At 41.6% G+C, this 71,728-nt stretch overlaps 4 protein-coding genes across 5 annotated transcripts; all 4 read left to right on the top strand.

Moving 5' to 3' along the window:
- Positions 1-12,250: 12,250 nt before the first annotated feature.
- On the top strand, positions 12,251-22,612 carry gtpbp8 (GTP binding protein 8 (putative)). 2 transcript variants are annotated; one of them, XM_047599977.1, is made up of 8 exons: positions 12,251-12,389; positions 12,915-13,102; positions 13,210-13,363; positions 14,336-14,434; positions 16,456-16,586; positions 18,925-19,024; positions 21,286-21,404; positions 22,143-22,612. In XM_047599977.1, the coding sequence occupies exons 2-8, from the start codon at positions 12,933-12,935 to the stop codon at positions 22,231-22,233; spliced, it is 864 nt and encodes a 287-aa protein (XP_047455933.1). In that variant the 5' UTR covers positions 12,251-12,389; positions 12,915-12,932; the 3' UTR covers positions 22,234-22,612. The 2 variants fall into 2 exon arrangements, with proteins under 2 accessions (XP_047455933.1, XP_047455934.1); XM_047599978.1 differs by lacking the exon at positions 14,336-14,434.
- An 8,785-nt stretch (positions 22,613-31,397) lies between these two features.
- Positions 31,398-35,483, top strand: slc10a2 (solute carrier family 10 member 2). The gene is made up of 6 exons (XM_047601965.1): positions 31,398-31,947; positions 32,367-32,485; positions 32,615-32,703; positions 32,842-33,017; positions 33,204-33,361; positions 33,995-35,483. The coding sequence occupies exons 1-6, from the start codon at positions 31,538-31,540 to the stop codon at positions 34,150-34,152; spliced, it is 1,110 nt and encodes a 369-aa protein (XP_047457921.1). The 5' UTR covers positions 31,398-31,537; the 3' UTR covers positions 34,153-35,483.
- A 1,731-nt stretch (positions 35,484-37,214) lies between these two features.
- Positions 37,215-50,265, top strand: si:dkey-3d4.3 (ras guanine nucleotide exchange factor F). Its single transcript, XM_047601982.1, has 8 exons — positions 37,215-37,328; positions 42,793-42,981; positions 45,502-45,584; positions 45,720-45,798; positions 46,475-46,521; positions 47,040-47,160; positions 47,900-48,089; positions 49,440-50,265. The coding sequence occupies exons 2-8, from the start codon at positions 42,822-42,824 to the stop codon at positions 50,059-50,061; spliced, it is 1,302 nt and encodes a 433-aa protein (XP_047457938.1). The 5' UTR covers positions 37,215-37,328; positions 42,793-42,821; the 3' UTR covers positions 50,062-50,265.
- Positions 50,266-52,621: 2,356 nt separating this feature from the next.
- On the top strand, positions 52,622-61,869 carry inhbb (inhibin subunit beta B). The gene is made up of 2 exons (XM_047601963.1): positions 52,622-54,141; positions 59,404-61,869. The coding sequence occupies exons 1-2, from the start codon at positions 53,754-53,756 to the stop codon at positions 60,225-60,227; spliced, it is 1,212 nt and encodes a 403-aa protein (XP_047457919.1). The 5' UTR covers positions 52,622-53,753; the 3' UTR covers positions 60,228-61,869.
- The last annotated feature ends 9,859 nt before the right edge of the window (positions 61,870-71,728 follow it).

Here is a 71,728-nt window from a genome sequence, read left to right as displayed (position 1 = left end):
ATGTTGTTCAAAGTGAAATTTAAACCTCCATCATTCAACAAAGCGGTAGGATTCCTCCTCCAGGAGCTTGGGGGAAAAGAAGGGGAACGAGCCACTGGGGCAACAACGTGTGCTTTCAGAGTCATAGCAAGAGAGATCACATCTTCTCCGCCGGTTCTTTCTTTCTACTTACACGCCTCCCTCACTTTGCTCTGAGGATTCTCTTCCTGTCCTCTGCTCTGTGTCACACGCACACAGACACACACACACACACACAGAGGTCTTTCATCCATACAGATTACAACACCCACTGTGGGGGTTGTAAATGGGTTCTTGCCTGATACTGAAAAGAGCTCTCACTGTTGCACTATTATTTCTGGAGCACCTTCATCAGATCGTCACCAGAGCATCTGCTTCTAATACTCCCCACTGTAGCCTGAACAATACCTCCTATTCTACAGCAGTGCTAACACACTGCATGACAAACCGGAAGCTTGTCTTATAAATTCCATGTAAAATGTGTTATATACCTCAGATTGTTTGAGTTTAACTACACCTAGAACATTTCTATAGCTTATATCAACTAGAATTTGCATAAAAGTGAGTCTGAAAGTCAGAACTGAATATAAAGCCTTAATATAGAACATTTTTTGTGTTGTTTTTTGTCCATGTTGAATTACTAGTAAATCACCTGTGACATATAACACAGTAGGAACTCCTTGTTTAGGTTTAAATAGTAACTCAAACTTCTATTTTTTATCTCTTTGAGAATCATAGCTCTGGTAAATCAGAAAAATCCCTCTCCAAATAGGTCAACATTAATCCTAGATCTTCACAGTCGGGTTTGGCAATCACAAATTGAGGTCAGAAAATTCCTCTGGCCTCCACATTTGAAATGCGCGTCGGTAACCTTGTCGTGTGGCCTGTGCTACTGTAAAACCGTGGAATGTGTGGGAATGGGTTTTTGAGTTGTGAAACCTGGCTCCTTTTGCCACAGTAGCTTGTTGGCATCCCAGTCATGTTTTTTTTTTTTTTTTTTTGCTTTGGCTCTCACATAACTCATAATCTATTTGATTTGGGTATTCTTTTCAGGGATAATGGTAGGCTATCATTAAAATCAAATCGGAGCAATGAAGGGTTTTTTTTTTTGTTGTTGTCGTCAAGCGGGCTTTATTTCATCCAACATTTCTCTTGGCACAAAGGCTGGATGGGCATATGTGTCAAAGTAACCAGGAGAAAAACAGAGCTGAGAACTGTTGGGATAAATGATGAAAAAAAAAAAACAAAAAAACAATATTAATAAAAAGTGGGATGAGGCTGAGTAACAAGCATTAGTTGTACCTCCTGTGTCTGGCATCTCCCGGGAACTCTTGCAGAGCAACAGATGGTAAACTCTAAATGACTCAGCCGCTCGTTCATGCGTGGTCCTCTACTGGCACCTGCTGGACGTACAGCAAGGGACGAGGGGCAACGAGGGAAAAAGTTGCAAAAGCATACTACATTTGCCGTTCTGTTAAATGCTCACCAAATGCCTCTGTTACCCTGACGTGTCCACGAACGGCCTAATGAATCAATTACGTGCTATGACTGGAGTTCAGACATCCACTGAATGATGAAGAGATCCTCACACAGGCTCACAGGCTCTAATCAAAAACACATGTGAGTCTTCCCACTATCTGGGCCAATTATAGACAGCAGACACTAAACAATCTATCACAGCCTTATAGGAAAAATGACGCCCCCACCCCTCCCCGATACAAAAGGAGGATGAAAAATGACACGAAATGCGCGGAGGTGAGAGCAGATGGATTATGATCTATAAATGTATAACAAATGAACTGAGCGGGGGGCTCCGGACTGCTAGACCCGTTCCATCAATCACCGCTTTAACAAGACAGTGGGCAGCGCGACGTCGCTTCAAAGAGAAAGACTTGCAGGAGGCAAATTTCAAGCTCGGAGGAGAGTGGCACTCACACACACACGCTCAAAAAAAAACACGTACAAGTCTGGACAAAGAGATGTAAAGGGGAGACCACTGAGGAAGTCTCCCTTCGGGTTGTCATGTGGATTTGTGAGGTTAGGAACCCGTGAAACAGCCCTTATATATTTCAACATGTCTCATCACTCCTTCTCCTCCTGTCTGTCTCTGTTGACCTCTGTTGTTTTGGCCACACTCATTCTTACAGACGGTAGATTTAACCTAATATTTAGACAGCTACTTCTATAAAATGAAATCATTTTAAGCAGAGGCAGCAGGTGACATTCCACAAAGTTTGGAAAGAATATTACCCTCTGCAGGAACCGTAATGAGTTTAAACTTATGTCTTATTGGTGAAACTTTCAATTTGTCAAACAGGGAAAAAAATAATTTCTCAAGGAAAAACGACACACTTGAGTCTCAGCTGCGCTCCGTCCGTTTAGTTTATGGCGTGCCAATTCAAACAGCAGCCTGCTAACATGTTAAAAGCTAAAATTGCGGACGTGGGAAATATTACTTGCTAAATACAATGCACCTGCATAGCGTGGAAGCCAGAAAGAGTTCCCCGCCCGCAACAATTTTGCGGCGGAAAGTTTGTCTGGAACAAGCTGTATGTCCTTGCTTTTATCCAGTTTAGATGGATTTCATTTACGTAGCGTCGACGGCAACGCAAAGGGAGCGAGCGCTGAGGCTCAGGAAGAAACCTTGAGCTGAACCTAGGTCATACACGTGGGCCCGTCTGCTTAAGGCTGATTGGGTAGAGAAAGAGTAAGTAAGTAACAGCAGCACAGTCATACACGTCATCTAAGCGAATCTATTTACAACAAAATGGCTTTGATTGCATGCAGAGGTGTTGTTTTTGTCAGCTGAAACGCCCCATAATAAAATCCAGATAGTGTGTTCATCATTTTCTGTTTTCACCATGACACAGGAAAGAAAGTATGGCATTCAACTAATGATTTCTCTCTTCTATTTTTAATTGCAAGCCTGACAGAGCAGGAAGTAGCTAAAACTTTGGCCAAAGCTGCAATTTATGGAATGATTACAGTGTTTCAGACATGCGCAGGTCATTGTTCCTCCCAGCACTGAGTCAATGTATATAGATATATACATTCATTTCTAGAGTGCGTAAATCAGCTGAAGCGTTCTGTTTGACATCAGAACAAGCTAGCTTCTGTCAGCCCGATAAATGGCAACACCTGAAATCATTTATGAACCCCCAAAAACATCATCAAGCTAAGATTTCATGCATCCTTATGGAAATATGTTGTCGAGTTGCAGACACTTCAGTTAGGAGGCACTAGAGAAAGCTGCAGCGAGCTCATTAGTCCTTGTGCAGGTGTGCCAGGCTTTAAGGTTTCTGGTTTGTGTTTTTGGATCTGCCTTGAGACATTTTATATTTACTGGACTACATAAAGCTAAAATGGAAATTCAGAAGTAAATCTCATATTAATATTGATAATAAGTAAAAGAATTCTCATGGATTATTTACGTCTATTACAGCACCCCATCTCGAAACGAAACAGTGGATCAAATATGTTTCTACCCACCTCCCCGTGGGGCCAGACTGAAGCTTTACTCCTGTTCTCTGTTTGCCTCCTCTCTCACCTCTCCCTCTTTTAACACATCTCCACCTCTAATCCTCTTTGCTTCTGCCGATAGACTCTCAATCTTTTGCTCACTATCCACACAGCCAGTTTCTTCTTTTTTTTCTCTCTTTTTTTTTGCCGTCTGCGCCTCCTCTTTGTCCCGGCACAGATGACCTCACCGTCCAGCCGGGACCCCCACCTGTCATCGGCACCACACAGACGGAGCTCAGGGGCCCCCGTGGGTGGGGGTAGGATGGGTGAAGTGCCACATGCAGGCATGTCCAATAAACACAATGTGAGCGCAGGCTGTGCTGTCAGAGTCCAGCGAGTCACAATGAGACAACAGTGTGTGTTCTGGCTGTGGTGAAGCCACGGGAGAGGGGTGTCCCATTGTCGGGGCCTTGAGACTGTCTTTAGGGCTGGGGGCAACCGAGGAGTTGAGACAGAGGAGGAGGGAAGGGTGGTGGTGGTGGTGGTGGTGCATCACTCTCTTCCCAACCCCACCCTCCACTTTGTTTATGCTCTCAAACAGTCACAGAGGTGTAGAGGAGGAAACAACGAACTTGTAAGTGCAAGATACACATTCCAGACACACACACCTTCTTTTTGAACTGAACATGGAACAGACATCAAAACTCTCTTGGGACAGCCAGACCGATGAACATTTTTTGTTTTTATGAGTGGGGTTTTCCAAGCCCGAACGACATAAAAGCAATACAACTCAAAAAACAAACCCAATTATATCTTGTTTTCATAATGAAAAATGCAAACATGGAATGAGCTGAAGTAACCAGGGACACCCCAAATGATTTTCTTCTGCAAAACATTTTGACAAGGAAAGGCGCATCACTTCTTTTTTACCTTAAAAAGTGTGTCTTGTATTGTGTTAGGTGTTGATGTTGGGATATTTGAAACACCCCGTGTGACTACAGGCCAGTGCTTGATCACGAAGCTATTTCTCTCAGCTACACATTCAGCGTTAAATCAGCACCAATCTCTCACTCCTGCTTTCAATTGGTGCCTTTGGACTGTATCCACTGCAATGCACAGCTGATTACTTGCTTGTCTACTGCACAGATTAAACACTCAAACACATGTAAATAGCTGCCTCACTGCCCTGGCTACGATCACCTGGGTTTTCTTTGTTGCCTTTACCTGAGAGGTTTTAGCACATTTCAGTGTGGGAGCTACAGTTGGAATGGTAAGCAGCGTCATCTCAGAACGCCTGTGAACATATTAAGAGAAGTTAAAGTCCTGTAAAACCCTGACTCCGTAACCTACGTATATAGCCTATGTCAGTGCAAGGCATTTATAGTTGGCGGGCATGTTTTTTTGCCGGTCAGGTTCATTTTTGTTTCTACTTCCTGCTTCATTTTCAACACTGGTGACTGAAACTTTCGCCAAAGACGAATCATATGAATGTCTGTATCACTGAGGAACCTCCTCAGTAAACCTGTCCTCAATGTCTTCCATTTTTATTGATCCAAAACACTCAATACTAAAGCAGAAACTCGCTACTACCAAGCAGACCAATCACAGCTCTTGCGTAGCGCCGTAGATAGAGCATCAAATTGACACAAAAACCTAAATTGCCTTTTAATATACAGTATGTGGCTCACTACTTAGCCCATAGACTTCAGGGCAACATCTCTAACATGAACTCACTTTCGTTGGGAGGGGCAAAAACATTTATTGTCAGAAAGAAGCAACCTTGTTTTTTCTGTGAGAACAGGCTAATCTTTAATGACATGTTAGATTGCTGCTCCTCCTCTCCATGCAGACTTAGTCAAATCATTTCACAGTTACAGTCCATGTACATGTGGCCAGGGGCTTGTAACAAATTTTCCCTTTTTTGTGTGATGTCACACTTTTGATCAAGGAATAAATAATAATAAAACGTGTGTGAAGAAATGAATCACCACAGGTCACAGACTCCATTGCAAGAGTTTATCCAGAGACCTGTGCATTGAAAACATCTAAACCTGAAGCAGACAGATGCTGGAAACGTGCGTCCACACATGGCCCTCAGCTTCCTCGTGGCTCAGCTTTTACGAGGCTGTGAAGCGGTGTGAAACTGACACAGCCATTAGCTCCCTTGTAGATGTCCCAACCTCCCATGCCCTCCCTCCCGCCCTGTCCCCCCTCCACACAATAGAGATAGGAGCCTTGTATCTGAATGAAAGGACTGCAGCCGCTTTGTCAAAAGTCTCTGGTTTAAGGTCACTGGTTGGGTTGAGAATCCATGCAAAACCCAGCATGAGCTCATAGTCAAACTGGTCATGGATCAGTGGGTAGGCCTGGATGCCAAGAGAATGTGACCCCTGCAGGTGGTTTTGTCCTTTGTCTCCTTTTTTTTCTTCAAGATTTTCTTTTATTATTTTATTAATATCCCTTAGACTCTCTGTCTTCATTAGACCTAACACCACATCCTCCTTCAGTTCACTTTGGAGCAAAGTTGACTACGACCTTCTACAGATGAAACCACCATAATTTTTGATTATGTGAGAATGGAACCCCGGGTTTCATTATTTTTATGTTCTGCTACTAATATTTTTGCCTGGGGGACGACCATGTATCCTTCTTAGACAACTGCAGCCAAGTGGAAACCCTCCTGCCCACAGTTGTGTCGCCTCCCAAGGCTCCAGTGTTATAACTCAGAGGAGCCTTTGCGGAGGGCCTTGCTTTGCTGCATCACCTTCATTAACCACCGTGCTGGAAGCTGTTCTGTCATCCCTGGGTCGATGACTCTCCGCTCTCCGGCTTAGCTTCCTCAAGTTTATTTTTCCACTTATCTGTTGTGAGGATGGAGGGAGGCGGAGACAGAGGCAGAGAAAGGGGAGATACTCTGGGCTTGGGATGTGTTTTTTAATCTGTTATTCTCCCGTATTGGCACGGGCGTCTCCAGTGTGGGGATTAAGAATCCAGACAGAGTGATGGAGTTCGGCGCTGACCCTGAGGGCAGCCGACGGCAGGAGGAGGAGAGAGGAGAAACCAAATAAATCATCTCTGTGGAATGAAAGAAAGACAGAGAGACACAAAGAGGATTGTGAGTCGGTGTGTGTGCGCGCGCGCGGATGTGTGTGGCAGACAAAGAGCGCAGACGAGAAGTGGAAGAGGGCAGAGAAAGCGAGGTGCTGGCAGTGGTAATGGTCTCGCTGAGATGGGGAGCAGTCTAAATCCTAAAACATGACCTAATAAATCTGAAGGTTACCTCACATACTTGCACAGTACAGCACTGTGCTGATAACCAGCTGGGGCTTGGCGTGTAGGAGTATGGCTGTGCTTTCACACTTCTTCTCCGCATTGACGAATGCATCAGATGAATAAACAAGGGTATGATTCTGTGGATTCAGGCCTATTGGCTCAGAGGCATTGCCATATTCCCCAGCCTACAGTTTCCCACCCTTTTCCAGCACTACATGGGCTACAGTGCCGCCTTTGAGATAACGGTGTCCTGTGGTTTTTAATGGGTGTCTTTTCATATGACCCCATTTGATCTGATTTGATTTGATATGATCACATTTGTGCTTGTAGTTTCAGGTGCTGTTTATCGTTGGAGCACGTAAACATCAGTTAGACTCCACTTCGCCTTGACTTGAAATTGAATGTGACATCAAATAAGGTCAAATATTCCAGGAATTTAAAGATGAGGTAAAATTTTTCCAAATCTTTGGATATTTTTCTGTACATTAAAGCATAAGTCTTCAGCAGGGGGTCCGCAAAATCTTTGGTTCATTAAACATTTTTATGTATATTTTTAATTATTCCCCCAAAATGATTTTTTTAAATACACATTAACAAGAATGCAACATATTTTATAAATGGAGGTAGAAGACATTATCTTCTAGTCAACACTGTCGTTCAGCGATACAGGAGACATCTCAACAGCGCACTGTTTCACACAGAGCGCTACACTAGACCAGACCTGTCAATCTAATCCTCCTGTACACTGTAGGCCCCGCCCCTTTCGCTGCTGAGCAAATCATGAGGCTGCATATTGACCTATTCAGTCCCCAGGTGAAATCCCTGACGCACGCTGCAATAGAGAAGAGAAAAGAGAAGCTAACAGTGCAGCTTGCACCCGTCAACCAACTCCTGAATAAAAAATTAATATTTGAACATGCGTATTAGTTGAATAGCTTAATATTGAATGCAAAATGATAATAATAGTTTTTAAGTTTAATATAGAGCAAATATAGTAGGTAGGGGGTCCCTGCTGAATCTCTCCATCAGTTTGGGGGGTCTTTGGCCTGAAAAACGTTCAAGACCCATGCATTAAAGAATTGTTGTTTATTATGGGTGACAGAATACTAAGAAAACTGAAAACCATCAAAGCTGACAATTGAGCAACATGAGTTTGACAAAACAAGTGCCACGGACAGCTGAGTAAGAAATTAAACCTCCATATAGCGCACAAATCGCGGCGTAAAATGGGCACAGATCACAGGGCACGGGATTTTACAAAAGTGTGGGGAGAACGACAGTGACAGGATGCGTCAGTGGTGCATGTGTAATCTACTTCAGATATTTCATGCAGGATTTGAGCCCGGCTGAGATATTTCGATCTGTAACCTGGGATTTTTTTTTTTTTTTTTTTTGCTGTACCTCTTTTCACAGAACGGTGCAGTCTGTCAGCTCACAGCCTTACAGTACAGTAACACCATGAAGGGATTTGATCACAGCGCTCCAGCAGTGACAAAACCGATGCAGTGACTCTTTCTGCGTGAAGATAAACCGGCTTTTTGTGTGTCAGATTTTCTACAATATCTGCAAAAACTGATAACATGCGTTGTCATCCTAATGTCAGAGGCTGCTCATTTAGGCAGCGAGGGCTACTATTTTCAGCACTCACATACCACCATAACTGACCCTTTAAGTTTCCACTAAAAGCTTGAACATGTGCTGCTCTGGTTGGTTTGTCGCCCATTTGAGTTTGCACAGATGCAAACAAGCGTTAATATGCTTTTATAAATTTGACCTGAATGGATATTTAAGTGCACTTCCAAGAAGTTTTCCTACTAAGTGAATTGAAATTGTAAATTGTTAAATTGGTTTATTTAAATATCATATATATACATATATATTAAATTCCAAATCCGTTTGTATATGTGTGATGTGTGGTGCAGTCAGGCGTCTTCAGTATTTTGTTTCCCTTCCTTCCTCGGGGCTTTATTTGTCAAGATTGCTTCCTGGCTCAAGGTCATTTCTCCTCATTCAGCCTCCTCTCCTCAATGTATTGATGCCAGTAGAGCCAAGGTTCTTGGCCGCTAAAGCAAAATCGATATCCCTGAGCGCTCAGTGCTTGTGCTCTAATATCCTCCAAGCACCACCTGCCAAAATATTTATGCTGTATTCATGGGCGCTGCTTAGTGAAAGACACCGAAGAACAAGGAAAGACACAGCCAGCGGCTCTCTACGGTCTTAAATAGAACTCAGTGCAGCTTATATCACAGTAACTTATGATTTATGCCTTTTATTTTTTATTTTTTTTTGCAGTTCTTATCAAATCTGGCAGAGCCAATGCCACGACCCTTCTTCTGTGTCAGCTCGAGTTTTGTGCGAAGTGTTATTGATGTGCAGGTTGCATCGGGGTGAATAACCTCATTTGCAAGAGGCCGTTTTTTTTTTTTTTTTTTTTTTTTCGTTTTCCACCAGAGCGGGGGCAACCATTCCTCTGATTGTTCTGTTTACTTAACACAGGCAGAAAGAGTAATGGGAGTGGGAAAGCAGGCAAGCCCGGGCGTGATTAAATGATACAGCATTTGGTTCCACGAGCACAGGTTTTTTCGCTTCTCCGCATTCTGACCGCTGCTAGATGGAGGATGTTTACCACAGGTGTTAGGCCTGACGGCTTCCAGCTCTGCCAGATGGGCGGCAGAACAAATACGGGCCGGGTTAATCTCTAGTTGTCTTTTTGCCCTTGCGGCGAGTGTATGTGACAGCCGAGGGTGTTTGTATGAGGAGTATTGATGGTTTGACCTATTGACTTGATAAACTCCTCCGCACTTCATCCTCCTGGACAAACAAAAGTAAGGAATGATGCTGGGAGGGGTTTTGTATTCTGGCGGCGCACGTCCCATTGTGCCCCCTGTCACATGGCGGTGTGTGGGGGGGCGGGGGTGTTGGTCTTGGCGTTGGTGGTTAACATGCAAATTGCCTGTTTAATGGATCTAGGAAGGCCACGGAGGTCAAGCTCTGTGATAAGTAGGTATGAGATTAAGGCGTCATTTGTTAGTATGTGTGGGTGGCTGGTCAGTATTGCAGCTGGACCCTTTTCCTCGCGCGTTAAAAAAAAAAATGACAAGGCCGGACAACATCGCTTTGTCAAGCACAATGAGCAAATTGCAAAATAAAATAAAAAAGAATGAACGAAGGCAGGGACTGAGAGAGAAATGAACAGCAAAGGAACAAATGATGATAGTGGCATAAGGCTGGCTTGATGGTGTGAGCGTGCTGGCTGTTTGGGAAAAATCAATTTTGTATGATGTCTTTTTGTTCTATTATTTTATTGATATGTTCCCCGGGGAGGTAAATGCCACCATGGCTCGTGCTATAGATGTCTGCTTGGTGGACGATTGATTGGTCTGGCATTTGATCCTGTGGATCACAGTGAAGGATGGAGTCATGAGAGCACCGCCGCCACCGCCACCCTCCACTCCTTTCCCCACCTCTGTCAGTCCCTCCCCTCCATCAATTATCTATCCCTTGTGCTGCTACGTATCCTTTCCCACACAAGCGGTCCTTAAAAACCTTGATAAAGTGCGGCTTTAAAGGTTCGGTCCAGGGTTGTACTGTGTTAAAACCATATAAACAGATAAACTGTTCATTTACTGTGGATTCCTTCCGGTTTCGCCTGATAAAACGGTAAAGGAATGGAGCTAAAAGCCTTTAATTTGCAAAGTAACCTGAGCAGCACAAAGCCACTCTTCCTTCTCCTCTTGGTTCAGTTGAACATGCTACGCTCATTTAATAATCTGCCAGGCACACACGTGTCTGACACTAGAGGCAGAGAGGGGGAGTCAGTTACATATTTCATTTTCTAGTTTAATAAGGCACCCAGTGCGTATGAAATCTATAGTATATTTCTCTTAAATGCGTGATGAATGAAAGGGTACCACACAAACACACTCTGCGGAAAGGACAGGGAGAGAATATGAGAGCTGTAATTGGGTAGCTGTGAATTAATTTGTTCAGTGAACATACTATGAATCACATCAGGTCATAAAACCCAGATGGAGAAGCAGGAGGGCTGGCACAAGGTGGTGCAAGCAGATATTTAACATGTCAGCTGGAGTCCGGGGTGATGCTTTCGGTGGTCTGCGCTGCCACCGTGTGGACAGGGAAGTGGAAACGTCTGAGAAATGTTCTATAATCAAATAAAAATTTCATTTCAAAATATTGAGTAGAGGTGAATGCATATTAGAATTTCTTCATAAATAGAAGGAAGAGAGTGATATTCTTTGGGGAAGACCGTGGGAAAGAGGTGGATCACTCACTCTGTGTGTGTGTTTCCATGAACCCAACCACCATTTCAACATAACTATTGATGGAAATCCATTTCCTTCAGGGAGACTCAGTGTAAAAGAATGCAGAGGGGGAGAGAGGCCCGAAGCCGTGCTTATCACTGCCACCTCCTATAACCAAATTTATGGAGACGTTTCTTTGGCGTGCTTTGCATAAATGTCGGCATAATAATCCTCAATAATCCCCACCAAGAAGGTGATGGAGGATGTATTTGACAGTAGGAGCTGTACCTTCCCCTGTGGACAGACGACGCTTTCTGTCCGAGAGCAGGAACACTGGAATGTTTCTGTATATTTCTCCCAGCCATGCATCAATGTGAAGAATGTAGCTGGATCTAAAAGAGGATTTGTGCTCATAAATTATGTTTCATGGACCTGTGCAATATTAGAATAGCCCAGCCAGAGTGAGAGAGGTGTAACTGCATTGTCCCCATTTTAGCCTCCCAGGATCATTTCATTGTCTTGCTTTTGCAAAATCACATATTTACAGAAAACAAGGTGCTTATAAATGTTGGAATTAAAAAAAAGGAAGAAAGGAAAAGAAAAAAACTAAAAGGAAAAGACAAGAAGTGAAAAAGATAAAGAATAAATGAATAAGAAACGAAAAGAAGACAAGAGAAGAAAAAAGAAGAAAAGAGATAAAGGAAAACAAAAGAAAAAACAAGGAATAGAAAAGAAATAGGGGTTTTATGTACATTTCTGTAAAATATCAAGCACTAAAACAGAACAATACTGATGCTACCTGTAGTAGTTAGTAGTAGTTCTGCATTTTTTTTAGCAACTTTCTGATGGGTTTTCCCACAGAGTTTTCTATTTAAACATCAACCCACCTACCAGTCTCTTAGAAGATGAGTGACAAAACGTCTTCTCAAAACTCAACAAGTGCAGATGCATTTTTTAAAGCATTTTTTATGGCTTTACGCCATGACCTGGATAACCTAAAATCTTCACAGAAATACAGTATATCTTTTTTTTTTAATTATTATTTTTTTATTTATTTATGCAGCTAAGGACCGTTGCGGGGTGTAAAAGTAGTTTTTCAGATAAAAACAAAAAACAAACAAAGAATGCTTAATGTCCTCTCAATATCTCTATTTTTTCAAGTCGAATAAGAATTTTCGAGAAAGGAGAATATAAATTGTTAAATCGGAACCATTGGCAGATCTACGGCTTCGGTCGGACACGTTTGATCGCCGCACGCAACATGGAGAAAAGTGACATGGGTTGCAGAGCTCTCACTACAGCAGTGACTTACGGTCATTTGTAGACTCAGTTTGCTTCGTCCCGTCAATGTCAAGACTTGGAGGTGTTGGCGTTTAGGTAAGCCGTGGATGTGACTCACAGTTGGGAATGAATGTGGTCGTTTTTAAGAGAACTTCCCACGTCCTGCTAATGTTTTGCTAGCATGCTAGCATTACTTGTCCCTGAACTTTATCCGTCTGTCCCAAAATCTAATTTAAGCTTATACTTTATTAATGTATTTATTTATTTTTTGCTGTTCAAATGTGTTATGATATCTGGAACAACCATGGTGATATTAAAAGCAGATATGTTATTATTGCTGACATAGTGTTCACACTGTTTAGTTTATCTCGAACATGTAGTCCTACAAATCTTGCAAAATAACCATACACGAATGGACATAATGGACGTAAATAATACAAAATGAAAAATAAAAATAAGTAAGCAAACAAACAAATATTACATATTCAACATATCCGAAAAGGAGTGGGATTAAGTACATACTTATTCTATTCCACGGTCCCTTCGTAATAGATCAATAATATCTGAATACTTTGCTTCCTATCAGTGTGTCTGATATTTGAATACTTTGCTTCCTATCAGTGTGTCCATCAGAAGAACATGTTTGGTCCCCAGCTCTCCCTGAGGCTTCGGCCTGGGATGCAAGCCTGTGCTGTTATCCATCAGAGAATCCATAAACTCTACTCGCTCAAGGATGCCACTGCGCTCCCCCGGAAGAAGATGCAAAACTTACTTTTCCCCTTTGATGAGCTGGAGACGTATCTGGACAGGTGCTGTTGTTTCTGTAACTGGCTTGTCAGTAAATGCGCAGGAAAGAGGAGTTCTTTTATATCCTCAGGGATATATAATTGAATATATAATTGAACCAAATTTACAGGTCTGTGGACAGGACACCGTTCCGACTGTTTCATCCTAGTTTGGAGGACATGGTGGCAGCAGAAAAGCTTTTCCGCTCTTCTCCGTCTCATAAGATTGATTACTACATGTCTGTAGAGAGGATGGACCACGCACCTGCACTGACACAACCAGAGGTTAGTGAGAAATTTCTCTTTCTAGGCTCCAGCGACCCTAGTGAGAATAAGTGGTAGTGGAGGTGTTGTAGAGTGATTTCTTTTGTTATATTTGAACAAGCTTTCTTATGTTTTGAAAAGTAAAAAAGAGTATTGTTTTGAGTAATCTGACTGATAGGATTACTTTATTTATATATGTTTATATAAATGAACCCTGAGATTTCTATGTACTTGTACTTGTTTCTCAACACTTCTGAAGCACCACTAGTATATTGACAAGTGTAGACCGCATGTAGTTGTAACATCTATGTAAAACTTTTTTTTTTACTCAGCAATGAGATGGCTTCTGATGCAGATTTTTATAAACAGTCTTATCACTAGCTAGTGCTGAGCAGAGACCAACTGTTAAAGAAAGACAGAGTGGTCCGAGGAGGAACTTGCTCACAGTACCCCTTGTCAATCCAAAACACGGCCCCAGACTGAGAATAATGTAGGGTAATGTGTTTTTACCCTCCTGTGGACTCATGCATAATTAAGCAGGAGTTGACACTTGATAATAAACGAGCACATTTCTAACCTTATAGACTGTAGTGTTCACCGGAGGGCTCAGAATGGAACATTACGTAGACAGGACAACAGGCGCTGTTGGCATGCCGAGTTAGTTACCGCTCTGCCTCTGACAGGGGATGATGTATTTGCAGCTCCCTGGCAGCAAGGAACTGCATCCATCTGTCTTGTGCCAAAGAAATAGATGAGCCTGAACCATGTCCTGTGGGCCTTGGCTGTTGTTGGTCCCGCAGAGGCAAACAGTAACAGCAGCCCAAGCAGGTGGATTAGTTCAAATTTTGAACGTGTAAAACCTGAATATACCCAGACAAAAGTATTCCAGCACAAAATCATACGCGTCATGAAATTACATCAAATACAGTACTGCAGATTAACTTAACTGGATTTGTCTGTTGGTGATGTCCCTCTGTCCGTGTTCATCTCCAGGTGTGTTTTATTGGCAGAAGCAATGTGGGCAAGTCATCTCTCATCAAAGCTCTGTTTTCTCTGACCCCTGAGGTAGAAGTCAGAGTCTCCAAAACTCCAGTGAGTAGCTCGAACCGGCGTATCCAAGTGTCCAAAATAAGGTTTATATCTGTCTCCCACTACACAGGTGGATCAACAGTGTTGTTTTTTTTTCTATTTTTTTGTACAGCAAGATTTGTGGAAAACCAGGTATAAATAGTATTTGTTGGTTGGCATTTGTAAAGCACAGCATTCAGACGTGGCCCCTCCTCCCCCCCTGCTCAGAAACGAAGAGAGGGAGCCAGAGAGGGTAGAGGCGGTCAAGCGAGGCAAATAATCAATAAAGGAGGGAGCGATGTTGGCACGAACAAAGCAGTGAATCAGAAAATTAAACCTTATTTTCCGTTTCGCAGCGGTTACGTTCTAAAGCACAAATAGGCACGCCCACATCTCTGCACAGCCCTGTGGGAAAGTGATGAATTACCTGGTTTTGTGTGAATGCAGCCAAAGATCACACTTCATTTTGTCCACATTTCTGCTCCGTGTGTGTGTGTGTGTGTGTGTGTGTGCGGCACAGCCCAAGTCTTTGTTCAACATGCACACAGGACTGCAGCTCTTACATGCGTAACACAGAGATGTGATTTTGTGAAAACAAAATCCCACAGTTCTGGTGTCGGACTGGGGAAGACGACGGTCAGAGCTGGAGCCAGGCCAAGTTAAGATAACTTAGACTCGATCTTATATTTGACCAGCAGGCAATACACATATGAGGCGCTCAAAGTCAGTGTCATTTTTAACTCAGGATTGAGTTTAAGATTTTTAGTGAGGCACTTCAAGTAGAGCCATACTGAGAGTAAAGGTACCATCCACTAACATGGAGGAGGTGGAGCTTATGGCCTATACCAGGGGTTTATAACGTTCTTCAGGCCAAGGACCCCCAAATGAAGAGATTAGCTAGGGACCCCTGCAGTATAGGTCAGGCGTTGTGGACCCCCTGTTGAAGACCTATGACCTATACTGCAGCCAGACACCAGGGGGAGCTCTACTTGCTTTGCCTTCACTTCAGAGCAGTGTTTCCCAATCCTGGTCCTCGGGGAACACTGCCCTGCATGTTTTAGATGTTTCCTGCTCCAACACACCAGATTCAAATGAATGGCTCATTATCAGGCCACTGCAGAGCTTGATTGGTGTGGTGGAGGAGGAAAACATCTAAAACATGCAGGGCAGTATTCCCCGAGGACCAGGATTGGGAAACACTGCCTTAGAGGAGCTGTTCCAGCAACCATCTTCACACAGTCTATGGTTTAAAATATTGGCAGGTGAATGGTGTTTGGTGAATGGTGTTTGAAACTGAGTAAAAATCTTGTTGCATGGATCATCTGAGATCCTGCATTTTCTCTCTAGCAGGAGAGGAAATCTTCAAATCAAGAGTTAAAAAAAAGAAAGTCACAAGTCCACGATTTTTAAATTTTACATTCAATTCAATTTTATTTATGTAGCTCCACATTGCCTTTCCTGTCTCAAACGGTCTATTGGAGCGTCACATTTTTATCAACACAATCCTTGGCTATAATGTTGGACGTGTTGTCATTTTTAGATTCGTTTTCTCAGCGCAGTGTTGAGAAGTGATTTTCCAAGTTCCCATAACCCTTATGGCAGCTCCATCCAGTCCGGCTAGTCTCCTCTGACCTCTCTCATCTACGAGTTTCAGTCTACAGAGCAGAAGCTCACTAGATGATGACGCTACCAGTCAAGCCGCGCTCAAAGGCAACAATCCTGATTGACTCAGGTCGCTTCACAGAACCCAGAGTTTGAAACGTCCAGAGCAAACACTGAACAACAATAGATCAGATCAAGATCGGTCACTAATATGAATGTGTTTTATATATTTCTACATGTTTACTGAACAATAATATATGGTAGCAGGTTACTGAGATATGTTTAGTTTAATGTTTCTATGCTGAATGTGCTTTAAAGATTCAATTGAATGTACTGTACAGGGTTGAAGTGATTTATCAGGTAATCCGTATGCGAACACAGTGACTAATCTTTGTGTTACTAACCGAGACACTTGAATTGAATCGCTGTGCTTCTAACCTCAGGGTCACACAAAGAAAATGAACTTCTTCAGAGTGGGCAAAGCTTTCACCATCGTGGACATGCCAGGCTACGGATACAGGGCGCCCAAGGACTTTGTGGAAATGGTGGAGCCTTACCTTTATACGAGAAAAAAGTAAGATATCTCAGTAAGTCACTCTGCTTCCAGAGAGAATTAATAACCCTTTAACACATATGACCGACGTCTGGAAGGTCAAAGTAACCTCACTGTTGTATGAGGCAGAACATAAAGTATGCTGTGAACTACCTTCACAAGTATGAGCCTTTTCAGGGGAGAAAAAAATCCATGATACCAAAGATAACTCTGGTTATGGTGTAGGTACATTTACAATTGAATTAAAATATTTGTCTATAATACCTCAACATACTAATAAATTACAAGTTGCACTTTTCATATTTGTGTAATTACTCAAAATTATAGGAGGACAAATCATCAGTAATACAAACTATTCAGAAACACCTTGCTCTTCATTAGGAACATCACACAAGTACTGAATATGGCCTCCCCTTGCTTCCACTCAGCCTTATTTTGCTTTGGTGTCATGGTCTACAAATATATATAAAACTATGTATAAAACATTCCTTTGAGACCAGACCACACCTCAGTGGTCTGCTACTGGGGTCAGATGTGATAACGAAGAAGGCCATGGCAGAGAGACTTTTGTTTTGTAACATCATGGAGCCTCTGGCGTTCAAGAAAACATTCCTCTCACCGTTACATCTGCAGGAACAGGCAGCGCTGTTAAAACGAGCCAGGCTGGATTTATGGATTTGTACTGTTGATCTCAGATTCCGGACCTTTCCGGCCTTTATCGGTCCACTTTTGTTGAACCTGTGCCCACTGCAGCGTCACATTTTTCTTAATGGCCGACAGGACTGAAAGTCAACATAATCCTCTGCTGCTGTAGCACATCAGCTACAATGTGTTGACATTTTTAGATTCTTTTCTGCTCAACGCAGTGTTGAGAAGTGATTTTCCGAGTTCCCATAACCCTCGGGTCACTTCATCCAGTCTGACTAGTCTCCTCTGACCTCTCTCATCAACACGGAGTTTCGGTCTATAGAGCAGAAGCTCGCTGGATGGTGACGTCACCAATCGAGCTATGCTGTTGAAAAGGGGGTCTTCCTAATGAAGTGCTCAGTGGCTGCATTGTATGTCAACGCACGGGATAACAAATATATTACGAAAGCAAAAAACATTTTAACATGCATGTTTTCATGTGACCATGACCAACAAAGCTCTCATGACCAACTTCTTTTAGGGCACTCACTTGTATCAGTGTTTCAGTTGTTGTTACGTCATAAGTCACTAAATGCTAAACTAAAGGAAACTTTCTCAGAAATGTATTCTTTCATATCCTTCCTTGGAGATACAAGCTATGGGAGTGAGGAGCCACATGGCTAATGAAACCTAGGATCAGGGGCACGTGCCACAGTTTCTTTCTCGATTGTATTACGTACAGTTGTGATTCGATCCACTAGGTGGTGCTGTTTTATTGTTCATTTCAGAGCTGTATACTAGAGAGTTATGTGTCAATTAAATTTGTCCATCTACATGGACATACATTACATGCACACATGAGTTTCACAATATAAATGTTGGTAGCTGCTATTTTTTTAAGCCTTTAGTCTACGTAACTAGCTAGCATAAGGCTACGATAGCTTCAAACTTCATTCACTTGTAAGGTGGTGTTTTTGAGATCAAGGTTCACATTAATGATGGTAGGACTTTATTTTTCCTATATGAAATCTTAACAAACGTCAAAGAGAAAAATTGACGTTTACCTCACATAATAGGGAGAAATCAGTTGACATCCAGTTCTTCCTACAAATCAGCATAGAGGGACAGCTAGGACAGTCCATTCTGTAGTTGGTCAGACTCTGTCCAATATATGACTCTGCTTCATTGAGATGTCACAAGTAGCCTAGCATGGGGTTGTCAAACTCATTTTTAGTTCAAGGACTATGTACAGCCCAATGTGATCTCAAGTTTACGTGCAAATAATTACATTATGAAACCAATTGTAAACTTGTAATGAACAATTGAACATTTCTAAAGAAAAAATTGTTCAATTTCTGTATAGTTCTAGATTTCAGTGTTGTGTTATGTCCACGACTTACTAAAGCTGCATGAACCCTAGGGAAGACTGTTTCTTTTATTTGAAAAATTGCAGTTAATGTATGTCAGTGGGTATGTCAGTTATTTTCTGGACTTTGCAAAATTCCTCCCGTGGGCCAGATTAGACCCTCTGGTGGGCCGCTTTTGACCCGCGGGCTGTATGTCTGTCACCAGTGCCCTAGCAGATCACTTTAAAGACATGTCTTCTTGATGGTGACTTTAAATGCACCAGCCCTATCTTTCTCAACAAGTAAACATTAGTGTTCTTATTTATTACTTGAAAAACAACATAGTCTGTGTTGCACTAAAAACATGGCCGCATGTTTTCTTCCAGTCTCGTGAGGACGTTCCTGTTGGTTGATGGCAGTGTTGGTATTCAGAAGGCTGACCTGATCGCCCTGGAGATGTGTGAGGAGACCAGATGTCCATACGTGGTAGGACCGCTAACCGAATATGTATTTACAGATAACTAGATTGACTTTTGAGTTCTGGTTGTCCATTTATTGTACACATTATATAGCTGACTAGTGCATTCACCCATTAGTTGATGGTTGGTGACATAAAACAAGAAGCTGTTTAGTATTTTTTCCATAGTAGTTTCAGACATGTATATGGACTATATCAGTGTTACAAACATATTGTCTGACTAGGGAAACAGCATTTTGCTGTTGTGTGGCATGTTTTAGCAAACAAATAATAGGCTTTGAAGGCCACATTGGGACCGAGAAGTAGAAAACAATATCACCAAGTGTCAAACTATGGCTAAAACTAATAAGTAGAACAGGTTTAAATGAGGTGTTTTGTTTAAGGTGAATCACGGCTGGGGCGACAGCGCAAAGCACACAATGTATGTTTATGTTGGAAATACAGGGATTCCACTCTTTTGTGACCCTGGTAACCATTAACCAGCTTCAGCCCTCCCTCTTTTACATTTTTATCATTCCTACTCTTTCATTATGTCCACACTGAATTAATGCTGAACGCTCCCACTCAGCTATTTAAAAACTGAAAGACCGCCGCTCTGCTCTGATGTTATAATGAAGCACCCCCACTCTGCACCCTCCACGCACTCTGCAGTCAATTATTCATGCTCTCAGGTTATTAAACACTATAACACATTAAGGCTGTGACGGTAGCACTTTTAACAAAGATGAACGCTCAAACAGGATGAGGCCACGAGCTGAGAGGACGGAACAGTTTCAGAACAGTTTCAAACGCGAAGCTCTTCTGAAACTGTAGCTACGTGTGAGTCTGGCCGACCACTTAAATCCCTTCATTCACTGTCAGCATGCTGTAGTTTCTTAACCCTCGTGCCCTCCTCAGATGTACGCTTCAGAGGATGTCTCAGCATGAGATGAATGCCGGAAAATAGTTGAATCAGATCAAATACAGTAAAAATGTCAGATATCACTGCTTTTCTTTTTACAGAGTGCATGGTTTTATACTGTAAAGGCAGTGTGATTAAAAATGTGGTTTGAATGGAAGTCTATGGGACATTATTGTTTCCAGAAAGACTATATGGCATTACATAAAAAATAGTAATGCAGTCGAATCAATTTTACTGCTAATCTTTGACATATCTAAGACTCTGATCAGCACCAAAGCCTCATCATCCTACTGTTTATTTGATGGAAAATTATTACGTTTTTTTAAAAACAAATACAAAAAAATAATAATCATATAACCAGACTGGCATTTAAGGGCTTAAACTCCTGAAAACTATTGAAATGTTAGTAGTTTTGAGCAGGTTTGAAGTTGTTTTAGTGGTTTCTGAAAAAAAAGAAGAAAAATGGAGGATTTTATGGCCGTTTTTTGCACGTGTTCATATTGTGCTAAATGCATCACGAGACTATAAATGACATGTGAGAGTGAAAGACACTCGATATCAAACATTTGACTAAAAACAAGATGTCCTCAAGGCACAAGCTGTACAAAAAAATGTACAAAAATACCATAGGAAAGCATAAGAGTTAAATCATTTTAAATGACCATTGTCTAAAAAAATAAATAAATAAAAATAAAATTTATTTATTGAAGAACCAAACTAAAATATTGTATGGGGGAAACACTGCATGAAGGCGGACAATGTGTGCATGTCTTAACACTTCAACAAGGACCAAATCCTCCCACCGGTTACAAGTCCCACATCATTTAACGATTCTTCTGTTGAATCAGAACCAGACTCAAAAGCTCAGATTGAGTAGTGAAGTGATTTTAGCTGTCCAGCAGATGTCAGAGTAAGTCTGTTTTTCTTTTTTTGTTATTTGCTCATGAAACACAATCCACTCCTAGAGAAGGCTCTTTTAGTTCAGTAACAAGTCCAAATAAAATTAAGATCAGTTCAGTTTTATAACATAAGTCTTATCAGGGCACGTTACATCATAAGATCAAGAGCTTACAGTATTTAACATAGAAACTCAACAACTCTGTTGCAACTTGAGTGGCACTTAAAAGAAATCAAATGTTTAGACCTAGCGTTAAACGTACGGGGGCTGTCTACCTCCTGAACCCAAACTGGGAGCTGGTTCCACCGTTATTTTTTGGTTTCTACAGGGAGCCATAGCAGACAGAAAGAACCTGATCTCCTTCAGAAGTTTCCGTCACTGCAACATCTTTTAAGACAGTTGTTATTATTCCTTCTGCTTAGCTGTTGTCATCTTGTAAGATTTTCCCATGTTCGTATTTTGTTGTGCAGATCGTGGTGACTAAGATTGACAAATGTGGAACCGGAACGCTGCTGACAAACTTGATGAATCTTCAAGATTTGGTCGGGAGACAGACTACAGGCTGCTTCCCCCAGCCATTCCTGGTCAGGTGACTGTCTCTTTTACTCTTAAACAAAGATACCGGCTTCTTATAGTTAGCCAGTGCCAACCAACAATGAAAGTGTCTCATCCTGGAACTCAGACACTGTCCCAAAAATAATTAACAACTGTCTCACAAACACTGCGGCTGCGAATACTCACCAGGACACCAAATGTGGATTTTTTTTATTTACACCTTCTCCTTTCACAGTTGAGATAGGAGTCATTCATCAGTCTTAGTCTCTGGTCTTAGTTTTTAATAGTTAAGTTAATTATGTTAAGTTAAGTTAATTATGTCAAGCCAAACTAAATACAAGAAACTGGGTAACTGTAATTCTCACTTGATTATTAGAATAGAATAGAATATTCACTTATTGTGAATAAAGTGAGTAAAGTCAGTGTTATGACACAAAGATACGTTAAAATCACCACACAGTGGTAGATTCAGGACATTTTAAATGTAAACTCATCTATATATAGAGCCACTGATTAGGACTTGAAAAGTCTAAATTTTAACCAGCTGAGTCTAGTAGTATTTGTCTTTAAAAAGTGCAGTCCTCCATTAGTTAAACATTTATAAGATGTGGTATACATGTGCCTACATGTGCCTACATGTGCCTACAGTTTTCATTGTATTTCCTGTCAACGTGTCGAGATTCAGATGAGGTAATGAATGTATTTTACACTTCCATAGATAAATTGATTCTTTATTTTCTTTATATTTATTCTGTCTTTTTCTTTGTGACAGCTCTCTGCATTTTTTGGGGATCTACCTCCTGAGATGCTTCATTGGCCACGTGACGGGGAGGGTCGCGTTGAAGGACACCACTCAGAGCTGAGGAGCGGCCCGGGCACAGAGTGGAGATGTCGCTCGGTAGATGTTGTTTCACGTCTCCTTCTCTGGAATATTGCTGCAAAAGCAGAGACTCAGAAACTCTATGAAAAAAATCGTGCCACCAGACTGCTAAAGAGGCTTTTATTTTCTACTAATAAACACGTCCATGTCTTCAGGGCAGTTTCCTTCCAAGTTGTCCTTTTTACTTTATAGTTCTAGATTACATTCCTCTTCACAGAACAATATAATGTAGTGAACAGTGGAACATTACACCCTGAGCTCTTTCTCAATACCAGACTGTACACTACGGCCATAATATTGTTGCTCTGTGGTCGATATCACCGTGCTTCCGTCTGGTAGTTTCCATTGTCCTGGTTTGGAGGGAAAAAAAGCCTTCGTGGAAAATCTGACAGGGGGAAACTGTGACACAAAACTCAACCCCTGAACTCTCCATAGAAACAACTGGATAAGCCAGATTGATTTTGGAAAGGTTTTTATTTATTTTGTATTTTTTTGATTTAATGAAACAAAAAGGTTAAACATTATAAACCTCTAAAGCTTCTGGGTAATTCTCAGAATACAGTGACAACCGTGTCCCCACATTTTCCAGCCATGACGATGCTTGAAAATTTTTAAAAATCATTCACAGTATGCAGTTTAATATCCATTTAAATGATGATGATAATATCTGTTTTTCTTTCTTTTTTTTCTTTTTTTTTTTAAATTAATGTTCAATGTTTAATGTTTAATTTCCTTTTATATCTAAAAAAACACATGTCCCACTCCCGTCATTTAACGCTGTTGGAGAGTGTAAAAACAATTCTTCTTTCTGAGGAAATGGTAAATTAGGGACAAACACAGGGTTCAATACATATATACAACTCAAACTAAATTGACTGTTTAATAATCTAGATATTTTAAAAAGAATATCTGTCCTTGGATTTGATGTCATTGGTGTTTCTGGTCTGACAGACCATCATTTTAAAAGGTTAAGAATATGTGAGAAAGAACTTCTAGGGTCAAGGGTCAATGAAGAAAAAGAGCCATTCAAGTAAATACACGGTTAGTGTCTCTTTACTAGTAAAAGTAAGGTATTTTCATTTAAAATGTTTTTTTTCAATGTGGTTCTTTTTGTTGTTACTTTGATTTGTGCTACTGTGAACTATTTGTGAGAGAAAAAACTTTCATGAGTATAATTTATGAATTTGCTGACTCATGCTAGCTTCGAACTAAACTGGACACCATTTTGTTAAATTAGCCTGTTAAAGAAATTTGTCATTGGTGTTACTGTCATTGTTGTTACAGTCAAGGCCGGAATAAATAACATAAAATAAAATGATTAAAAAAAGAACCAAAAAAGAACGTTCTAGTTGTCCGTTGTGGTTGGTAACATAGACAACACACTAACAAATATCATCAAATTAAATGGGTGAAAACTGAATTAAATTTTTTTTTTTTTTGACTAAAATCACCGTATTTTGATAATGACCCTTATTTATTTTCCCTTCCACAGACTTTGCCATTTCCTCAGTGATGCTTGAACTTGCTTTTTATTTAGAGAAGGTGGAATTAAATTGAAAAGCTGCGCACAAATTTCCACGCGTTTCCACATTTTCACGCGACATGACGTGTCACGGTCAAAGTATGATCACATTATTGTTGCTGCCACATTTTCTATTGGCGTCAGTTTTTTTTTTGTTTGTTTATATCTTCATCAAACTGCTTTCAGGGAGGCGCTTGGCGTGTTTGACGCCGTAAACCTAGGTGTACTTTATGCACCCTGCATGTGTTTCAGTTTAACATTAAGGAAGATTGTGGTTTCAGTTAAATATTGAAAAAGTCTACACCCTGTGTCACTGTTCACTTTTTCAATGTTTAACCAAGACTAAGATTATATATATAGACTAAGACGATAAATGTTGCTAGTTGTTAGTGTAGACATAATTAAAAACACCAACACCAACAAGCACCATCTAGGTGCAGTGTGTACACTAGACAGTCTACTGTACCCCTGATACTAATATATACTATCCTTAGTAGTAGTGTGATGCTAGTATAGCAAATATAATAAGTGGCTGCAAATCTAGCAAAGTGTGGAATGGAGAATTTAACAATACAATGTCCTTCGTTGCTGATTTCAGTGTATCGTTCATGTTAAGGCTGTTATATGTAGTTTTTCATACTCTCTAGTTTTATACTAACTAACTTAGTTATATAACACTATAAAACAATATGAGTCAAAGCTATTAAGATAAACCATGACATAAAACTGAAATTATCAAAGGTTTCTTAGATAACAGCCCAGTTAAAAGTATGGTGAAGGAAATTCTGTGAAATGGCATATATATATATTTATGTATATATGTATATATATTCCTTTTAAATAAATTCTATGTGAGATTTTACCTGATCAACTTAAAAATGCTGTCGTTTTCCTCCCAAAGAACTCTAATACTGACTGATGTTGAGTGTAAATCTAATCTTTTAAAGCCAATTACAAGGAAATGCTGATTGTGCCACAGTAATCGTTTTTACGACCATTTGCTGAGCCGCACGCCTGCATTTAAGTAATTTTTATCTTTCCTAGTTTTAGTCCAGCTTTTAAACTTTTATTACATTTAGTCAAACGGAATATGGAGGCCAGGTCAAGACCTTGTGCTGTTCTTCATGTTTTTGTAGTTGTTCCTAAATCGTTTTTGTGTGTTTCTGTATCGAAGCTGCATCCTGCTGGGGATGGCTGCTGCCATCAAGGTGTCGTTGCTATGGGGTGGGGTTGCCTGGTTTGGTCTAGGTGGTCATAATGTTGTGGGTGAAAGGTGTATGTAGCAGAATCCAGGTAACAGGTTGTATCAGTTCTGCATGTCGTTTTCCAGAGTTGGGTTATCTGCCTGCTGTGCTGTCCATGCTAATTTGTAAGGTTGGATCTTAAATTATAGGTAGCTAAAAGAAGTAGCATAGGTCAAGGAAAAATACAAAACATTTTTATTTAACTCATGTGGGCAAACAGCATTTGTTTTCTGAAACTTCAAAATAAGGTTAAAGTGCAGTTACAGTCCAGTAAAAGGGCAGAACACATTCTCACTAAAGAATGAGTAATTTAAATTTTGACTATTTTAAAGCGAAGCAACATTTAAATCGTAAGTAATAAACAGCAAACTTTGAACTTAAATGTTACAGTGCATTGCATTGTATTTGGACTTATACACAAGAGGGTATCATTACAGGAGCTGCATTTATGTAACTTTATTTTTCCAACTACAGAGTGTAAAGAAAAAGGACTTAATGACTGCTCCTATAAAGTGAAGCCAAAGCAAGTAGAGCTCCCCCTGTTGACTGGCTGCAGTATAGGCTGCAGTATAAGCTCCACCTCCTCCTTAGTTCACTTGGGCAAGTTAATATTATTATTATTATTTTGAAGGATGTGTTCTCTCATTTTTGATGGTTCATACAATGCTGATGCATGTTCAAGAGTCAATATTCTGGAGATGTTTTTGTTTTTTTATTATTTGAGATGTGACATTATGATTGACAGTCTCCATTGACAACCACTTCACAAAGTGGACTCGTAGTAGGACCTTTAAAGTGCTTATAAGGAATATAAAAAAAAAACAAGTGCAGTATATAATCCAACATATCTGTGTTGGAGGAAGAGCAGTGTGTAGTATTAAGTAAACGCAGCTGAGTTTAGCAGAAGTTGCCGCTCCATTCTTGGACGGTACTGCTCAGACTTGTGTTGCCTAGGAAAGTAGCATCAGTTTGGCCAATGGGAGGAAGTGGGAATTTGTCTTTGCATTTTCTTTTTTACAGTCTATGCTTTCCTTCCCACCTGATTTGTAGCTACAGAGCTTGTGCCAGCTTGATTGCCAGTTTTGGTAGACCTCTGCCAGCTGCAGGACATCTGATGGGCAAACACCTCTTACCTAGTCCAATGACTTGGATGCACATTGTGACAGACAGACAGCCTATATGAAGAGATAGTGAAAACAAAAGACAAATTGGAGAAAAAAATTGTTTTGACATTTTATATATATATAATTTTTATTTATTTATTTTTTTAATTTCCCACCACAAATTTAAATTTCTTTAATTGCACATTAACATGAATCCACCATATTTTAGTAAAGGGATTAGGGATAGCTTAATATTAAATACAAAATGATAATAATAATGTATATTTTTAAACAGGCCAAGTTTAATATGTAACACATACAGAAACAGATACGGTGATAACATGACACAGACAGAAAATATGCTCTGTGGCGCCTCCAATGACTGACTCACTGGTTAATGCTAGTGTAGCTAGCAGCCATTTCATGCAGTTTCATTACCACATATAAAGTTTTGACAATTTCACGTCATCTTTTTTAGGGTGCTCTCATTCTCTCAAAGAAAGAATTTTTTAGCAAAGTGGTGTTGGGGGTTGCATGCTGTGAGGAAAACAAAATCTAGCCTTTGCATCGTCATCATCGTCATCCTCCGTATGGACGCCAACATTGTTTCTGCCATTCTATAGCATAGCAGCCTCTAACATGACACTTTCTCCCTTGTGACTACCTTTAAAGTTAACTTGCGTGTTAGCATATTGACTATTGGTTGGATTGTCTAGCTGGAGATGAGATATGTGTCAGAGTGCAGAGTGTGGTTTCCAAATTTTTCTGTCTCACCTTTAAAGAGTAAATCGACTAGATATCAGCAGGATGCTGTTTGAAATGTGACATTAAGAAAAATGGATTCGCAAATAGATTTTGTGCAAGAACAGAGACTGGAAAGTATACAGAGGATCCCAGAGTTGGATTGGAGGCTGAAGATTAAAAATCCACAACAGATCAGCAAACATGCCACAATAAACTTCTGTTTTATGGAGGTTGCTTTACAAGAGGTCAAGGTCACGCTCTGACCTTCCTTCCGTTCACCTCGCACACCTCCGCTTGCATAACAGACGAGCTTCTTGGTTCGATTCCCAAAACTGTCTTATCTTGATTTCCCTATTTTACGGTGGAGCAGTATAACCGTGTGAAATGTGGACCCATCAGCTTAGATTGTTATCTGGATTCAGATCTCTTAAGATAACGGCCATGACGTGACAAGCCTTGACATGTTCCTCGGGAGCAAAATGATCTTTCAGGTTTACTGCAGCCTGAATGAAGGACGAGTCAGACAAAGGTGAAAAGACTGAAGATGATGGGGCAGATAAAGACTGATAAGCCTGTCTCTGAAGATGTACTTTAAGTGCCTCACTATCCCCTCCCTCATACCTCTGAACTAGTCTGCACATATACAAAGAATAACGCACCACGCACACATTTACGTTTAAGACGGAAAGGTGCCTTTAGAGATTTATGTAGCGAAAAGAAATACCCAAAGTCCTGTCTTCAGTGTCTTTTATATGAGTGCTACTCATTTTGCATATTGAGTACGCACATGTCCCCTGTGGCTGATAAGGCCACTGTGGCTTAGTTGGGAGGGCAGTTTTTTTTTCTATAAACTATGTGTTGGCACGCCAAGCCAGGCCCGCTGCTCGTCATAGCAGGCTGCCACTCTGAAACATAGAAACAATGCTTTTTAATGTGTTGGTAATGGTATATAGCTAGTTCAGTCTAGTCCAATGAATGAGGTATAATCGGTTCTGGTGTGCATATTTATTTATATTACAGTAATTTAAGTGAAACATCCGAGATTTAATGTATCTTTACTGGAACAGTGAAGTAAAGTATTAAAAGGGATATTTTGGATGTTTTTTAAATGAACCCTAACCCTAAGTAAAATCTTAACTTTGAGCTGTGAGGATGTTGCACACTTTCAAGTCACAATTTTGCAAGGTACGGTAAAAATAGAATAACCGCAGAAACAATGTAAAGTATTCTACATTTTAATTAAACTGATCATCAACAGTTTCATCTAGCATCCTGGGTTCTGACGGTGGAGACAGTCTGCACCGCTAACAGTCTTATAAAAGTTACATATCAATTAAAAGGTGTCTCTCTCTCCACCTGAAACTCCCTCTGCGCTGTCTATTTTGGGACGTTATTGCCTGATGATTCCATCCAACAACCCCTAACCACACTTACGACTTCACGTGTCGTCTTCTTTTTAACAAGTCCGGCCAAAGTGCCAACTGGAGTTGTGTTTTGCATGGGGTGACATGCAGCTGGGATTGTCAACACGGCGTGACAGGCGCCAGGTTACATGTCCATGGCAGCGCTCCCACAAAGTGTTTTTAAAGAATATCCTTTTGCAGCACCCTATTCATCCGTGGATCCTTAGCGGCATCGAATCTACATTTCAGTGAGAAGATTTAAGTAATAAATTGTATACTGCATGGTAGATGGAGAGCAGCTGGTTATTATTGTATATCATGGTGGCAAAGAAAATCACTGTTATGTTTTAAATAATAGCTTCAACATCTAGAAAAGATAAATGCCAGCTGAAAAAGAGGCATCATCTGCTCCACTGAACTTGTCTGAGTACTTTCAAATCTCTGGGCAATCTAACATAAACTTCTCAGTAAATCTTTTCGCAGCTTTCCGACCATGAAGAGTGGGAGTCCTGTCCTGAATGTGATAGTCACATCCTCTAATATACTCCCCCATGTTTGCCGATGTATTGGATTCCATCTTTTCTTTTTTCTTCAGTGACCATGCTGCACACCGATCACCGATCAGGCCTAACATTATGACCACTTTCCAAGGGTCTCCTTTGTGCCTCCAAACTAGTTCTGACCCATCAGAGAATGGACATGGGTCTTCTGAGGGTGTCCTGTGGTGTAACATAATGTTGTTAGTGGGGGCCTTTAGGTCCTATGTGTTGAGGGGAGGGGCCTCTGTTGAACATCCCACAGATACTTGATCAGTTTGGGATCTAGTGAATTTGGATGCCAGGTCAGGTTCTTCATGTTTTCTGAGTTGTTCAGACTGTTTTTGTGAAAAACTGTTTGTGTGTGTGTGTGTGTGTGTGTGTGTGTGTGTGTGTGTGTGTGTGTGTGTCAGACTGCATCCTGCTGGAGATGGCTGCTGCTATCAAGGAGTGTCATTGCTATGGTGTGGCCTGTCATTGGTTTTAATGTTGTGGCTGACTGATATATACCAGTACTGTCTATCTAATTAACTAAATACATAGTCTCTTTTCAGGACTCTGAACTACATTAAAAAATAAACACTTGCTCAGTAAATAATTGCACATTGTATTCAGTTATACTGGAACAAATGACAGAGTGGATTTGTAACAGTCTGTGCTATGTCACCTATGCCCCGTGGAAGATAAACACTTCAGAGATCAGGCTGAGAGCCTGCTGACAGACCTATAGTAGTACATGTACACAGATAAGGCATAACATTATGACCACTGACAGGAGAAGTAAATGACATTGACTGTCTTGTCACAATTCACTGTTCTGCTGGAAAACTTTTGGACCTGGTATTCATTCATGTAGATGTTACTTAGACATGTAGCACCCAGCTAGAACAGACCAGACACCCCCACCCCATAACAAAGACACTCCTTGATGGCAGCAGCCATCCCCAGCAGGAGTTATTCTGCACTACTGAATCATTATACGTTTGAGTGGCCTGTCTTCTCTAAATCAATTCAAATCCAATGCATTTATTGTAATAATAACAATAATAATGTAACAATAATAATGTCAGACAAAAGATAAATACTGAAATAAGAATCCTGATTTAAATATCTGGCATCACTGGATCATAAATACACAAATATTTAGTGTTTTAAATAATTCAATTTAATTTTACTTGATGTGATAACTAATTGTAAGTACTGGATGTTACATCGGATTTAAATCACGATAGATGATGAATGCAAATATTACAACTCCAAGACACTAATTGTGCATTCCACATACCTTTATGTTGTGCTTTTGCATAATTGCTCCATAAGCTTTTATTCTGCAATAAACAGTTAAACACATTCTTCAGTTTGTGTTGGCTGGTTGTCCTTTAACCTGCAGTTTGTCATTAATACTTCCAGAGAGAGCCTCGGATGAAACTCTTCACTTAAGACTATTCAATAAGGTAAGAGCGTTCCACTGGGTGTTGTTTAGTATGGAATATGATTTCATGGTACGATTAAAAATAAAGGAAAAGGAAAAAGGAATTATAACACATTAGCTGTGCTCTCCTCAATTCACAGCGAGTTTCAAATACCTCAGAGCCAAACGAGTATCAGCTGTGAATCATTATTATATAAAGCGAATAAAGACTTTTATTTAAAGGTGCACTTTAACTTTTCGTTGATCGTCTGCCTGCCATGTGCAGTGACTTGATGTGAAGAGTCAATAAAAGCGCATTTGCGCTCTCTTTAACTTTTTTTATGTGTTGCCGTTTTACAATGTTTTGCTAGATATAATTAAGATTGCATGGTACTTAAAACCAAAAATGCCTTCAATAAAGAAATGAAATGCAAATCTAAAATACGTAACAAATGAATACGTAAGTGTCAACCCATTTTAGGCTCATCAGTATTTGTGGAAAGAAAACAAACACCTTTAACAAGAATTACAGCTGTGACGCAGTGAGGACATGTAGCCGGCACTGGATTTGTTGAACTTTTCCTATTCCAAAAAAATAAATATAATAATCAGGAAAAGAACCAAATCCAGTAGTGTGTCTGTATTCCATTCATACAGCTGTGCCCCCTTCGGCCCTTGTCCTCCGTGGGACATTCATTGCTTTGAAAATATCCTCCTAGGTGCTAGTTTTGCATAACTTTTGCTAATCGTTCTTAATACTTATTTAATATAGTCCTAGAGGCTTGAGTCTGCTCTAAAGGGAAATACTTTTATTTTGAATGAGCAGCGTAAAAACAACTTACTGAACAAAATAGGTCAAATTGCAATTAGGATTGTTCAAAGAATATGTACGTGGTGTTCCGTGTCTCGCAAGCATCTTCCCTCCTTGCGGGCGGTGTACGACGATGATGCTACACAGCCCAGTTGTCCAATAAAGTTTTAAGAGACCAAGGGCTGTAAAAGTTGGAGCCATTGCGCAATCCCTTTTTCATATTTCAGTGTGATTCCCGTTTTATATGCTCGCGCTTCTGAACACTGACCCCATAAAACATTATGTATTGGTTAATTTTTGATTTTTTTTCCCTTCACCTTATTTCCCTCCCAATTTTATTTGGCCCCCGCGCTGCAGGCATAAAGAGGAGCGAGCCGGCACTTCTCACTGCTCCAGTCAGCTCTTGGATATCAGAGAGGAAGAAGCTGGGACGGTCTTGTGGATCCTAAGAATCATAAGCCGTGTGGGAACTCTCAGACCCGGAGCCTTTCATTTCCCTCTTCTTCTACTACCATGGCATTTTCCAGCATGTCGTTGTTGAAGGCAGCAGCTGTGCCTGCAGACTGTGACCCTCATGCCACAGTGTGTTCAGGCAGGAACTGCCTTGTTCCTCCAAGTAATTTCAATGCGATGCTGAGCCTCGTGCTGAGCGCAGTGCTCACCATAATGCTTGCTATGGTCATGTTCTCCATGGGCTGCACTGTGGAAACCAGTAAGCTGTTGGGCCACATCAAGAGACCTTGGGGCATCTTCATTGGCTTCCTCTGCCAGTTTGGTATCATGCCCTTCACAGCCTTTGCCTTGGCTCTAGCCTTCGGGGTTCAGCCCGTGCAGGCGATCGTCATCATCATTATGGGCTGCTGTCCCGGAGGCTCTGGCTCCAACGTTATCTGCTACTGGCTGGATGGAGACATGGACCTCAGGTAAGGAACTGGGTTCTTTGTTGTTTGAATGGTGGCAAGCTCTCTGGAACATCTGCTCATCTCATCTAACTTTGTCAGGAAAAGGCAGTTCTTGATCTCCTTCCAAAGGGATTTTTCAGCGCACTTATTTGACACAGCAACATGTATTATATACAGGCACATGACACAACAATGTCATATACAACTGTCCTCCTCACAGCCTTTTATCTATACACCACAGAGGCTACTTTGTGAATTTAGTGGTCTGGAAGACATGGTTCTAGAAATAATGTCACATGTACTGTATGTTCCATTCCCTGATGAAATCGTAGACCTAAATATGATGTAATATGACTTGTTTATTTTCTCGTGCTGCTAGAAAAACAGAAATGTGCTCTGAGACATTGACCAACCCCCTGTCCACACTGTCTGCTCCTCAGTATCAGCATGACAGCCTGTTCCTCTATCCTGGCCTTGGGTATGATGCCCCTGTGTCTGCTCGTTTACACCACCACCTGGACTTCCAGCGACGCCATTGAGATTCCATACGATAGTATTGGTAAGCGAATGGGAAATATCTAGGAGATTTACAGAAAAAAACAAACAAACAAGAATTAACTACATTTTTTTTTCCCCCAAAAAGCCCTGCACGTTATTGTGATGTAACCTGAAATCTGTGTATCCTCAGGTATCACTCTAGCGGCCCTTCTTATTCCAGTTGCTTTGGGAATGGGTGTAAAACGCAAATGGCCCAAATTGGCGAAGAAGATCCTTAAGGTAGGAATATTCTATGGTATCTTTGTTGATCGTGGGAGCTGTCATACCATTTACTTTTTATTATTTCTGTGTGGCCTAACCAGTGGAAATGCCAGGACTGGGTTTTAATGTAGTGTTTGTGTGCCTGCTGTGTCACAGGTGGGCTCCATTGTCGGCGCTTGTCTCATCGTCATCATAGCTGTGGTCGGAGGGGTCCTCTACCAGTCTTCTTGGGTCATTGCACCCTCCTTATGGATAATTGGAACCATCTACCCCTTTATTGGATTCGGTCTGGGGTTCGCCATGGCCCGCTTTGTGGGTCAGCCCTGGTACAGGTAGGATGACGCCACTGCACAGTGATGTTACCATAATGCAAACTAAAGCTAAACCAGTACCTCGTGATGTTTCTGACTGGTTTTATTTATTTTTTTGATACTGCCAAATTCTGTTTTGTGGCGATTTGAAATGATGAAACTGCAAACATACTTATGAGGTTGTTCATCTATTCTTCCATCAATCAGATGTCGAACCATTGCACTGGAGACAGGTATCCAGAACTCCCAGTTGTGCAGTACCATTGTCCAGCTGTCCTTCAAGCCAGAAGAACTTGAAATCATGTTTGCATTCCCGCTCATCTACAGCATCTTCCAGATCGTGGTGGCTATCATTGCTGTGTCAGGTAAGGGTTTGACATGCAAACACAGACAGTGAATGATTTTGCTGTAGGTGTACTCATTTTTAAATAATATGAGCTCCCACTCATTGTTCCTACCATTTTGTGGACAAGAAGACTGCACCCTTGCCAAAGCCTGCTCTTTTCCATGATTATCCTTTTACTGCCTTTTAAGTTGGCAAATTGATTGTTTTGACACTTAATAAGTGAATTTGTAGGGTAACAGAAGTCCAGGTTGTTTCAGTGTTGTACTTCCTCACTACCTGAGATCTAAGAGTCCCTATGTCTGCAGTGACAAGTGTTTTATCCTTTCCCTCCTGAGGCATCGTATCTTTCCATTGGTTTTTATTTCATACAGAGGAAAAAAGAGATGTAAATATCAGAGAAAGAAGGATGCCAATGGTCAAGGTTAATGATAATAAAGTAAATGATAGCAGGCTGTAAAGTGAATTTGGTGTGTTCAATATATATATTTTAAATTTATTTCAGCTCATTTCATTGTCCATCGCCCTTTTAAAACAAAAACATATGGCAGATCAATTGTCCGGAGAACTGTCCAGTGAGAGGGCTGCTTCACGTCAGTGTTAATAGATGACCAGTTTCTGACTGATTTCTGACTCCATGCTTTTCCGTTTGCAGCCTACCAGATATATTTGAGGCGATGCCACCGCGACTCTGATGAGGACACTGAGGTCCAATCTGTGGAAGGTGCAGCATCCAAATCAAAGGGCTACGCTCTGGACAATAGTGGCTTCGACTTGCATGAGAATGCTGATGGGAAGTACTCACAGATGTGAGAGCTGCAGACTTGGTCGTTATGATCCTCCATGCCCCACCCCACCCCACTGAAGAGATCAGCCGGACTCAACCGTGAACACACAGTGCACTCTGCAGGCTGGAAGTGTGTGATACATATCCCATCCTTGTCACCACTGGGAGGTTTGCACGCACACACTGCTGCACAAATGTCTTCCTGTGGCCAACAGTTAAATCTGAGAAGGCCCAGTGACCGGCACACCATGTCAAATTGTATTGTAGATATGAGGCCCTTTAATTTAAATATTTAACAACTTTCCTTTTTACTTTCCGTTCGATAGACCTCTATGCCTGTGATTAATGATTCAAACAGAACGTTGAGGGCTGTTGAAGAGTTTCAGTTGCAGACACAACCCAGTGCAACTATAATGTGTTGTTGTGGTATGGAAAATTAAGCTGATAATAACATTGCTTTTTAAAAAAAAAATAAAATAATAACACTTCTCTGAACAAGGGCACAAAGCGCTTGACAACAGAAGAATTGAAATTACAGCGCTGAGTGCAAAAAAGACGCACAGTAGTTAGGATTTAAGAAAAAGGCATTTAATCAAGGTCTTCTCAGGCAGGAGGCTCCCGAGTTTTACTGGGGGGCAACAACTTGAATAGACAGAGCCAGCTGACTTACATAGGGGCCAATGATGACGCAAGAGGGATGCGATGTGACTCCGAATGAGTTGGGAATGAGTGAGGCAGGGGAGCACGACTGCCCATGTTGCACAGTTCACAAACTTTACATTTAAAAAAAAAAAAAATGTTTTTTTTTTGTTTGTTTGTTTGTTTGCTTGCTAGTAAACATAAAATGAATACTTTGGTAATTGCAAACTTTGAGTCTTTGGGTCTTGATGTGTTATTTTCTCACCTCCTTATAAAGTACATACTATTGACAAGATAAATCTAAAGGGTTGGAAAGGTTTTTACTGAATACAGCCGACTCTTGGAACTTTACAATATGTGAGTTGTTTCTCAGGAAACAGAAATATGGAGTAATCCCTGTATATTTATAATATAACGCATTCACACTCCTACTAATGTATTAGTCCACTCTATTGCAACATATATACATAGTATATTTTAATAAATGGAGATGTTTAATAAGTGCTGATTGCAATTCTTCAGATTTACTTTGAGCCTATTTAAAGCTTTTCTTGTGTTTTGTAAAAAATCTATTTAAAACCCGTCTGTATTTCTTAATGGTTTCTAAAATGTGCTTGACAAAATAATATTTTTTGCATTTTTCCTTGTATGTTTTCTTCATTCATGTTGTGACACGAGTGCTCTCCAAAAACTCAATAAACACATACATATCGATGAACCTTTTGAATGTACAAGAGTGTTTTCATTGTTTCTTGATAACGGACCCTGTGCTCTTATGAAAACCTTTATAATCTAGCATTGCGTGGTGAATCGTTAAAATAACAATAAAAAAAAGGATCATGTTGTCCCAGTGCAAGGCCAGAAACATAACGCTTATCACATTTAATCCTTACTCTGCTTCAGAGTCCAAAGTTTAACTGCCACAGCACGCCCACTTGCATTAATTTATGTACAGTATCAAGTGTCCTCATAGGATCGTGAAGTCTGCTCACCTGTCTCTGACATAACCTTCAATTCAGCAAGAAGCCCATGTGTTCACATCTCCGCTCACTGGCCCCGCCCACTGAGGAATGTTCCCAAGATGCCTTCACTTACTGGTGGAAGGGCTGGGAATTCGTACATTCATACGTGACAATAATTCACATGGATAATGTTTTATCTATTTATTTGACTTTCAAGGGATGTAAATTCATCCATCTGCATTAAAATGGACATAGACGTCTCAAGAAAATCTTCGTTGCACTGTGCATGTGTTCCAGTCCATCTAGCAAAAGGGTGTAGCGTAGTCTTAAATTATAAAAAACTGGGCTTGCAAACTTATGACAAAGAACTTCACAGTGTGTGGTTTTTCTTCAGTTTCAATTTGAATTTTATTTATATAGCGTCAATAACAGTACAAATAGTCTCAACACATCTCATTCAACATACAGCTTTTGACACATGACCCCTACTTGCTTCAGCATCAAAGCTGATGCTCGGTCTCTCGAAGGGCAGATGCGACAGTCATTAATGTGGACACTACTCATGGTCATTTTGCACTTTAGTATTGTTGTTTTTTTTTTCTGCGGTTACGCCTCACAGCAAGAAGGTTGTGGGTTCGGGTCCATCAGCCAACTGAAGCTGAAGCCGTATAGTTCAATTTCGATCAGGGATGTCAACCCTATTTATGTCCAGGGACAACATTCAGCCCAATTTGATCTACAGGGGGCCAGCCCTGAAACATAAATAACGTAACATAAAAATTTATGAACAGCCTGAAATTCCTTGAGGAAAGTTTTGGTTCTTTGCTGCCATCCACAGTTCAGTTCTGCATTGCATTGCTGTGTTATGTCCACAGACCCTACCAAAACAATCTGACAGTGGAAAAATTATTATAAGTTACTTACTTTTATTGAAAATTTTCAATTTACTCTTTGCAATTCTCCTGTATGTTATGTTTGACACCCTTGATTTTGTGGGGCGACATCACTGAAGTTGATTCATGTACATCAGTAAATAAAATGCATGTGTCTTTTATTTTTTTTGAAGAGGTAACCTGTGGTACTGTGGTAACCTGTGTTACTGTGTGGTAGTGTAGCTAATCAGCAATAAGAAATAAAAACACCACGTGCAAGTCCTGTAGGTATAGGCGACTGCTTCTTCCTACAGGGGTGTCAAACTCATTTTAGTTCGGGGGCCACATTTTTTTTCCACGTGTTTTAGAAAAATTAGAAAAAACAAGTACAATTTGGGCTCATTGCTGTCCGATGTTTAGTCTTGGGTCTCAGTGTTATGTTCTGTCCTCTTCTCTGACTGAAACAAGAGACAAATTAGGGCTAACAGATATTAACATTGAAAAATTGCAGTCTTCTATGTAATTCTCGCACCCTCTGGATGAGCTGCCATTGCCCCGCGGATCACCTAAGCCCTATACAGACAGTATACGGCATTATAGACCTGCCAGAAAGTGCGTGCAAGCACTTCCTACCTCAGGTGGGGCAATTTACGAGGCAGCCCTGAATGCAGCAATAGCCGTCTTTCAGACGGAGAACTGTCGGGGAAGAGGCGCAGTGGGGTTCTCGTAGTAAGTAACAAAATGTTCCTTGACTATGTTGCACTTTTTTCACACGCGAAATGTCTCAATTGGGATTTAGAAAACAACGTGTCTCGGGAACAGGGCAGTCACATCTCTTTTGGGTCAAAATAAGGTGAAAAACTTAAAGGCACCCCCGTAAAGTTTCATCTGATTTCCTCGTCATCTTCAACTTCACACTACTTACTTACTCTGGGTGAACATGTCATTATATTTGTCGCCGGGGTTATACAAGAAGACACGGATCGACGTGACCGGAATGAAATAACTGTATTTGCTGCGTTCGGTCTTGTCAAAGCAAACGATGGTGAGCGGAGCCGTTAGTTAACGGTTGCGTTCTTCCTGACGTGGTTGGCATGTAGCGCACTAGCCTCGGTAGAAGCTAACGTTTACGTACACTAGCTAAAACATTTTTGGACACTTTAAGAAAAATGCTCAGATATGTGCACAGCGAGTGGATCATCGGTTGTTACCCTCGTTAGTACGACTAACACGACGTCCCATCCTCACTATTGTAAGACAGTGAGGCTGGTAGTTAGTTAGTTAGTTAGTTAGCTTAAGCGGGGAAGTTAACAACCTTATAAATGTAAGCATAATTTATGCTTCTGCGCTAAAGTGAAGTAGGATTAAGCAATAATTCTGACGCATTCTGCACAGTCAGTGATCTGTGTCGCCATTCACCAAAATGTGCCACTGGCCAACAGTGAATTCATCGATTCCCGTGTAATCTTAAGGAAAACCACCCATTCTGTGAAGAATATTTGCGTTTCTAAGGGAGTTCCATGAAGCAAGAGATGCTTTTTGTCAGGACCATAAACAGTTGACTACCACAACTCAGTGAAGGCGAGGTAATGGAATCTAGAGGAAACAGGTTGTGGTGCGGGCAGGACCCATGAGTTCAAACTAATAAGCACTCATGAATACTGAAATAGTGAGAAGTCTGTATTTGCACATTGAATGACGTTGCCACCGCTTGTTTGAAACATTGTTTGAAAGTACGTCCTCCAAATTCATGGGGTGTAGGATGTTTAAGGTACTAATACACAGCAATAGCTGCCTTACTTCATAATACAAGTGTGTACGTAGTAAAACTTAATTCCTGAGTTACTACAGATTTAGACTGACTTTAATGATCCACGAGGGAAATTACTTTGTCACCGTAACTTTGTTGCACATAAAAGTAAACAACAAAAAACACAAGAGAGATTAAACAAATGAGATCACATTAAATAAAAATAAACAATGTCAAAAAAATGTACAGAATTAGTATCAGGCCCATATACAAGTTGGCAAAAACAGTGTCCGAGGTGTTCGGCCATTTGACCAGTTGCATAGCAACAGCAGCAACGAACGTGTCAAATGGTGTCTCCTTGTATTTGTACTTGTGAGGCAGGGATGTAAATTCAAACGGAGCATGTCCGCCCATAGGTTCTCAATCCACGCACAGATGAACTACTATTACTGGATAAATCTATAGTCTATATATAGGCTCCAGCTCCTCCACAACCCTCCATAAGATAAGATAATACTACCATAATAACATAAACAGTTATGGATAATAAAAAAACAAACAAACAAACATATAAATGGATATCAAAAAGCATCCCATTCTTAAAATGTAGTTGAGTCAGAATGAATATGACGTATAAAGTTTTGACCGCCTAATTGAGGATACAACAAAGGTTGTGTTATTTATATTATTTTGAACTATTATAATAATTCTATCATTATTAGTGATCTATTGATATATTGTGATCTTGCTCGTACGAGTTAGTGCAAACAAACAAACAAACAAACAAAACCCTTTCGTTTTTGGACAGGAAAGGCATCGTATGTTGTTTTACCAACAACACTGATGGTCATTACTAGGGATGCACCGATCCGATATTTGTATCGGTACCGGTACCGATATTGAAGAAAATTCTAGATCGGGAATCGGTGATAATGAGCCGATCCATATCGGTAATGGATGTTTAATTCCCATTTGCACTAAACTATATTAAGAGCTGATTGCTATTTATTTTGAAAGGCACTGTGCTCAGCACGAGGCTCAGCGACACATTGACTTCAGAGCTGTTTGCTCATGTGACTGTTTGATAAGATATAACAGGGTAGCAGCGGTTTTGCAGTGAAAAGTGAAGAAATGTTATGACTATCAGCTGGTGACTGAATGTACTTTCGTAGTCATAAATATTTTAGCATGGAAAGTTCCACTGTTAACATCCAGTGGCCAAGAGCTAATCATGGAAACGGCAGAAGGTTGGTGAAGTGAGTCATCGGGTCATTGGATAATTAAACATTTCACAGCTGAAATAATTCAGTCATCTATCAGTCAGTTTAAAGAGATCACAGTTATGGTAACTTATATGGTTGCAGCAATGAGCTAGCAAAACATTTCATAAATTTTCAAATATGGAAGAGTTGTACAATACATAATATATTTTTATTTAAATATATCAAACTGCCAAACGATGGGTGAGAAGTATCTACAGTGAAAATTAGAGATGCCCAAAACTTTTTTTTGTAACCGAAACCGATAATTATCTGCTTCCAAAGGCCGATACTGATAACATACCTGGAGATAAGAAAGACTAATGAACAAACAGTTTTGACTGTTAAAATGAAGATATTTATTGTTCAGATGAAAATCTATTAACAAGCAAACATTTGCTAAAAGATCAAGGTCAAACAAAACTATTTGATATTTCAAATGAACATCACAAAATAAAGGCCTCTAGACCTGAAATACTTAACATCAGGTTTCAAAGTAAATAAGGTGGAAAAAGTGCATTCTACAATTTCTAAAAAATAAATAGTGCACTGACACAAGTTAGAATCAAACATTTCTATGCTAGGTCTATGCTGTTTCTCCCTTCACGTGGTATTTTCTCTAAACATTTATTGCACTCAGCCAGCGAACTGTCTTCCTCGGAAACTTAAAAAAAAACCCCACACTACTGCCGCCATCTTGTATATTTACAAAGGTATGCACGTTTTGGTGCATTCATGTGGTGACGGAAATTCCCCTTCACTGGTTTGCGAGTCGTTTCCCCAAACTTTTTATGTTCATGTTTCTATGATTTAGGCTATGGGTAACATCCAGGGCAATTAGTAAAATACTATGGATAAGACGTTGATATCAGTCAGCTACTACCAAAAATTATGACAGAGTTAACAAGTTGTTTTCCGACATGAGGGAGTGATGCATTTTTTCAGTCAGAAAGTTGTTTTTGTGATCATAATGACGCCACTTGAATGCAGCATTCACTGCAGGTCTCATGTAGTAGAGGGAGCGCCTGATTAAAACGACAACTCACACCACAGTGCTGACAAAAATATATATATGTTATCGGGCCGATAAGTCATGATGTGTGACTTATCGATTGATGTCATGATTTCCTGATAATTTCCTGAAAATTCCACCACAGGTTGCATTTTAATTTTTTGTTGAGCAATAGATGGCAGCATATCCAGAATTCAGTTATTGTAGAAAACAGTATCCTCTCCCACTGAACCACAATCGTCTTTCATGTTTCATTGTACATACAAACAGGGTAATGCTAACTCTTATCTACCAGCCCAAGATGTTTTCAGATCAAAAATATCGATCAACATCTTTACTAACCTACACTTTTTGGCTGTGTAAATGAGTACCATGCCTTTACCGAAAAAGAATTGCCCACCCGTGATGGTTGCCCTGCCTTGTCTTGTGACCGGATGTGGAGAAATTATGTAGCTAACATTTACAGCTTTTTAGCTGTGTCTGGGAAGGTTGAAAATCATCCACATTAAGGAATATAAAAAACAAAAAACAGAGTTGAAATGAAGGCAACTGGACTTGTGGAGTTTCTTTAAGATGTTTCACAGCTCATACAAGTTGCTTCTTCAGTTGACCTCTTCAAAGACTGCTGGGTAGTTGGGGTTTAAATAGTAACATCCATGGGTGTTGCACAATGGAATCTCACATGACTAGGGTCCATTAGTGTAGAGCTACTTACCTGTAGTCGGAGGAATCTTTTGGCTGGACTGGGTCAAGGTCTAGAATAGAAACCTCAAAGAGACACAGATTGTTCCCATTTCATCCCTTTTTGTGCATTTTCTAAATGAATGATTGTGACTCCAGTAGGGGGAATGCCAACTGAACATGGACATTTTGTGATTGAAGAGTTTCTCCCCCGAGCCACGCTTCACAGTCACACAGCCTTTCTAATACAGTGTGCCTTCCCCCAGACACCAACGCCTTTATTGGCAGTCAGGTGTTGTGTGAGTCAGAGCCCTAACTAAACTTAACCATAACACCTAATCATGGCCTGCCAACACGCAATGGCTCATAGTTGCAGGAAGCTACAGCAGCTTGAGAGACACAGAGGCCAGTCCTCTCCAGTGAGAGAAATGAGATATGTGTTTCGTTTACATTTGCAACAACAAAATAATAGTGTGACGTGGGCAAAATTACTCACACCCTGAGTAATTTGTGTCAGTTTCCCACAAATAAACATGAGCATTGACTGCCTCTACCACATTTGTTTTTGTTTTTTGATTTCCTTTACATATTCCTTATGGAGACATTCTTCCAGTTAGGCCATCTTTGTGCTCACACAGCGGTGTATGTACTTGGAGCAGTGGGCTGCCATGTCTGCATGGAGTGGTTTGGGGAATTAGGTGCTTGCCCTCAGCTATGGACATAGGGGACTGTGACTTTACCTATAAATATTTACTTTCAAATTGTATACATATAGATATTCAAAATCAATTTTTTGGCCTGCATCTGTCTCATCACCATCTCTCCGCCCAGCTTACTCTCCCTGTCTATCTTTTTAGCCTCACAGTCTTTCTATTGCAGAGGCTCCCCCCCCCCGACACTCAGGCTTTAATCAGCAGTCAGGTGCTCTGAGAGTCAGAGTCCCAGCTGAAGACCCATGAGAGCCAAGCTCTTCACAACCAAAGCAACTAATGAAGCCCAGCTACCACACAATGGCGTAGCATGCCATGTAGCATGCCATGTAGCATGCTATGTAGCATGCCATGTAGCATGCCATGTGTCTGAGTTGCCATTGCAATAGGCTTCATCAGCTGGAGAAATACAGAGGACTTCAGGTTTCATCTTTTTGGAGGATAACAGATCATCCGTTAGCTTGACCTTTCCTCTCAGCTGTGTCAGTGCCATAATCTCTACGGTATCTTCCACTTCTGATTAGAGATGAACACAGATGGAAATTGGACCCAGTGGAGTATCTATCCATGTGTACCTTCAGTTGGAGTTGTTTCTGCCTTTTGTGCCTTTCAAAAATGATGTATAATGTAAAAGCTGTAGATCAGTTGAACCATAGACAACGTTGCCTTGAGCTATTTTGACATGTCAAATAAACTTACCCATGTGGAAGGTTTATGATTGTAATATAGAATATGTTGATTATGTTTTTAACATTTCATGTGGCGGTTTTTTGTTTTTTAGAATTAGTTTTCGGTGAGAGCGATGCCATAATGAGTCAGAGTGATCCCTGTCTGTGGACGCAGCTTCTTCAGGGTAGCCAGTCCCCATGTGACCGCTACAAGCATGCCTGCTGCAGCTATGGCAGCAATGTCTATATCCTTGGAGGCAGAGAGAACAGCTGTCTGAGGGACTTCTGGAAGTACAGCGTAGGTAAGAGCCTCCTCCCCGGATCAATTTATTTAAGTGCCAAATATATGTAAAGGACAAAATGACGTACTTCAGTTGGAAGCAGAATATTTTGATCCTCTCTGGATGGCTGCTGGCAGAACAGACGACTGTTGGACTCTGTTTAAAAGGGTACAAACATGAAGACGTAGGAGTCTTCCAAGAAACTTATGAAATATAAAGAAACAATCAAATCTGAGGACAAATTCTACACAACACTGCTAGCTCTCCAAAGTTCCAGGCTCTTGTTCAGACTGTAGCACCCTATAATGTAATAATTTCTTCAAAATGTAATAACGCCTGAAAATGTAATCGAATTTGCACTTAACTCGATCAAAAATGTAATAAAACCCAATAATGTAATAACTTCACCAATAATGTAATAAAATATCCTGACTGATATTGTAATAACATTTTCACCAGCATCAATACCTTCAGATTTGTGTAGGACACCAGGAAAGGAAACCTTTTCTTTGAACCTTGAGACATTGCATACTCACTCACTAAGTGATCATATAAAGGGAGAAAGTTTCAATGTTGCTTGACATATTTTCAGCTAGCTCCACTGAAAGAGATCCTGACCGTGTTTTCCCTTGCAGGCCCTCTAGTGGCCAGAGTGCCAGCGTCCGAGATTAATTGAAATATCAAAAGCATAATTTTTCTAACAAAACTCGTGGCTGTATAATGGAATATCTGATATACAGTCCCCTCCAAAAGTATTGGAACAGCAAGGCAAATTCCCTTGTTTTTGTTTCTCACTGAAGACATTTGGGTTTAAGATCAACAGATGAGTATGAGACAAGAGTTCAGAGTGTCAGCTTTTATTTCCTGGTATTTATCTAGATGTGTTAAACAGATACATCTCAGTTTATGTTATTTCAATATCAGTCAGGATATTTCATTACATTATTGGTGAAGTTATTATTGTTATTATTATACATTATTGGGTTTTATTGCATTTTTGATTGAGTTAAGTGCAAATTTGATTACATTTTCAGGCGTTATTACATTTTGAGGAAATTATTACATTACAGGGTGCTACACAGACACAGTACATAACAAAACATATAGACACATTTCCTGAGATCCAAAACAATATTTCATTATTTAGGTGGGATGAACCTAACAGCAGCATCGTGATATTTTACAAATACAGACTTGAGACGACAAACTCACCTCTTCTTTGTGCCTCTTCCTCTCCAATGAAGAAAAGACGATCTGTGTTAGAGAGCTAGCTAGTGTCGTTCATCATTCTGAGAACTTGTAAAGGGCTCAACAGTGCAAGTGTTTCACTCACATTAAGGAGCAGGTATGCCAATAAAAAGCTGTGCTTCCCATGCATACATTTATTTGTTGCAGTCTGCAGTCTTGTGAAGTTGCTCTGTCTCTCTCTCTGTCACTCTGTCACAAACACACTGACATACTTAGTCTGGACTTTGTGAATATGCCATTTAAGTTAACTCTGATAAATTAATAAATTAAGCACAAGTATGTACAAATTAGTGCAAAGAAGGTACTATTTACAAGATATACGTGTATAAAGTCAAAATCCTAATGCTAAAAAAATATACAAAATAAAACACATTGTTTTTATTGCAGCAGTGGAAAAAATGTAGCAGCAGTGGTAAAGTGAAAACGTGTACACGTGTATTGCACAAGGTTTTTATAATAGACAGATAAGACATAATTGCAGTATGACAGCTGTTCCATTCCAGTATCTGGTGAACACCAACACAGTATGGTAGTAATCAGGTGAACACCTGAACTAAATCTTATTTAACAAGGAAAGTATAAAACTCACTGTCCTCTTGCAATAGACCAGCTGGATGGCAAAAGCAGTGCTAGTAGTACCTCAAAAGTAACTGCAATCACAAACTGTTAAATATGCCAGAGTTGAAAAGAAAAGTTTTCAATGAGTAAAGGAAGGTTTCAATTCTGACTGAACTGGCAGAGGAGTACAGTGAGTGTCAGCTTGTGTCCTTCCTTAAAATTACAGAGAAGCAGTTCAGGAGAACAAGGTCAAGCAGCAGACATTGGGCAGAGGGATGAGAATATCCCTTTACTGACCAGGATCACCCTGGAAATAGTGAAATCAGAGAAACTGATACTTTTGCAGTGGTCTCTAATTTTTTCCAGAGCTGCATACAGCCGGTCAGTTTTCTATGCCATTAATTCTTTAACTCTGGCACTGGATGTTTGCAGACTGCGTCCAGATAAATGATGAATAACATTTTGACTTATTTAGACTCAAAAGAAAATAATGACACTTGATCCTACCACCTTTTGCAGTATGCAGGCTGTGGTGGCAATGCAAAGGTTTTTTATTACTACATGGCAAACATAAATTCCTTGTGGGATTCAAAACAACAGTGACATTAGCATTGTCACGTACGGTACATTGAATTATACCATTTAATGTATAGAGATCATGTGTGACATTCAGCAGCTTCAAGCAGTGTGATTCTCAGGCAAATATAAATTTAATATTTGTGTTACATTTTTTAGTGTGTGACGAATGGACGGAGTTGAACTACAAAAGTGAATATGCACCAGAAGGACTGGAAGAACATTCTATGGTGGCTTATAAGGTACAAACCCATTATGAAGAATTGATGTGTTTGCATTCGTACTCTCACGAAGCATATGTAATATTTTAACATGTAACACACTGTCTATATGACTGATGATTACTGTTGTGTGTTTAATGGCATTGACCTTTTCAGGGATTCCTGTATGTGTTTGGAGGCATGTTGGATTCTGCTTATACTCACTGCAGATGTGCCCTTTGGGTATTTGACATGGGTAAGATTCACTGTTGAGGAGCATGCATGGTGCAACTTACATTCACAGTCAACTGTCAAGCTTTAGAGCATTCTCTGGCTTAACAGATAGAACTTGTTGTTGCATGTTGATTCTAGACAATAAATTTGACTTGACTTGACTAGTCCCACACCGCCGGTCCCCTGTGAAACGATTCAGTACTGTAGATCACAACTGTGTCTGAAATGGAATCGTTTAGAAACAGTTACTAACAACATGAGAAAATGCAGATTATTTGATGAAATATAAGTCAAATGAATGAAGTGTGACAAGAATGAGTAGCTACTCGCGTTTCCTGGATCTGCGACATAACAATAGGACCTGCTTCCTGCTTTAAAGATTCCACAACTTGTCGACTCCTGTGTTTCCTCATTTGGTTGGCCAGGCCCTCTTTCTGTTCCGACGCAGCTTTAATTCTCTCTTGTGTACTGCCTTTTAAAGCCTTACCTGTATTCCCCATTACCATAGTTGGTTTTAAAAATCAATTGTATTTAGGATTTCACTTCATTCCAACAGTTTATTTCAACCCCTCTGCAGTCAGTCCATTTATTTAACATCAATATATTATTATACAGATTTTTTTTATCATTCATTATTTATTTATCTATTAACTTAAGCTGTGATTTACTTTCATTTTCATGTGTAATGTCTGTTTCAGAAAAGGAGAAGTGGGTGCATCACCAGGGAAAAAGAATCTCTCCTAAGGTACAGTTTTGTCTTAGAGGCTTAGCTTCTATTTTAAATTGAAATTCAAACACAAATAAATGACATGACTGCTATAGCACTTATACCTAGATAACATCAAACTAATTGAAAGCGTAAGAGCAAGAAATGGTTTACAAGTAATTATTCATAATTATTCAGTAGTTGCAGAGGACATATACCTACTGAGTGACAACATTATGAATTTAAATCTAAATTTTGAATAAATTAGCAAATTAATAATTACTTTATTGAATAGCATATTATTATTTTTTTCTTTTTTTTGTCAAGATGTGAGGCTCCTCTTCAGGTTGTCACATTAGGCCGTATACCATGTAACTGGTACTTAGCACCCAATTCAATGTTGAAATTATACGTGGACGTGTTTGGGCTCCATTTAATCCCAATAAGAAAGATAGATAGACTTGAAACAACTGTAAAGTAATCCAAGTTTAGCTTTAGGTTACTGCTGTACGATTGATTACAATTGATTCTAGGCATTTGTGCGTCTGTGTGTATAGACCAAAATGCCGAGCAACAGAAAAGGACACAGTGCTGTGGTGATTGGCTCTGTCATGCTGATGTACGGAGGTTTTGTAGACATAAAAGGATCCTCGCAGGACTTTTGGAGTTTGGATTTTGGTGAGCTCAAAAATGCCTTTTTTCCCCCCATATAATTCCCATCTATCAAAAATGGTCAAGGTGAAAAACCACAAAATTACCCTTCTTTTTCACTTACTATTATTTTTCAACCAAATATTGTTCCATTTGAGTTTTTACAGTATTTGAGACCAATGATGAAAAAGGGGATTTAGTCGTGAAGTTCAGCAAATTTACCTTTGACAGTCTTTTGAATTGTCTGAGAAGGATTTCTGCAGAATGGGAAACACTTGACATTCGTCTGCACACACAAAGCAAGAAATACTAGCCGATTGAGGTTAATATCATCATTATCATAAGCAGCCCGTCAGAGGGTCTAATCTGGCCCGCAGGATGAATTTGGAAAAATTACATTGAAGACATTTACTGTAATTTTTTGAATAAAAGTGCTATTCCTGTGCTGTTCACACAGTTTCAGTAAGAGTTGTGGATGTAACACAACAGAGAGAGTTGAGATCTAGAACAATACAGAAATTTCACTTATTTTTCTTATGAAATGTTCAGTTGTTCATTCTGTGTTTTGTAATAGTGAGGGTTATTAAACTTAAATGTGTAAACTTGTAAATGTGCTTCTTTGTACTAAAACAAAGGGAAACATTACCAGTATATGTTAATATCCTATTGTGTTACTGGTCCAGCCCCCTTGTAATCAAATTGGGAGGAATGTGGCCCCTGACCTACTACTACTGGATACTCATGCATGTTTGTGTATGTATGACAGATACCATGGTTTGGTGTCTGTTGAGTGAATCTCCACAGGGCTCATTAGGCCCAGGCCCTAGACACAGTCACTCAGCCGTGGCCTACCAGGGCTGCATGTACCTCTTTGGTGGCTTGAAAGGCTTGCGAGAGCAGAGAGACTTCTGGATGTGGAATACCAACAGCCATACATGGAGTTCCCTTAAAAACAAGTAAGTTACAACTTATCTCTTAGTAACTTAACTCTCTGAACTCTGAACACAACTTACTACCTTATGAACTGATATCAATCATGATGGACTGGTAGATCGCGAAGGCAGTGCAGGTAGATCACATGCCATTGCACCTCCAGAACAAACTGCAACACAGATGTTCTTTTTTTTATTGCAACATGCCCTCAGTTCAGCGGCACACATGCGCAGCCATTCAGATCAACAACAACAACTCAAGACTACCCTCTTTCTTAAAGGGACAGTGCTATTTTGTAAAGGTGCAGTCCAACAACTTTCTAGCTCTACTGTATCTACTTCCTAGAGCCAGCTAACACAGGATGTGTCATTTTATTTTCGTTATTAATTATGACCGAAGAATAATTCTGCCTTAAATAGCATGCATTTTAGTTGCATATAAGTCGGAATGAGTATTTCAAAAACTGCTGATCTACTGGGATTTTCACGCACAACCATTTCTAGGGTTTACAGAGAATGGTCTGAAAAGGAGAAAATATCCAGTGAGCAGCAGTTGTGTGGATGAAAATGCTTGGTTGATGTGAGAGGTCAGAGGAGAATGAGCAGACTGGTTCATGATGATAGAAAGGCAACAGTAACTCCTGTCAGCTAAGAACAGGAAATTGAGACTACAGTTCACACAGGCTTACCAAAATTGCACAATAGAAGATTGAAAAAATGTTGCCTGGTCTGACGAGTCTCGATTTCAGCTGGGACATTCAGATGGCAGGGTCAGAATTTGGTGTAAATAACATGAAAGCATGGATCCATCCTGTCTTGTGTCATTGGTTCAGGCTGGTGGTGGTGGTGTGATGGTGTGAGGGATATTTTCTTGGCACACTTTGGGGCCCTTAGTACAAACTGAGCATGGTTTATATGCCACAGTCTACCAGGACAATGCACCATGTAACAAAGCTCATATCATCTCCAACTGGTTTCTTGAACATGACAATGAGTTCACTGTACTCCAATGGCCTCCACAGTCACAAGGTTTCAATGCAATAGAGGAACTTTTGGGACGTGATGGAATGGGAGATTCACATCATAGATGTGCAGCTGACAAATCTGCAGCCACTCCGTGATGCTATCATGTCAATATGAACCAAAACCTCTGAGGAATGTTTCCAACACCTTGTTGAAACTATGCCAGTATGAATACTTACATAAGTGTGCAGAGTAAAGGTTTCAGTTGTAGTCTCAGCAATTCATGGGACAAGTCCAATGATTACATCACTTTTACAGGTGACATGTTCAATATAACAAGAGGTCAGTGCACATGGTAGTCATTGTTTTATGTGTTTGTTCCTTTTAACACCACCTGTTGATTTTCCTCAGGTCTGGTCCTCCCAGACTGATGGGCCATTCAGCTCTGGTCTACAGAGACAGTATGCTGCTATTCGGGGGAGGCGAGAGCCAGACCTTTCCAAAGAGCTGTCTATGGAGGTACAACTTCATCACTCAAACCTGGAGCGTGGTAACCACACTCCAAGGCTCCAAACCCCCAAAAAAGATTCACCACTGCTGCGCTGGGCTGGGACCCAGCTACAAGACCAACACCAGCAGTCCCAGCTCAGAAAACCAAACCAGGTTGCTGGGTGGGAAGCCTAAGCCCTTTAACAACAAGTGCTTCCCTGCACCACTCGCTTTTCTGGGGTCAGAGGGCGCTATAGAGTTGGAAACTTTCAGTCTAGACAAGACCTACCAAAGCACTTCTTCAGAACTTGATAAGCACAAAGAGGACTTGATGGGGAAAGATGCGCAGTCTTTAGGAAGCTGCTTGACCTTTGAGAACAGAGCTTTCAAGAAGCAGTATAGCTGCATAGAGGATGACCAGCTTGACCAGGAGGACGGTGATATAGAGCAGCATCTGCCTGATACGCTGCTGGTGATTGGAGGAAGACCTTGCAACCGTCACAGTCCGATCTCCATATGGCAAATGACTTTGACTGACTCCTAATGTGCACTCTGAAGGTCAACCATAAGAAAGCAGTGTTATTTATGTGAATATTTTACTGTCATTCTGTGACAAATATTGTTTTTATAATTGTATATGTGCTGTTCAGAATTTATGTATTTACCACAAATTTCTAGTGTGGCATGACTCACTTCTTATCAGAATATGAGTGAACTCAGCGACACAGGATAAAGTGGATAGATGTGGTGTTGTTTCTCTTCTCTCTATCACTCCATAAGGGACTCCAGACCAACATTCCCCACCTACAGCATCTTTGTGGATGTTGGAAGTTTGGGCCAGAGACACAGAATCATGTTTAATATTTGTTCTCATCAAGACATCAAGAAAAGCAATAAAACTACCATTTGTTAATATAGGTATATTATATATTTATATATATATATATATATATATATATATATATATATATATATATATATATATATATATATAAGTAGCAGTGTGATCATGTGAAACATCCAGTATGTATACTGTAATATGTACAAATGAACAAATCCCGGTCCTATTGACTCAAAGTCATTTTTCTTTTTGCTTTGTTAAACATCTTTGTGACCGTCTTCTTAATCTGGTTAAGAAATGTTGCTTTATTATTCTACAAACTGACCACAAGAGATAATGACAACACCACCCGAACTTCAACCTTATGTTGACACAAGAGGGCACCAGAGTACAACATTTCCTAGCCAACAGGATTACTCTCATCAACATTACCTAGGATATCTCGTCTTTGATTCGTACCATCCAGTACATATTTATTTGAAAGCACAAAAGCAAATATGAACACAGACGTCGACTGCATTGAGCCCTTCACATGCACATGCTTGACATGGACATACCATGACACTTTAAAAAAAAAAAAAAAAAACACTATTCTTGATTAATGCCCTTAAGCTTTTGTTAATTCCACTTGATTCCACACAACCCAAATTCAGACAGCAACTTGCTCTACACCTGAAAAGCCAACATATAACAATAGTGGTCTCATGCCACGTCCATATAAGTAAAGCTAGCACCGGTAGTGCTCTTTGTTTCATGTGTCACACTCTTCAAGCTAATGATTAAGATCCCTTTTGTTTCCCATATTTGGTGGTTAAGGGCTGTCATCTGCTGCACTTTGTATATTTTCACTCAAACCACATTGTGTTGTCCTGCCAGAAACACTGACGTGTTTTCCACAGCTGAAAACAGTCCCAAACAAAAACTGCAAAATTACAAAGAGCCCTCTTCATACGGTTTGTATTTGTGAACTATTTTAAAGAATGACATCTTGAATAGTAATTAATTAGCTTGCAAACGACAACCACAGAAAAGGCGAAGTCAGAAAAGGGAAGTCGAAGTATTGTGCGACAAAGTGACCACCACAGATTGGATATTTTTTTTCTCTTGCTCTCCTTTGACTTTAAATTAAAGCCCAGTGGTTATGAACAATGTTTGGTTTAACACCACGCAGATTGCTACTTGTGAAGAGGCTAATATCATAAATATTGCAGCTTAAACTATATTCCCAACTTGCACATAACTAACAACAACTCCTGACTGTACTATAAGTGTAGTGGAAAATGAGACAGCCTGTTAGGAAGTTAGGAATATAATGTAAATCTGTAGCTGCAGCTAGCCGGGCCCGCCAGACTCATTACACCTGATCGCTTCTTTTGACCATCTTATATATGGTACATTAATGATCGCACACATTCATACTGTATGTCGTTCTTACACAGAGCTGATGTTGAAGTATAGAGTTGAATACAAGTGCATAATACTGACCGACTGACTTACTAACAGGGGCTTGGATCACCACCACTGCATTTCTATCCAGTTTATGGGTGAGTTATACTCATCACAGCTTTATAATCACATCAGTGCTGTGCAGTGTAACACAGCCCGACACATATTTTTCCCTTTCGTACGATTTCATTCGAGAAATTCATGGGCCCTTTGATAGGCTAAAGGGGATTAAGTCTGGCCTTGGCTGGGTCACTCAAGGACAGTGAGAGACTTGTTTCAAAGCCGCTGGAGCATGCTGTCCTGTCCGTCATCCCTGCCTCAGATCGCTACGCTCTCTAGCATGTTTTCTTCAAGGACCTCTCCGTATTTGGCTGCCTTCATTCTCCCTACGGTTCTGACCAGTCTGAGATTCACTGTCACATGATGCTGTTGCTTGCAGAAATACCCTGTCCCAAGTGTCTTCTCTGGCCTGAAAATCTTTTTCATGACAGGCTCTGGTGAACCCTAAGGGTTCTTCGTCAGTTTGGTGGATTTGTTTCTTCTTCTTTGACAATTAAACACCATTAATTAGCATAAATCTGGCCAAAGCCATGGGTCTAAACGTGTGTTTACATAAAGGCGTTTTGATTGAATTCATTAATTCATTCATTCATCCATTTATTGTGTGTAATCCATTTGTCCTACGGAGGGTCTTGAGGGAGCTGGAGCATCTATCTATCTATCTATCTATCTATCTATCTATCTATCTATCTATCTATCTATCTATCTATCTATCTATCTATCTATCTATCGTGTGTGTAATGAGATATTTCTATCGGTAGGTGGCACTGTTTGAGCAATTTCCAGTGACTGCTGAAAGGGTCGTGTTCGGGCTTCCTTATTTGACACGTTTTCCTTGGTAATTCTGTGTGATCTAAGTGTGATCTTCAAGTTGTGACAGGAAGCTGTGAGGAGGCTCTGTCAGAATCACACAATCAACTTCTAAGAGCTTGCACTGTACAGCATGGCGACTAAACCAGGATCTAGTCTAGTTAGAGTCACGCCTGTCACACTGCACTACAAGTCAAATAACGCGAGCTTTTTTTTTTTTTTTTTTACAAGTCAATACATACACACACACACACACACACACCTTATGCAACCTCTGTGGGACTTGCCTGTTACCATAATAAAACCTTGTTCCATCAGTGGAGTCGTGGGTGTGGAGACGTAGTAGTCTTAATAATCCCCCGCGTCCAGTTGGTGGAAATCCCCACGTGGTTTCGACTCCTATATAAAAACTTTGGGTGTGTGGAGCCCCTGTTGTCCTGATTGAAAAGAGAGAAAGGGGTCTCACTGAGCAGCATCTTGCAAGGACGCACGGGAGCTCGTCATCTGCACCGGACACGGCACCCAGGCGCATACACAAAAGACACGGGACTTACCGAGCGCTGTTGTTGTCCCTGGGGCTGCAGAGGTTCTCTCTTTTTTTGGGAGTTTCTGCATGTTCGCTCGGGAGAAAGCGGACTGAACTCCTTTGGGGAACGCCGAGGGGGTTTCTTGTTTAGTTTTAGTGTTGAGGCGCCGTGCTCGTCCTCTTTTGTTTTGGTAGATTACGCGTCTGACCCGTTCGTTGTGTGACAGAAGCGCGTCAACGATCAAAACTCTCGAGTTCCTAGAAATCAGAGAGAGCTTATATTTTGTGCAGAGAAAAAAATTGCCGGACAACAAACGGAATGCAAAAATGACTAGATTAAACTAGTGTCGTAGCACAGTCGCACTCTTATGTTTGAGGAATACAACTGTTTCAGTGTCATCTGAGGATTGCTTGAGGTGTCTTACTTTTGGGAACACCTCTGGATGTTCTCCCGGAACGTGCAAATTCGTAGGCTAAATTAAAAGTTACATTTCAAGCGGCGTGCTTATTTAATAGTTCATTTCTTCTGGACTGCAACTTAACGTTTATAAAAATGAGTTTGTACACTCTGGCATTGTCCTGTTTAGTTGCGTGCGTTCTCTCCGTGCGCTCCAGCTCACCGACCGGGAAAGAGACGCAGAGCGCGTCCCAGGAGTCGTGCGCATCCTGCGGACTCAGGGCGCCGGATCAGTCGGAGCGGCTGAACATAGACTTCTTGGAGGCGGTGAAGAGGCACATACTGAACAGGCTGCAGATGAGAGACAGACCCAACATCACCCATCCCATCCCGAAGGCTGCGATGGTCACAGCGCTGCGGAGGCTGCACGCCGGCAAAGTGCGAGAGGACGGCCGGGTAGAGATCCCCAGCTTTGACGGGCAGGCTGCTTTCAACAACGAGGTTCAAGCGGAGACCTCTGAGATCATCAGCTTCGCGGAATCAGGTAATAATCAATAATTCATCGCACATGTCTAAATCGACCTCTTGGTGAACTCACCTTTTAGGCCTACGAGTTAATATCTAAAAATCGTTCTCATTTATGGATTTCATTTCATTTTGAAATAATATCCTGAACTACGGCTTGGTCGCAGAGAAGGAATATCCAGAACGACATTGACACTGCATCCATAAACTACCTGGGCTGTTAGATTTTCATCGTGTTTATCATCTTATTACATCACAGTGCAGACCTTCCCATCTGATGTTAAATCCAGTTTTATCAAAACGAAATGAAACTAAAGGAAAAGTCCTTAAATTACCCCCATGTGTTGTCTAGGGGATAAAAAGAACCTCTGAATCCAATTTCATCACTAAAGCGGTGCTCACACTCAATACTCCAATGTATAAAGCCCTCTTTTAAATACAGACAAAGTCTTTCAATTGGCCATTTATCCCCTCCTCTAAGAATGTGTATCTAACTAATTCTCAGAAGTCCAAAGAGAACACCCTTTCCTCTCTCTTTCCCTCACACACACACACACACACACACACACACACACACACTCTACACAAGTTCTCACAAACACACACACACCTAAAATCATATGCGCTTGACAGAATCCAATAATTGTCAGTTACAGCTGTGAGAACCGCGTCTTTGACACAAACTGTTAGTTTAACGAAAAAGAAAACATGGAATTAAAGAGACCAAAATAGGATGTCTTAAACACGCACACGGGCACACACACCATCATGTCTTTTCCCATTGGCCCTGCTGGTACAATTAGCCTGAATAGACTGCTAGGTCCTGCCTTCCAATGGGAATGATCTGAGCACCCTCATGACAAGGGAACAAAAGCCAGGCAATTATTATAAGAGCACTATGTGTTCCTGCTGAACACAACATGTCAACGATAAGAAGAAGGGGGGGAAAAAAAACGGGAAAACAAAAGAAATTGCTCAGAATAATGCATGAGATATTTGATTCTGTGGAGAGTTGGGGTGGGGGGGTGTGGGGGTGTGGAGGGGGTTACGGTGTGGGATGATATTGCTTGTGTGTGTGTATTTCAGTTCTTAAAGAATGTTTTTGTAGTTCTAAAAGTTTGCTGGGCTTCTTTGCTTCTTCTCATTCTGCTACTTTGTTTGTTTCCCCGTTCTATTCTTCCACACACCTTTGAGCTTTTGTGTGGCATTGTAGCACAGAGCTGGCTTGGGTCCCTGGTCCCTGGACCCCGTCTTCCCCTTGGCCAGCTGGCACTTGCTCCTCAGATCGGATGCTGCCAGCCGGGGCATGGCTCAGTGGCAAGGTCTCCAGAAAGCTCTGAAGCCAGGGGCGCGTTGCCTCTAAGCATGAGGGAGCCTCAATTGTTGTCTCAGGACAAGGCGGGTTGGGGGGTGAGGTTGGCATATGCTGTGCGAGCAGCGTGCCAGCAAATGGATGTGCATAGGCGTTTAATTGCTTTGTGTATGCGTGGAATGGGTGGTCAGCCTGTGTCCTCTGCTTCCCCTCAGCACAGGGCGAGCTGCGGCTTCTTATCTCCGGTTGCTGTAGTGCGCAGGTAAGAGGCCTGCCAAGCGGCCCCGATCAGGTGAGGGAGGTGATGCCAATCTCCCTTCTCCCCTGACATGCTCCCGTGGGTGCTTGTTGAGGGATTCGGTGTCCCGTATTCATGGGAGCGGAGCAGGGAACGCAGGCAGGGAAGAGGGGAGAGCGAAAGAGAGAAGGGTCCCTGGAGAAGTTTCGATCAGTGATTCTAGATTGCTTGCTGTTGCTGTTAGGACCAGGTGAACTAAGGTCCAAGACTCAGAATTAGGACTTCATTATGGGAGGTCATTAACTCCAGCCCGGGTCCATCAGAGCATCAGGTTAGCAGGTTTACGCCAGGACGCAACTCTTTCGTGAGGAGCTGTCATTCACGGTTACTCCTGGACCTGTGCCAGACATTTTCCACCTTCAATCACAAGGGCATGTTTCAGTCAGTGGGTCTGGCCGCTACTGTATAGCTTGTGATCCTATAAATGATTTAACCAATTTTCTGCAGGGAAGCTTTCTCACCAGCTCCGGTGTCGGAGTGGCTTTAACTCGCATTAGAGTCTCAACCCTCCATCTTCTCCACCTCCGTACCAACATTTCCTCAATCCATGAGGAATTCCTGGAGAGCCGAGTCTCCGTCCTCTCCGCGCGCCCTCGTCCTTCCGCGCCGTGTGGTCTTGTCGACAGCAGCTTTGAGTAATGTGTTCTGGAGCGCTCTGCCTGCTTCCACGGCCTCTTCCCTGACGCGGTGGCGCAGGTGGAGACACGCTGGAGTAGCTCTTTATCCACCCAAGCCCACCCAGGTGTCCTGCCTGCTGATAATCACATTGCAACGTTTCCATTGGGGTCAGGCGAGGCGTGTCCAGGCCAGCTCAAAATTGTAAGCCTGAATGAAAAGAACAATTCCTTCTTTGGAAAAGACCTCAGTTGAAATAACTGTTGCGGCACGGTGATATTGTCAGGTTTGGGATCGGTGTTGACAGAAATTAGCGATTCTCATTAAATCGTCAAAGTAGCAGTCCTTAGCTCTCATGTTCAGAGGTAAGTTCTCTGAAACCTTGACCACGACAGCCTTATGACTGTAACTGGTAAACTCCTATAGAGGATCATGTGACGTGAGTGAGAGCCGGGAAGCAGCGACTAAAGTGAACATGAGGCGAGACCTTGTTCGTCAAAATCCATCTCCTGGCTGCATTTCTGTTTCTGCTGTGCATTCTCTGAATGCCATGACGTGTATTCATGGTTTTATATATTTGTTGCAAATCATTATATCTGCTACACGTGTTTCTTAAATAGCTTCCAAGTTGGGCGGAGAGCCAAAGTGATTAGTCAGTTAATTAAACAGCTGATGGAAAAAACAAAATCACTCACCGGCTAATGGTTTTCACGCCTTTTCAAAACAGTAGGCCACACACATCATAATAACAACTTTACTTGTCCCTAGCCAACTAAAGCAAACTCCAAATATTTTGGTGGCTAATGCTTTCACGCCCTTTCAAAACAGTATTCCAGACATATCATACTCACAACCTTGCTCGTCTCTAGTCAAGGACAAGCAAAACGCTAAATCTTTCGGTGGTGAAATGGTAAGACAAGACAATTCCATCAGATCATCCTCTGGGATTTAATAAACCAATTAAAGGCGGATTCGCCTGTAATGAAATAAAAATTTAGTCACGGCCCTACTACAAATGATGACAAGCAGCTGCTGGATATAATGATATTTGCAGACTGTTGTGCGTCACAATGAAAAGCAGCCATTTGTGGGCAAGACTAACGGCGCATAATTACTTTTGACAGAAAGCATGAAGGGGGAAGAAGTCGTCGTGTAAAAAGTCATGACCAATGTGTCTGATGAAGCAAACGGAGCTCCTCACAGAGTCCTGATCAGTTTTATTATGTGATTTGCTCCCTGCCTGTTTATTACACTGTCACCCCACGCTCTCTGCACTGCCTCCTTTTTCAGAGCTGTCGAGGCACGTAAGAACGCATGGCGCTGAATGAGGTGAGGTTAGTTACTTGTAGCCCTGAGGGGCCTTTGCAAGAGCTGCTGTTCAGCTGATTCCTTTATGTTGCTCCCTCCGGATGGATCTTGGCCTGTGCTCACTTAGCGCTGTGACGCTTAACCATCAGGCTTCGGTATGAGACTGCGGATATTTGATGTATAGCTTTATGTGAGGATGGGCTCGTGTCTGTGCATGGACGGATGCAGATCTGTGTGTGTGTGTGTGAAGTGCTTCGGCTCCCAGCTGACATGCTACAGAGTGGAGAGCTGGTCTGAACAGGTCCTTGTGTGAATGTAAAGCTGCGGTTTACAGGAGGAAGAGGCGTGAGGCGCCTTAAAGAGGGGGCCCGTCTTTGGTGGCCACCTGTTGACACCGACACACACTAATCAGTCGGCAAACAAAGTAATTTAGCTGCTTTCAAAGGCGCTGCTCTGCCTGAGCACATTGTACCAAATCTCCTGAAATAGAAACCTTTCAAGTTACCTCGGGGTAATTTGGAAGACATCATTAGGCTTCTGAAAAAAAAGAGGGAAAAAAAGGAGAAAAAAATACTGCCAGGGAGAGCCCAGTGCCGCCTTTAGACACCCGGGATCTCTTCATTGTGCTGCTGTAGAAAGTGGCTAGTGTCATGTAAATGGCTTTTATTTTTGCTTCATCACGGTTTTTGCTGGTAACCCATGTGTTTCAATGACGGGCTGGAGCGCGGCTGTCTCCCAGTGCCTTACTGGGGTCTTTGTGCTGTCACTCTGAGGGTGCTCCCACTGGAAAGAGTTGGAAAGGGGTGGGGTAGCGCGGGGGGTGGGGTTCGGGTTGGGCACTAACAGTGAACTCAGTGAACCCCCTGCGGGCCTTGGCCATGTCCACCATCCTCCCACCTTTCCACTTGCTTCCTCCTTCACTTAGTCTTCTTCATCTCTTTTCTCCTCCCATCTTTCTCTCCCTCTTTTTGGCCTTGTCACGTACAAAGCTGGACCTAAAGCCAACTGGGCCTGATCCCAGAACTGGCCCGTCACAGCTGGCCTATCAGGAGCTGCCACAGAGGTCACCTGACACAGTGATTGAGGGCGAAAAGAGAAAAACAGATCTAAAGAAGACAAAGCGGTGCCGGTCTTGGGGTTCTTTCTGCTCTCCGTGAGAGTATATATTTGTGTGTACACATGTTTGTGTGTGTTTGGATGTGCAATGAAGGGAGTCTACGGCCCTTTCTCTGGAAATCACAGAAGCACTTTTGATTTCGGGACAAGGTGCACCGTTTGGAACTTCGACAGAGCTTTCAGCCAAATGTCATGGCCTTCTGCATTCAATGCTGTTTGCTCTGTTGTCATGGAGATCGGCACGTGACCTGTGATAACTGGTAGTGAACCCTATCTTTTTCGGACCAGATGTGACATCATGTTACTGATATTTCATATGTCTGGCATGTGATCGCCCCGTGAGCAGTTTTCGTCTAAGCAAACTCCTTCTGCTGACGAACAAGACAACTAAAAGTTCCCAACAGTGTACTTTACATTCAGCCAGACACTTCTTCTCAACGTCAGTCATGAGTCTTCAAGCTCAGTACAAGCACGTACTGGCAATAAATTGACTATAAATGATTTTCGTCCTCTTTGTACTACTCGAATAAATTGCACTGAGCTTTCCAACAATCTATATGTATGTTCTACATATGTATTGTAAAATAATGCTTGATAATAAGCCAATTCTTTGTTTTCACTCTCTCCAACAGATACGCAGACACCCTCCAAATCCAGTATGTACTTCCTTGTCTCTAACGAGGGGAACCAGAACCTGTATGTGTCCCAGGCCAACCTGTGGCTGTATCTCCGCGTGCTGCCTGCCGGTCCTGAGAAGGGCGTCCGGAGGAAGGTGACTGTCAAGATACATTACCTGGAAAATGGGGCTTCAAGCGGTGCGGAAGGGAGCCCAGGCGGCGGCGGTGGGGGAGGAACGGGCCGCTGGTCCTTCGTGGAGAAGCGGGTGGATCTGAAACGCAGTGGCTGGCATACTTTCCCCCTTTCTGAGGCGGTGCGGGCGGTGTTCGGAAAAGGTGGCCGGAGGCAGGACTTGGAGATCCACTGTGAGGGCTGTGAGACAGCCGGCGTGGCTCCGGTGCTGGTGGACCCAGGCGATCCATCCCACCGGCCGTTCTTAGTGGTCCGCGCGCGGCAGGTGGATGGGAAGCACCGCATCCGAAAGCGGGGGCTGGAGTGCGACGGCACCAGCGGGGGCTTATGCTGCCGGCAGCAGTTTTACATAGACTTCCGTCTTATTGGCTGGAACGACTGGATCATTGCACCAGCTGGTTATTATGGTAACTACTGTGAGGGCAGCTGCCCGGCCTACATGGCCGGTGTGCCAATCTCGGCCTCATCCTTCCACACCGCAGTAGTCAACCAGTACCGCATGAGAGGGATGAGCCCAGGCTCGGTCAACTCCTGCTGCATCCCCACCAAGCTCAGTACTATGTCCATGCTCTACTTTGATGATGAGTACAACATCGTCAAAAGGGATGTGCCCAACATGATCGTGGAGGAGTGTGGCTGCGCTTGAGTCTACACTGACCATTCACTATCTGAACTTGGAACAGTCAGAAAGGCCTTTTTGTACAAACAGGACGTTATTGTACGGTACACATATACAATATATCTATAACTACTGTATGTGCAAGCAACACACACACTGGTCAAATCTAGCAAACGCAAGTATCAGTGTTGTGTCCGTGTGTGCATGTGTTGGCGCGAGTGTGTGTATTTATCAGACTGAGTGACATGCTTGCTGTTCGAGTTCTGTCCATTTGGCAACGACTGGTCAGCGATGGGATGAGAAGGGAATGACTATCACCAAATGATACTTTTCTCTAGTTTGCCATTTCTAGTCAAAAAATAATGGCCCGTCATCTCCTCTTGAATGAAGATAAAAAGCGCTTAGGAACGTGTCAGAATCAGCCAATGACATCATTGGCGCCACTGCCCACACTCTCAACCCTGCTTCTCCAACACTCTTAAGTACTTTAAGCACATGACAGACTTTCGTTTTTATAAAGCACTGACAATTCATCAGCTTATACAATTCAGAACACCAGCACTTCCCTTCTATGCAGACAGATACAGTCTGACTGTCCTTTCTGGTGGAATTAGACCGGCAGCGCTTAATGCCTTGCAGGATTATAGCCTCTACCGCGGTGCAGTGGCAAAAGAAAGTCCTCCACAGAGTTGCCAGCGCCACCGCTGCTGTTGTTGTCACTCATGTTGTTCACTCCGGGCCTCAACATCAACTTCCTGCCTGTCAAGCGTTCCGCAGGCCCTGCTACCATGACAACCAGGTGAAGATAGATCTCATAAGTGCACTTCACTTGTGCACTGGGAGTGACAGAGAGTGAACTGCTTCCTCCTTCCCCCCAAGGCTCAGTAGAAGTGGGCCCGCGGACACGGAGACTCTAGTTTCGGCCCAGTGGGTCGCCACAGTGCAGTGCAGCACTTGCAGAGACTGAAATGCACGCCCTGAATAGCACTTGTATAAAGAAATGCCTTCCAAGGGGTACTGAGTGTCCTGTCCTATTGCTAAATAAGTGCCACATGAGCTATGCAATGTATAGTAACCTATACCCATACTCAATACGCTCTATTAGACTTAATTTTCTTTCCCCCTTTTCTCGTTCACTCTCTTTCCTCGTTTCTCACTTCAGTCCTCAATTCTTTATCAATACTTGAAATGTAATCTTTCGCTTCCTTTCCAAAGCGAATGATTGTTGTGACGTTTGCACTGAAAAGTTGCGGGATTAGCGAAACAAAAACTGCCATTGAAATGTTATTTTTATAGAAGTAAATTGAATTTTGTTTCAGATGTATTTTACCTAATTAATGGAACCAAAGAGGCCAAGATTTTAGCTATTGTACTGAGATGGCGAGGCCATTGAATTACTGTACAATACTGTTTTTAAACATTTGCAAACGGCCTACCACTGTATCAGGGTACGATATGATATATGATCTTCATTTCTTATCTCTATTTTCATTCTCTGTTTTGTACAATAAGCATCACTTCATTTTTCATCTTTAATTCTATTTTTTTCAGTTTTCTATTTAATAAGAAAGTTATTTTTAGTTTGTGTCTAAGAATCATTTAGTCGAATAAATGTCATCTGTACAGTTTATGTAAAATAAAATGTTTTCTTAAATATTTTGTAACTAAATTCTTCTCTGTGTCATGTTCTTGAGACTGTGTTTTTCTTCTGCTGGGAAACTGGGTTGGGCCTTTATTTGAATCTGTTGGGGTTTTTTCTTCCTCTTCAGCTGGAAGGTGCTTTGGGCAGATACTCACCTAAACAATAGGGTGGGGTGGAAATAGCTGGGTACTGCAAGAAAAACATGTGCACACTACAGTATTCGTCTATACTGGTTGAAACATAAAACACCTCTCTCCTGTCATCTGTCAGGATTGAGTGTCTCCCATAAGCTGTAGCTGTAGAACAGTAATTACAACTATGATTAACAGCTTCAGTGGCATCCATACTGGTTGCCAGCTAAAAGACATTCACATACCTGCTTGATTCCTTCTTGGATGTAGTTTCACTTGATGAGTTTTTGCATGTGCCTTGAGACGATCTTGTCCCACTTTGCTTATTTGTCCACGTGTGCGTTCATGCGCGCTGGGAAGCTACAAGCGAGTGCAGCCACGTAGTCTGTTACATCGGCGCAGTTTCCCCCTGCAACACAATGTTTCTGTTTCCCAAGGCAGGTTCACGGTTGCCGTAATGCCAGCAGCAATGTGTCAACACTTTATGCAACAGCACAAGGCTTGCCCGACTGAAAGTCTGTCTGTGCCAACACCTACCAACGGCTAGATTTCAGGTAATGTTTCTGCGAGGCTTCATCAAAACACATCACGTGTCCCTGTAAAATATCAGCTTGATAATTGCACTAAATGTGTCTATTAGGGTCTGCCAAGGAGTGCAATGAGATTTGTTCGCCTGCAGGGCAAATAGCATGTCAGGGAGGGATCAGTGTAAATAACTCTTTACCTGCAGGAAGACGGATGAGTCAGCAGGAGCAGCAATGTCTATACGAAGACGGAAAAGGAGAGAAAATAAGTTGACATGCGTAGGGCTGTGTGACTGACAAGCGGGCAGACAAGAAGACAAACGTCCTGTGACAAATGGCTTGAAGTGACTCAGATTGTTTTTAATCTTCTTGGTGGAGCTTGTACCTCCCTTGACAAATGACAGCCTGTGCTGAGGGCAGGGAGAGAGATGTGTAGCTGTCTTGTCATGCATGCCAAAATCTCCACAGCTGGAATGTTAATGACGCTGAGGTAGAGCTGCAGGCCATTAAGCATGCTGCTGTCCGTGGCGCTGCAGCGTGCGTCGCTCACCCGTGCGGACTCACGGCACAGGCTGGCTTACATGCGCACGCAGCCGTAGTCTTTGTATCGATCATCTCTGGGGCGCGTGTACAGATCCGCGGCTGAGCGTGCTATCTTGCGAACTTGTGTACACAACCGCGCTCTTTTCCAAAGTCACACATACGAGCTCTAGACAAGCACAAATATGTGTGCTCACACACACACACGCTCTCAACCTCTACAACCCCTAGTTATCAGCTTAAACAAATATTGTCCCTCTTCCCCCCCACATCTAATACTACCACAGGTTGAGGTCATGACAGCCGCCAAGTTGACAGGGTCAACTGGTTTATCACTGCAACAGCGTTCGTTCTTCCAAATCATCCTGGTCCGCATTCACAAATGAATTTATGACTATTCGTTGCCCAGGGCCATGCATTCCTCTGCTCTGCTTTGCATTGCTTGTATTTGACTCTGTGGCTCTGAGGAATGCACTGCATTCGTTGATGATGGATATCCTGATTGCTCATAGATTCTAGAGATGTATAAATAGTTTGTGCCAGCACCAAAGGTTTCCAAGTGCTTTGCTGACGGCCATTCACTGAGTTAACTCAACAGGATTTCTGTTACTGGTGATTAAAGTGTGACCCTTTGTTTCAGCTTCAAGAGATCATAGAAGCCGTCTTATTCTGAGGATTTATGCCGTGGGCCCCTTAAGACAGGAGACTTATTCCGCCCCTGTTTACTTCTCCCTACAACCCAAAGTGACATTTTGACCTTTGGAGCAACGTGGACTGTGTTTCCTGCAAGCTCTTTCTCACAGGCGGATTACTGGAGGAGTAAAATGGCTTTGGAACTTGAAAGCATATTTGTTAGCACTTATGAGTGAAAAACATTTTTTAATGGATCACTGCCTTAGTTCTTTTCTCTCTTTCAACCTTTGTCACAAAGATGACATCATCTTTTTTTTTCTACCATGATAACGGTGGACAAAACCACTATGAGTATAATTTAAAGAAGTGTGCAAGTTTTGCTTATTATTACTGAAAGCTAGGATAGTTCAACACTGCCTTAAAACAAAAATATAAATAGCGTTTCCAGATCAGTGATTACACTTCACTTTCACTCTCCTGAATGCCGTTGCAATGAAGGTGAAGAGGTCAACATGACACAGTGTGTATATTTTCTCCAGTCCACAGTGTCATAATGTCTGGGTTGTTCCTCCCCTTTAGTAAAACAACTGAAGCCTTGTCACCAAACTTACCGTCCCCCACAAACTGTGTCTCCCTGTCAGCCCCTAAACCTTCTCACCTTCTCACCCCACCTTCCACCATCCTGACCTCCTGACTCCCAGAGTAACTAAGGTACCCTCAGGGGCCTCAATACCCACATTTGTGTATGTTGTCCACCTTTAGTAAAGAAGCATAGCAATGGCTTGGCTGTGTGACAGCCACCACTGCCAGTGGATGGAGGCGGTGGAGGTTTTGGAATGGTTGAAGAGAAATTGTGCAATCGTACCTCCAGCTTGCTTTCTTTGCTCTCTACACTGATTGGGTTAAAGGTATGCCATCTCGAGGTTGTACTCCCACAAAAACAAACACATACGTCATTTGTGAAAGCAGACGATTACAAACCATAGTTTACATTATGGCATCTGCCGTTTCAGCCATCAACCCCAAAATGACATCAGTTTTTGTTCAGGTTATGATGACAATAATAAAGGAGGCAGCGATGCTGCTATAGAGTCATAGAAGTTCCGTAGAGAGGAGGTCATGGATGGATGGATCAACAAAATGCAGGACGTTTCCTTGTTTGTTTCCTATTGTGATTCATTTTCTTTAACCATGACCATCCGCCCATTACCATAACCCTGAGTTTATTGTTGCCACAATGATGATGACAAAGGCTTTAAAGAAGTTATTATCACTCAGGTTCAGGGACAAGACCACATGCCATGTCATTCTGTGACATGGCATGCTTTCCTTTGAGGTGACTTACCCTTCTCTGTCTGCTAGTTTCACTTCTCAACATCACCCGCGTCTATTTTTTCTTTGCGTCATCTTTACTCTTTCATTACAAGAACCAGAGTGGCAAGGAGCCCAAACACCCTGAGTCTACTCCTTAGGTCCCTAGGTTCCTCTGCACAGTCGACCGCTTCCACTACCAATAAACTTCTAGACCACATACTTTTTATTTTTGACTACCCGTGCAGTTTATGTCCAAGGGTAAGGACAAACAGCCTGTTTGGCATTTGGATTTGTAGGCCATCTTAGGGTTACAGAGGTTGTTTCAGAAGTAATTTGAAAGAAGAGTGATCCAAAGACAACTCCAAGTAAGCCCACTAACTGGTGGTCCTAAATAGACATACATGTTATTTAATGTTTACTTGCATTTTTGTCATTGATCAACTGTGTTATCCTAGCAAAATATCTTTTATATTCAGGCCTCTTAGCACTGGAAGAAACGTCCATAAATATCTTAGAAAAAAAAGAAGAAAAGAAACAGACACTTGTGACACTGTAACTTACTTGCTTTGTGAAACATAAATGGTCACACAAATAATTATTCTAACGAAACCCGCTTTAAACAGCCTAGCAGGTTATAATCCCATCTTTAAATGAATTTATGTGAACGTTCCAGGAATCTTCACGAAATCTCTGGTGTGAACCCAGTGCTCATCTCAGTCTGTCCGTGTCATCCTACTTTGTTCTACATCATTCAAAGACACCTAGCAGTTGCTTTCCTCCATGGATTTGTTGACCAGCTAAATTTAGCTCACCGCAGGTATTTTGTACTCGTCAAGCTTTTTTTTTTTCCTTTCTAAAATTTAAGAGTGAAAGGAATGTGGGTGACTAACGTCCCATGTGCTCAGTGCCGAATCAGTATGTAAACAGTCTGTCTCTTGTTTCATAGTTTCTGTCCACATTCGAGTGACGTAATGCCTGTGATAGTTGACTAGCTGATAGGCTGGCAGCGACGGAGAACCTGCTCACACTCTCAGGAAGAAACACTGATACTCCTTTGTGACAAACATGACGCAAGGAAAATACACAAGCCTCGTTAATTTATCTCCAGCATTGTTTCCGCGTGTAGGGCCAGAGTGTATGTGTGTGCTTGTGTTTGAACATGACTGCTTTGTGCGGGGAAATTCCAGCCAGGGGGATATAAGGTGTGGCTAAGGATCATCTCTGACCACTTTAAAGCGAGGCCATCATCATCAGCGTTCCTGTATGACTCTCGGCCCCAGCTGCATTTCTTTCTGAGGGCTCATTATTCTGGCAGGTGCCCTATTGTTCTGTCTTTGCGGGCCTTTTCATGGGCATACCAAAAACACAACAGCAAAAAAATGCAGGGAGGAGGGGTGGCGGTGGCCTGAGTCAAAGTGAAGAAGACTCATCTGGCTCGTACGGCATCAAAAGAAGAGAAGAACTTTTGTTGAAAGAGGGCACATATCTAAGAAGAAGAACAGCAGCTGTTTAGATGTGTGACATGCAGGCCAAAGGCATTCAGTTATGGTGGCCGGCACAAAGAAATAAAAAAAGACCTGGAGACACTAATATGAAGATTTTGTGAATGGACAAACTTCATTCTTATGTGGGCCTCAACTGAACTGTTTTTGTTTTCTTTCTAGGTCATTTGGGCTGAATCGTTGGTGGGATGTGGTTGCATAAATGACAGCGTTGTCTAGGCACTGACATCCCCTGCTGCCTGTGAGAGATTGGGTAAGTGTCTTTGTGTGACCTCATGGGAAAGTCCTTTTGGACTGGAATAAATACAACAAAGGAGCTGTTGACAGACGTCACAGTAATAGAAAAACAAAAAAACAAAAAAAAAAACAACTGATGCATATTTTTTAATCTTGCAAGACATGAGTGTTTGTGAGTCTTACTCGTGTCTAGCCAGCTTCCTGAAATATATACACCAGTTAGAAGGCCATCAATGCCAACAAACATTTCTCTGCTGGCCTAAACTTTAAAATCAAGATCACTGACTTAACATGTTAATATTTTCCTATTTATCTTATTATTTTTTTCCCAATAGCTTATTATTTTAATTTTATGGCTGGTCTGTCTCTCAGCTGTGGTGGTAGTGTAACTTCACATTAGAGCTTTTATCCAGTCATATTTCAGGCGTCATGTGTCAAAGAAGTCTGCCTGGACCTTCACAATTAAAACTGCAGGCGACTGAAGATTGAAACACATTGTAATGATGTTTTTCCTTTAACCAATCACATTTTAAGTTCATGTTCTCAGGCCCTCTCTGTGGCCTGCTGTAGCGTCTACGTTTCCCCGTCCACTGATTGGATAGTCGGAGAGCCACTCCGTTTAAGCCAAGCTAGAGGCTTATGTTCATCTGCTGCGCAACCAAATCATCCCGGTTAATGTGTTAATAGCTATTTGTTCAATCCATGGGAGAGTGGATTACGTGTCAAGAAAGAACACTGCAAAATACGTTTATTGCAAGCCGTTCCCCATGTCTTGTGAAATATTGTTCCAATTCATCATCTGTCATAACACAGATGACATTGATGTCGGATCTGTACAAAAAGACAGACGCGCGTTAAAAACGTTTGAAACAGCAAACAAGGCTGAGAAAGCTAGCAATGCTGTACAATCGTCTTTCAGTTGGTTAATGACACCATCAGTATCACTACCATCTTCTCCCACCATACTTAGAGATTAGCCCGGAGGCTGTTACACGCTGATTCAGCTTACTTTTTGGTGCGCACCAGAATGTTTTTTTTTTTCCCATGTCCATTTAGGGGCTTCTTTTGTGAATTTCATTTTGTAATACTTTCATATGAAGAGGTATCTATATATGAATATGAATATGAATATAATATGACATTAGCAAATGATTTTCATAAATATCTTTTTTTTTTTTTTCATGGACATTCCTCAGCAAATCTCAACTTTAATCTGGCTGTCATAACAGGCATTCAGACGTGTTTTGTACTTTAAGTTGATAAAGATAATGTGCAGGTTGAGTGCAGAAAATGAAAGTGAATCCTTAAATGTGTTTGAAAATATTCAAAACAATTATATGTGAGTTTGTGTGTGCGTGCGTGTTTGTTGGGCTGGGTATGAGAAAGATAGTACGTGAACGACACTTATATATGTGACGCTGAAAGACCTCAGGTTTAAACAGCCTCCCTGTCAGCGTGAAGAAAAACAATGCACCGCTCTTCCAAACACATTCTTGGCGCCAGCTGCCAAGAGAGATAAAAATGAGAGGTGAGGAAGAAACAAAAACGAAAACAACAAATCCCGGGTATCTCTGGGTGATGAACAGTGACAGAGGAACGTTTACTTTTGCCCGCTATCAGATGAAACGAGTTCACATGGATTTCCAGCCACCACAAACCAGCGAAGGGGCTTGATCTATTGACATTCCTGTTGATTTAGCTTGATTTGTGAGGGAGCCACTGCAGAGGATGAAAATTCAAAGCCAGAGCGGCAAAGACACGTATGTGGAGTCCTCTCTGGGCGTGGATGCATGGCTTGGCCTTGTGGCTATCATGTAGATCAAAATTAATTTTGCGTTGCCTTGGCTTGGGATGAGGGTGAGTGAGTGTGCCACACACAGTCTTTGATTGTCTCTGATGGCTTGGATGATGCAGAAGGAGAGATACCATCTGAAGTTACCCACCCTCTAAAGTCTTTTTTCCCCTACGCTTCTTTTTTTTCTTCTTCTTCTTTTATCTCAGATTACAGCTGTGGAATAGGATCCCTGCCTGTGCTGTACCTCTGTGGTGCACTGAGTACACACAACAAAGACATCTGTTGTACTGGGCAGTCATCGTGTGCAATTTAATGTCTCCTAAATACTTTTATTGTTGACTTTTTCAGGTGCATTCTGAACATTCCTTGTGACTGTGCCAGGAAGCCTCACAGGTTACTGCTGAAGAGGAAAAGATTGTTGCTTTTGAGCCTATAATGATATCTATGTAGCTAGTTGAGGCAAAGACCCAGATAGGAACATAGAAGTCTGCATACTTTACATGTACAACACTGACAATGATTTCTATTTCTATGAACTCTATGTGAAGACAAGTAAAAAAAAAATTGACACATACTGTGCTCGAACAAGCACAGGCATGACCCTTAATTGCAGGCAAACATAGCCAAAGTCTTAATGTGAAATTATTAGTCATGGTGTTTTCACCTACCACAGTAGACAATAATGACAATGAACCAAACCCTGCTGCCAAAAATAGGTGCCACCCCCGTGTGTGTGTGTGTGTGTTTTCTACAGAACTATCACAACAGCCGTTTGTAGGCCTGTAGACTGAGGTAATGCCCTGTGAGAGATTCCTGATGCCTTACCTCATGCCTGTCTGACTGAGAAACGCCTCAGTTATCTCAGCCACTTCCTTCTCTTGACCACATGCATATCAGCTGAGGTAAGGATGGAGTGGCCTGGTCCTGGAGCAGCAAGCTGGCAGCAGTGACCTGATTAGATTGGGACTCTAGAGTCAGGTGGCACAGGGGGTAAAGTGAAGCACATGGACAGAGTCAACATTCTATTTTAATAATAATATCTTTATTTGGCCTCTATCTTAAAAACTTTATGCAACACTGGGTGATGAAAGGAGATTTGCGGGTAAATGAAAAAACTGGAGCCGGTCATTGCTTCTGACTGAAGCTTGGGTTTTACTCCCACACGGAGCCTAGGTGGCAACTTGTCCGCTTTGTTGACTGTGTCATGTTGGAGTTAAGCTAACAAATGTGCATCAATAGCGTCTTTCACTGAAATCATATGAGTGGATCGTGTGTAGGAGGCTGAACAACTTAAACCAGCTTAAAATACTTAACATAAAAGAGTTACTCGGAACGGAAACAGAAAGACAAGTGCTTCAACCTATTGGACCCATTTTTGCTCTAGCCCTTCCATATTTTATCACCTCTCCATTTCCCATTTTTCTGACCCTTCTCTTTCCAACTCCTTCCTTGTGCCCCTTGAAGTTCTTTCCTCTCCTATACCCTAACTTCCGCTCCTTGACTCCCTTCTTTTTCATGGGCGTGTTGTATCCGAATGTGTCTCACAGGACCAGCAGGATTATCTACCATGAGTAATAGGGCTCTCGCTGCCACAGACCCAGATGCTTTGCATGCTTTCCCAACACCAGCGGGATCAGTGGTAACTGTAGCCCTATCTGGGCTGGCTTCATTGAGAATCCCTTGCAATAACAGGGAAGGGTTGTGTTTAAGTCTAACCAAGCAGTAGTAAAGCCATGGGGATTTAAATGAAAATCCACACAAGGGGGTATCATCAACATATTAAGTAGCAGAAGTAAGTTAACACCCTGTCCTTTGCAGATCACATAATGGACCTGTTTAGAATGCGCTGTCTTTGTACCAAAAGATTTCTTCTATTATTCAAACACTCTCAGGGAAAAACAAGTCCAACAGAGCACAACCATAACGGACTGACACTATTTTTAATGACAGCAATGAAAGGTTGTTTTTTTTTCCAGGCAAGTCCAAATCTGCCTGACCACGTCCCGGGTCACATTTGATGACCTGGATGTTAAGGGAAGTCCAAGCCCAATCAAGTCTTGAATGTTTTAAGTATCGAGTTATTCAAGTTAAGTCTAGACTGAGATTGATTAGAGATCAACTCAGATCTGAGGTCAGCTAAGACACTTCCAAGTCACGTAACAAACCAGGTCATCCAGGGTGAATCTTAAGTCATTTGTGTTGCAAGGCCTCTGCATCAAGTCTCAAAGCATCTCAGGTCAAAATCATCCAAGTCTAATCAGATGTCACTCAAGACAAGTCAAAGTTGATTCTCGAAGGTGACCCATGATGAAAGAGTGAAACCATGCAAGAGAGTTTTCAAACTGTCCACATGACATCTTACTTAAGAGCATCTTAAGTCAAGATGGTCTGGTTTCCTCTCACCTCCTAAGACATTAGTGATTCTAAATTGACGCTTAGTGTGAGTGTGTTAGCCCTGTGATAGACTGGAGACCTGTCCAGGGTGTACCCCTCCTTTCGCCCGACAACAGCTGGGATAGACTCCAGCAACCCCGGCAACCCTGGTGTGTATTAAGCGGTAGTAGAAGATGAGATGAGATTAGACGAGATATCATCGTATTCCATCTTTTTCTCTCTCACATGGTTTACCAAGTTGAATTTTCAAGTGATGTAGCAAGACAGTAAAGTACCTATAAGATCACCCACATAAGAATGAGTATAACTGTCTCAATGTCTGAATGTCTCAAACCCATGGTGTGACTGATTTGCAGAAGACAACTAGTTGTAATCCTGAAGCCAGACAACTTTAAAATGGGTCTCTTTATGTATAACTCTTTGTGAGTGTGAGAATGACTAATGGGTCTGTGTACAGGTGCTTCACCTCTTCTTTGATAGCAGCTGGTTGAGGCAAGGCCTCAGACATTCGTCTGACTCCACACACAAACCCACACGCAGACAGCAATGTGGAAACTACTCACTTACCTGGGTAAAATGAAACCAGAAGGGATAGGGAGGGGTTTAGACAATTAAACTAAAGCTGACAACTCATATAGTCATTTCATAACTCATACAGGCCTGATGTCTGCACATATGAAGCCGCAAAGGATGCAGACCTTATAAGGTTATACTAGGAAACATGAGGACTGACACACTCCTGACAAAGAAAACAGGTGTGGTCCATATGACATTAGCTGGATGTTCTTAACTCAAGCAGCTGTGGGAATGCTGCCT

The sequence above is a fragment of the Mugil cephalus genome, chromosome 12, assembly GCF_022458985.1.
Source record: "Mugil cephalus isolate CIBA_MC_2020 chromosome 12, CIBA_Mcephalus_1.1, whole genome shotgun sequence".
NCBI lineage: Eukaryota > Metazoa > Chordata > Actinopteri > Mugiliformes > Mugilidae > Mugil > Mugil cephalus.
Note: the sequence above shows the minus strand (reverse complement) of the source record. Positions and strands in the feature narration are given on the sequence as shown.

Coding starts and splice junctions, on each gene's coding strand:
- gtpbp8 (XM_047599977.1), top strand. CDS start 12,933: ATGTTTGGTCCCCAGCTCTCCCTGAGGCTTCGGCCTGGGATGCAAGCC. Junction 14,435..16,455: donor TCAGAGTCTCCAAAACTCCA/GTGAGTAGCTCG, acceptor TTCTAACCTCAG/GGTCACACAAAGAAAATGAA. Junction 19,025..21,285: donor AGACCAGATGTCCATACGTG/GTAGGACCGCTA, acceptor TTTGTTGTGCAG/ATCGTGGTGACTAAGATTGA.
- slc10a2 (XM_047601965.1), top strand. CDS start 31,538: ATGGCATTTTCCAGCATGTCGTTGTTGAAGGCAGCAGCTGTGCCTGCA. Junction 31,948..32,366: donor GATGGAGACATGGACCTCAG/GTAAGGAACTGG, acceptor TCTGCTCCTCAG/TATCAGCATGACAGCCTGTT. Junction 33,018..33,203: donor GTGGGTCAGCCCTGGTACAG/GTAGGATGACGC, acceptor TCCATCAATCAG/ATGTCGAACCATTGCACTGG.
- si:dkey-3d4.3 (XM_047601982.1), top strand. CDS start 42,822: ATGAGTCAGAGTGATCCCTGTCTGTGGACGCAGCTTCTTCAGGGTAGC. Junction 45,799..46,474: donor CCTTTGGGTATTTGACATGG/GTAAGATTCACT, acceptor TGTCTGTTTCAG/AAAAGGAGAAGTGGGTGCAT. Junction 47,161..47,899: donor CTTTTGGAGTTTGGATTTTG/GTGAGCTCAAAA, acceptor TATGTATGACAG/ATACCATGGTTTGGTGTCTG.
- inhbb (XM_047601963.1), top strand. CDS start 53,754: ATGAGTTTGTACACTCTGGCATTGTCCTGTTTAGTTGCGTGCGTTCTC. Junction 54,142..59,403: donor CATCAGCTTCGCGGAATCAG/GTAATAATCAAT, acceptor TCTCTCCAACAG/ATACGCAGACACCCTCCAAA.